Source organism: Phocoena phocoena, chromosome 2 (assembly GCF_963924675.1).
Source record: "Phocoena phocoena chromosome 2, mPhoPho1.1, whole genome shotgun sequence".
In the NCBI taxonomy this organism is placed as follows: domain Eukaryota; kingdom Metazoa; phylum Chordata; class Mammalia; order Artiodactyla; family Phocoenidae; genus Phocoena; species Phocoena phocoena.
Window position 1 is genome coordinate 28,396,138 of NC_089220.1, and position 72,089 is coordinate 28,468,226.

At 41.4% G+C, this 72,089-nt stretch overlaps 3 protein-coding genes and 1 non-coding gene across 4 annotated transcripts in view; 3 read left to right on the top strand and 1 right to left on the bottom strand.

The window, feature by feature from the left end:
• MIDEAS (mitotic deacetylase associated SANT domain protein) overlaps window positions 1–9,714 on the top strand; it is a 19,490-nt gene extending 9,776 nt beyond the window's left edge. Inside the window, exons 4-12 of the mRNA XM_065872072.1 lie at window positions 1,176–1,242; window positions 1,741–1,883; window positions 2,004–2,107; window positions 2,579–2,654; window positions 3,368–3,456; window positions 5,894–6,043; window positions 7,271–7,480; window positions 8,974–9,170; window positions 9,537–9,714. Coding sequence (XP_065728144.1) covers window positions 1,176–1,242; window positions 1,741–1,883; window positions 2,004–2,107; window positions 2,579–2,654; window positions 3,368–3,456; window positions 5,894–6,043; window positions 7,271–7,480; window positions 8,974–9,170; window positions 9,537–9,714 — 1,214 coding nt within the window. The remainder of the gene's footprint in view (window positions 1–1,175; window positions 1,243–1,740; window positions 1,884–2,003; window positions 2,108–2,578; window positions 2,655–3,367; window positions 3,457–5,893; window positions 6,044–7,270; window positions 7,481–8,973; window positions 9,171–9,536) is intronic.
• Window positions 9,715–14,456: 4,742 nt separating this feature from the next.
• PNMA1 (PNMA family member 1) lies at window positions 14,457–16,390 on the top strand. The gene has a single exon (XM_065872545.1). The coding sequence runs from the start codon at window positions 14,547–14,549 to the stop codon at window positions 15,603–15,605; it is 1,059 nt and encodes a 352-aa protein (XP_065728617.1). The 5' UTR covers window positions 14,457–14,546; the 3' UTR covers window positions 15,606–16,390.
• An 8,340-nt stretch (window positions 16,391–24,730) lies between these two features.
• DNAL1 (dynein axonemal light chain 1) lies at window positions 24,731–55,026 on the bottom strand. The gene is made up of 8 exons (XM_065872325.1): window positions 55,006–55,026; window positions 52,883–52,921; window positions 49,089–49,198; window positions 45,559–45,614; window positions 39,567–39,622; window positions 29,610–29,736; window positions 28,411–28,551; window positions 24,731–25,333 (listed from the first exon to the last, which is right to left on the bottom strand). Exons 1-8 carry the CDS (start codon window positions 55,006–55,008, stop codon window positions 25,293–25,295), a joined length of 573 nt encoding a protein of 190 aa, XP_065728397.1. The 5' UTR covers window positions 55,009–55,026; the 3' UTR covers window positions 24,731–25,292.
• On the top strand, window positions 33,079–33,151 carry TRNAW-CCA (transfer RNA tryptophan (anticodon CCA)). The gene has a single exon. It is a non-coding gene; the product is annotated as a tRNA-Trp (tRNA).
• Window positions 55,027–72,089: the final 17,063 nt, after the last annotated feature.

The following is a 72,089-nucleotide window of genomic DNA, read 5'->3' on the forward strand; positions in this document are numbered from 1 at the left end:
GCCTTTGGCTCTTCCACTTCTACTGGAAGCTTGGAAGCTTCTCTCCATGCCTGGGTTGTGCAGGAAGAAGTCGCTGTTGAGACCAGCTTGGCGGCAAAGAAGAGGTCTGTCCATCCATGAGGATTTTCTTGCACTCAGGTGTAAAGCCTGAACTGGGTCCTGTGAGGGCACCAGTAATGTGTGGGACACCGTGGTCTGTTCTAAAGAGAGTGCTGGGTTATTAGGGCGTTGACTTGAAAGCCTGGGAGACAGGAAAGCAGAAGTTTCAGGCAGAGTGGGATCAGCAGTCAGTGAGTGAAGCCTGCAGAGGCTGCTAGCCCTAGTGGTGAGGAAAGCATTTATTGAGGAGAGGGTGGGGTTAAAGCTGAGCTTGAACTAGGAAGCAGGTGGGGAGGGCACACTAGGCAGAAGAAAGGAGAGGTGCAAAGGCCCAGAGGTGGGACTGTGCAGGGAGCGCGAGGGGCCATGAGGGAGCGGCCTGCAAAGATGGACGGTCCAGGCAAGGCGGTGGTGGGATGCATAGCTGGCAGGGGAACCGCCTTGAACACTGAGCTGAGGAGTTGAAGTTTTCTCTCAGGTTGCAGAGGGGAGTCAGCAGATTTTGCTTTTGGAGCAAGAGAGTGTCTTGATCACACAGGGCGTTAAGATTAGCTCGGGAGAAACCAAGGCAGAGAACCCAGCAAGGAAGTGAGAAGATAATTATGAAACAGTGATCTCCTTCACCACCTCGTTTGTGTGGCGGAAGTTTCAGCCTCTCTACTAGAGCAACCATAGTTGAATGCTGGACTTAATGCTGTACTGTGGGCGCTCCCGGGGCAGAACATGGCTCTAGTAGTGGAACTGGTAGCAGTAGTAATAAGAGTAGCTAATATTTATCGAGGGCTCAGCTTTGTGCATGATTTCATTCGATCCTCACATCAACCTAGGGAGATAGGTAGCAACAGCCCCTTTCAGCAGGCGTGAAAACGGAGGCACCCACATATTTGGTAAAGTCACAGCTAGTTGTCACAATTGCAGGCTGCAGAGCCAGGACTCAGGGTGCCTGATTTCCCAGTGTGAACCTCAGAGTCACTGCTGTGGCTCTTGTGCGTAAAGAGCAGCCACCTAGGGTTGGAGAGGGTGGCTTTGCTGAAGGGCAGAGGGTGCCATTTACTAACCTGCCTTTTGTCCCATAGATAGCGCTGAAGTCACCCCGCCTGTCCTCTCTGTGATGGGGGAGGCCACCCCAGTGAGCATCGAGCCGTAAGTTCAGCCCAGCCTCTGGCTCAGGGGGTGAGGGTGGCCAGCTGGAGTCCGGTGCGTGCAGGTGGGCCCTACGAGGAAGAGGAGGCTTCTGTGGGCTGGGGGCTGAGCAGACCTCTCTGGGCTTCTGCACTTAGCCCTGGGCTTCACTGATCCCCACCCCAGCTTCTGTGTGGAAGTCACAGGGAAGGAAAGGACCAGCTCAGTTTGAATTTGCCTCTGAGGAGAATTAGAAGGGCAGTCCAAGAGTCTTTCCCTGTCTGTAAACCTGGAGCTTTTTCTCCCCTTTCCAACCTCTGGGCCTTGCCTTTCTGACAGCACCAGGTGCCACTTGCCAGGCTGTCCTCATAGAAGCCAGGTTCCCTTACACCCAGCTGAAGCCTTGCCGCGCTCAGCCTCTGCCAGCTACCCCTGCATCTTCTCCCTCCTCAGGGAGGAAGTAGGGTTCCCCATCCCCACATGGTGAAGCCTCACTCCCTGCCCTTTCCGCCCCTGCAGACGGATCAACGTGGGCTCCCGGTTCCAAGCAGAAATCCCCTCAATGAGGGACCGCGCCCTGGCAGCCGCAGACTCCCACAAGGCCGACTTGGTGTGGCAGCCATGGGAGGACTTAGAGAGCAGCCAGGAGAAGCAGAGGCAAGGTGAGAGGTCACGAGCCAGCAGGCAAAGGCTGGCTATTGGGCAGTGGGTGGGCTAGGCTCCGCCCCATGCAGCCCTGCCCAGCCCAGCCCTAAAAGTGCCTTTCTCTCCTCCCTCCCCAGTGGAAGACCTGCTGACAGCTGCCTGCTCCAGCATTTTCCCTGGAGCTGGCACCAACCAGGAGCTGGCCCTGCACTGTCTGCACGAGTCCAGGGGAGACATCCTGGTGAGACACTGCCCCTGGTGGAGGGAGGGCCCCTTGGGGAGGCTGGCAGGGATCCGTGTGTGTGCTCTCCAGGAGCCAGGCCTGTCGGCGAGCTGATTTGAGGCAGGCAGGAAGGTCTGACCAAGTTGGGGATGGTAGGGGGTCGGCCTGAGGGAGCCCTGGTTCCAAACTACAGACTTTGCTGTGCAAGGTCCACCCCAGTCTCTGATACTGGGTAGTGGGTCCCCACCCTCGGATGGGGCTGTCACTGAGGGCCTTCTCTATCTGTGGCTGCCTGCCTTGGGGACCATGTGTTTCCTCTTTTAAGAGGCCCTGAGCCACCCAACACCCATGCCCTTGCCATCCTGCCAGACCTCTTGCCCCTCCGCAGTTAAGAGGGCCAAGAGTGGGTGCCCACCCTACTCAGAGGTCCGAATTTTGCCCACCAAGACCCCTGCCAGGGCCTTGACCTTTTCTTCACTTCCCTTTCAGGAAACGCTGAATAAGCTGCTACTGAAGAAGCCCCTGCGGCTCCACAACCACCCGTTGGCAACTTATCACTACACAGGTGGGCTGGCAGCGTGGGCCTGGGGCCTCGAGGGGTCTCCAGCGTCAGTGGGGCTCAGTTCAGTGCTGAGTCGCAGCCCAGGGTGGAGCGGGGGTGGAGAGGTGGGGGGCAGGTAAGCCAAGATCCAGTGTGAGGGGACTGACACCAGAGCTGGGGTGGCTCTCAGGGGGCTTCCTGTGCCCTGCAAGGGAAGGGAGAAGGGCATAAGCAGGTGGGAGCCCATCTGGGTAAAAGAGCCCAGGGTGTGGGTATAAGGGGCAGGAACCCAGGGAGTGCCATCCAAATTGGCATCAGGTGCTGGAACTTAAGAGGACCCCTGGAGTGCCATGTCCCATTCTGGGGACTGTGCTTTCAGAGGGACATTGACCAAGTGGCATATTCATAGCAGTCCCTAGTATCAACCCCCGTCAAGTGGTGCATCCCGTCTGTGCCAGGTATATCACCAAGGGCTCCACATGCATTGTCTCACTGAGTCTGTACGACAGCTGGTGAGGTGGCTTCTATTACTAGTTCCCATTTCACAAGTGGGGAAAGTGAGGCTCAGAGGCTAAGCAACATGGCTAGTAAGTGGCAGAAGCAGGATGTGGAGCCAGCTCTGAACGCCTGCAGAGACAGCGGCTAGATGACCTCACACTTTTCTGCTGGTCAGAATTGCCCCCGCAGTGCTCACAGTCCCACCCCCTCACTACCCTGGCTTCCTCTTTGCCTTGCAGGCTCCGACCAGTGGAAGATGGCTGAGAGGAAGCTGTTCAACAAGGGCATTGCCATCTACAAGAAGGATTTCTTCTTGGTGCAGAAGCTGGTGAGCTGGGGCTCTGTTTTGGGGGCAAGAGAGGGGCAGGAGCTGCCTACATCATTCGGGGGCTCCCTCTGCCGGTGGGGGGGCCCTGCAATTGCTTACCAAGACCTCTTACAAAGCAGTTAGGTCAATGCCACTAAGTAGCTTCAGAGACATTTTTTCTTTTTCTTTCGTTCTTTTTTTTTTAAATACATTTATTTATTTATTTTTGGCTGCATTGGGTCTTCGTTGCTGCACGCAGGCTTTTTTTAGTTGCAGCGTGCGGGCTTCTCATTGCGGTGGCTTCTCTTGTTGAGGAGCATGAGCTCTACGCGCACGGGCTTCAGTAGTTGTGGCACGTGGACTCAGGAGCTGTGGCTCGCGGGCTCTAGAGCGCAGTCTCAGTAGTTGTGGCGCACGGGTTTAGCTGTTCCGCGGCATGTGGGATCTTCCCGGACCAGGGCTTGAACCCATGTCCCCTGCATTGGCAGGCGGATTCTTAACCACTGCGCCACCAGGGAAGTCCCCAGAGACATTTTTTCCTAAACAAAACAAGAATGGAAATGATCAGGCCTTTTCCCCCTTGGTTCTAAGCCCCTTCCCTCACCTTAGGGTAGGGTGGCCACACTCTGAAGTCTCAGTCCTGAGCGGGGCCCTCAGTCCAGTGGCACCAAATAAATAGTGACTTGCCTAAGGGAGAACAGGAAGAGAAGGGGGGCTGCAAGCAGAGGTGAGCCATCCTAAGGGGCTGGAGTACTTCAAAGGCCACAAGTAGTGGGAGGAGAAGTCACCCCAAGATGAGGGGACCGAGAGCTAGCAAGTGACTATAACTGACCTAGGGGGCTTCTGCCCACTTCCTGTCAGGCCCGGGGCTTCCTTCCAGTAACTCAGCTGACAGAGTAGCAGAAGCCTGGGCCTAGTTTTCCTAGATTCTCTTGTCTTGCCCCTGTGTTCTTCTGGGAGAATGATATGCTAATCCAAGGGCTTGCATCTTCCCACCAGCCCTGTCTCACAAAGTCTGGGCTATGGCGAGAGTGAGCTGTGTGGACAGCTGAGGGAAGAGTGCTTCCCAGAATGTGTTCTTTCCTCCTGGGATTGTAGGTTATACCAGGGACGCCCTGGGGCTTGGACCAAGTGCTGACAAATTCTCCTACAAGGGCCCTGTTGTGAGGACAGTCGTTTGCTGGGCTCCCTGATTGGGCAATATTGCCAGGAAGTACATGCCTCAGTGAAGCTCACTGAGGTGCCCCTAATGCCTTAATGAAAAGAGCAGACCATTGGTCAGGCTAACAGATGATCAGAGGGAATTGATAGTAAAAGTGTAAACAGGATCTAGTTAATAAATTTGTGACTTGGCCTTTCCTGGGAGATGAGTCATGTCTGCTTCCTGCTCATGCACAGAGGGCCCTCACTGACCCCTTGGGCTCTGTGGACAGGACACCCCAGTTCCCAGTGCAGCCCAGCAGCTGGCTGAGCAGTCTGGGAGTCTGAGGAGATGGGGGAGAGTCAGAGAAAACAGCTTGGGGGTCAGGGGGAGGTAGTCCAGAAACCAAACCCAGTGGCCAAATGGATTTGTGAAACAGGAGGGCTAGGGTTTCAGAGCTTGGGTGGCCCTTGGGGATCATCTGGTCTCATCCACTCACTACTTTCACACCAAGAGCCTTGCCTAAGGCCACACAGCCATTTAGTGGTAGAGTTAGAACAAGACTTAGCCTCCTGCTTCCTCTTCAGGCTTTCCAGGGCTTACGTGTTAGTCTCCCCTGAGTTCCTCCCCAACATACGGCAGTTGACAATTCTCTGTCCTCACTGCTCCCTCAAGAGGAATGAAATTGTTTGCTCCGATTGATGTAGAGAGGCTGTGTTGCCAGGTCTAGTCTGGCTTTGAATGTGGATGGTGCCCAGGCTTTTTCCCCTTTAACTTTTCATTTTGAAAAATCTCAAGCTTACAGAAAAATGGAAAGAATAGTATAATGGACACCCATATACCTCTCAGATTTACCAGTTGTTAACATTTGCCACATTTGCTGTCTCTCTGTGTCCGTAAATAAACACACACAGGTATTCTGTTTTAACCAATCATTAAAAGTTAGACATCATGACATTTGACCTAAATATTTCCTAAAACAAAGATATTCTCCTACAAAACCAAAGTACCATTATCACACCCAAGAAATTTAAACTGACACAATAATGCTCTCTAATACATGATCCGTATTCAAATTTCCCCAATGGCTCCATGTTGTCCTTTTTAGCTTTTTAAAAAAAACTAGTGCTGAAGTGTTGAATTGGTCAGTGGTTTGTGCAGAGCAGGTGTTGGAGACATGCTTTTATTTCCTGGGTTTATTGGGTTTAGTGTTTGCTAAGGTTAACGGAGGGGCATGCAGGGATAAGAAAGGCTGGAGTGCCCCCAGGCAGGTGAGCTGAACCAGGAACTCTGACCTCAGTTTTGGCTTCATACCAGATCCAAACCAAGACCGTGGCCCAGTGTGTGGAGTTCTACTACACCTACAAGAAGCAGGTGAAGATTGGCCGCAATGGGACGCTAACCTTCGGGGATGTGGATACAAGTGATGAAAAGTCAGCCCAGGAAGAGGTTGAAGTGGATATTAAGGTGACTCCCTTCCCTGCCTCAGCTGCTTAGGCTGAGGTGGGAGCCTGAGGCCAAGCTCTCCAGGACTCCCTGGAGGGCAAAGAGAGGAAGGCAGTGTCCCTGACAGCCCCAGGGAGCTGATGTCCTGGATACTGGCCCTGGACCTTTGGGTTCCCCTCTCTATCTTCCAGTGTCATCGTAATAATATATTGTGTTGATGCAGAACATTGGGGGAAAAAACAATATTTGCACCAGCATTGACTTATTGTCCCCTCGTAGCAGACCTCTAACACTTTTTCCTAAACTTTAGTCATTCTTGTATCACCTTTATGAATTCTGCTTGTATCACCTTTATGAATTCTGCATCCTACCACATGGCACCATTACTATTTTTGTCATGTCCATACACCACTTGTGCTTTTAATATTTTTCTTTAAATCAACCCATTTTTTACTCAAGGGAAGCTTTATATCACAATCATAAATAGAAAACCGGTGTTGCTTGCCATAGAAGGTACTGGTAAAAATAAATATATATGAAAACCAAACAATGTTATTAAATTCTAGCCAGATACTATTACCTGCCGAGCCTCTGAGATGAGGCCTGACCTCTCCTTGTTAAGTCTAGAACAGTATAAAAGACACATTAATACCAACTCGAGACTTTGTCCTTGACATAATCAGGATTGAAAGAGAAGTGAAAAGAGAACGTTATTCAATTTTGTGAAAAGAGAATGTTATTTAATTCTGTGTCCATGTATCCACCTAATACCATCTTGGGGTCACAAGTCCACACTTGGTGACATGCTGCTCTAAGACAGGGAGTGATTTAGTTCCACTTGCAGATGGGAAGGGGGTAGAGATACAGGAAACGTTACAAAGATAGCTTAGAATGGAGCTCGAGGCTGCTGCCTGGTTCCACCAGACCACCCTGCCCTAGAATGTGTCTCTTGGACACACCCAAGAGGACAGGTGGCCTGTGGGGAGGGACTGGCATGCTCCCTCCCTGCCCCAGCTCCATCTCAAGTGCTTGGTCTCATCCTGAGGGCTTCCAGGCCTCAGGGCTCTCTCTCATTTTACCGGTGGATTAGCGGTGGGAGAGTATAGAGTCTAGCACAGGAGGCCGCACTGGTCCAGGCCAGGCTAGCAGGACTAGCAGGGCCCAGTGAGCCCCTGGCCGGGTCAGAATCAGTGCATGTGGCCGCATGACTGAGCCGTAGGCTCACTGCCCTGCTCTTGTCCCCCATAGACTTCCCAGAAGTTCCCCAGGGTGCCTCCTCCCAGAAGAGAGTCCCCAAGTGAAGAGAGGCTAGAGCCTAAGAAGGAAGTAAAGGAGACCAGAAAGGAGGAGGAAGAGATGCCAGAGACCCAGGAGAAGGCGGAGCAGGAAGAGGGGCGAGAGCGAAGCCGGCGGGCAGCGGCTGTCAAAGCCACGCAGACACTACAGGCCAATGAGTCGGTAAGTGTGACTGGGGGAGCCCAGGGCCAGGAGGACGGCTGGAGCTGGGCCTCGGGCTGTGGGAGGGAGGGCAGAGCAGGAACATCATCATCATCATCAGGGCAGGAAAGCACTAGATAGTTCATGCTGTTAACTCATTTTATCCTCATAGCTCCATGTAGTAGGTACTGTCATTATTCCCATTTTACAGAGAAGGAAATTGAGGTCCAAGGTAAGACAGCTAGTAGGCAGCCTGACTCCAGAATCCGCTATTAATTTTACACTATACCGCTTCTGTATCTGAGTCACAGAGGAAAAAGGCTTTGTGAAAACCCAGGTGTGTGGGACACTGGGGAAGCATTCCTGACTTACAGTTCAGACAGGGCTCCCCCTAAGAGAGCCGTGTCCCTGACAAGAATTCTGAAACTGAGCTGAGACAATGGGAATAACGACAACGGCCCCTCACGCATGTTGTCTGCGAAGTGCTTTCCTGTTCATTATCTCATTCATCCCTCGCGATAACCCCATAAAGTGTTAGCCCCCACCTTGCCGATGGAGGAAGCTGGGTTCAGAGATGCTAAGTGACTTGCCTGAGGTCCCACCCCAGTTCCTCCTAGTGCAGTGTTCTGTCCACCACATCACAGGCCAAGAAGCAAGACATACCAGCCAGAGCTGTTCCTTGTCAGGAAGAGGTCCCCCAAGAGAGAGAGGGCTGGGTAGGGTCTGCTACGGAACTACTATGAGAGTCTTTGTTTGTTTAATTTGTGTTGTACACTTAAACTTGCAGGAAAACCCTCACAAACTGTAGACACACAGCTGTTTGCTCCCTTCTGAGCCTTGTCTGTGCTCCTCCAAGAGCTGTGCTCAGTGTGCACACGCCACTGAGTTCTGCTGAACTTTTATGAATGCTTTCCTGTGTGGTTTGATCCAGTGCACACGTGTGTGACTCCTAATGGCCATCTGGGGCTCCCCTAACCCGAGGTCCATGGTTCGCATACCCTGAGCGGCACCTCTCCAGGTCTGCACCAGGCGTCCTGTGCTCTCTGGCACCTGCTTGGCGTTTCCCATGGTGGCTCATGTTGTCAGGAGCTAACTGCCTGCATGTTTGTCCCTTCAGACTGTGAGTTCTCTGATGGCAGGGGCTCCTGTCACCTCTCTATCCCCTGTGTAACCTGGCATGTTACACAGATTTGAAGGTCATTTATGGAATGAAGTCCTGAATAGACTAAGTGACTGAAAACATGAACCCACGTCATTAACAGAGACACCAAGACCCCTGTCAGATGCATCAGGAAGTCCTTATAGCAGCTAGGGCTGTCCCACGTAATTATGGTACCAGCAATTTGTGAAAACAGAGCTGTGAGTGCCTTGTCACTGGAAAGATTCAAGAGGATGCTAGGGGACCATTTGGAATGAGTGTATGATCTTTAAAAGCCCTCTGTTCACTGATATTCCATAATTCGGGATCCTCTCTTCCCCATATCTCTTAGCTCTCCTTGTTTGACCCTCTCCAGGCCAATGACATCCTCATCCTTCGAAGCCACGAATCCAATGCCCCTGGATCTGCAGGTGGCCAGGCCTCAGAGAAGCCAAGGGAGGGGCCAGGGAAGTCACGTAGGGCACTTCCTTTTTCGGAGAAGAAGAAAAAACCAGAGCCATTTAATAAGAGCCAGAATCAGGAGAACACTTTTCCGTGTAAAAAATGTGGCAGGTAAGAAGGCAGACCCAGTCTCCACTGGGACCTGGTAGGTTGGCTGCGGTTGGGGGAGGGGCAGACGTCGATTCCTGGGGAGGAGGAGGAGTCACAGCTTTCGCCCTGTCTCCTCATTGGCTCAGAGGGTTTCCCCGGTGACGTCCCTTGGCGGCTTTTAGAAGAGGGATGATGGCACTGAATCGGGAGCCCATCGGTCCCCTTGTTGGAGGGTGGGGCTGGACCACGTGGCGCGGAGCAAGCCAGAAGGGCCGGGGAGCCCCCGCAACAGACAGAGACATACACGCACGCACGCAGGTGCTCTAGCCTGGAGGTCCCAGGGGTGGAGACAGACCTCTTACTGGAGCCCCTCCTTCCCGGCTACAGGGTGTTTTACAAGGTGAAGAGCCGCAGCGCTCACATGAAGAGCCACGCCGAGCAGGAGAAGAAGGCGGCCGCTCTGAGGCAGAAGGAGAAAGAGGCCGCGGCCGCTGCGGCCACTGCGGCCGCCTCCCCCCACCAGCCGACCCTGAGGGAGGAGAGCAGCGCAGGCGAGAGGGGCTGACGCCCAGGGCTCCGGGCCCTGCTCCAGCCTGAGACGCTCTGCCAACACTGGAACCTCCGGAGGGAGAGATCACGTGGACTTGTCTCTGCAAAACGGATACAATTAAATAAACGGCTCTTTTACTTATATAGGGCCCAGGAGCAGTGTTAAGGGCTGCAGGATCCAGTTCTCTTGCATTTGGTCTGTCGGAAGTTTCCCTCCTGCTTTCCTGGGACTGGGAGAGTCCCTGCTCGCTGGGGCTGCCCCTGGGGAGGGGTTCCAGCGCTGCCGCAGCTGCCTCTCACATGGACCTCTGCCGCCACGCCACGAGGTTGCTTCTCTCCCTCTTTGTTTCCCTTGCTCCCTTAGGTCACCATGGAGAGACAAGCACAAGCGCGCCCCCTTGGCAGCATTAATCCCCCGCCCCAGGGGACCTGTACAGGCCCTGCCCCAAGCCCCGGAAAGAGGGACTCCGTGGGAAGGAGTGTGGTGGCCATCTCCGAGAGGGAGCTCAGCCTGGCATCTGTGCTGTCTCCTCTGCGGCAGTGTCCAGGCCATGCTGCTCCAGTGACTATGTCCTCAGAGAGGCCACGTTCTCCGTGGGAGGGAGGCTGCCAGAACAGGTGCAGGGAGAGAGACCAGGACTGGTACCTATCCCTTTGCTGCTCGCTAGCAGCCTGCTGGGGCTGGAAAGTTTTCTCAGATGTTTGGGGAAGGAGCCAATGTTCTTTGCAAGCTCTCAGCCTGCTGGAGGGAAGGAAACTGTGCAGAAGAAGGAAGCTGCAGGGCTGCTACAGGGCTAGGCCTGAGGGAGCTTTTGATAAGCTTTGGCTTTTCCTGCTTCCCACTTTTTTGCCAAATACCTTTGGGCCCTGGAGGCTGCTAAGGGAGCTTAGCCTAGGCCCAGCCTGCTCCTCCTTGGTGCAAGTTTCTTGCCTGCCTCTGTCCTGCCCTTGGCAGCTGCCACCTAACCCCACCCCACCTGGTCTAGTGCTGATATCCACAGCTCAGCCCTCAGTCCTGCATGCTGGAGATTTCTGGATCCTTCCCTGGGAAGGGGAGGTCTCCTAGCCAGATGGGACAGGAGCCTTCATTCCTTGACTTGTGTCATTTGGGAGCTATTTATTTATTCTTAATATTTAATTTTTAACATCCTCTCAGGGACCAGGGGATTCCTCCTTTCCAGAGGCCCAAGTGCATTTATCCCAAAACAAGGCACCTTCTTGGCACCACCCTCCCCCCCACATTTCCAAGACCCTGAAGTCCCTCATTCTGCCAATAGGAATGATAGTAGCACTGAAAGAGGGTGGAAAGGTGGAAGATGTCACAAAGGCACACGGAGACTAGCAGGATCAAGGGAGATCAAAGGCAGTTCTTGTTGCTACCTCTTCTTTGGCTGTACTTTCAAGTAGCTTGAGGGGATTGGCTGGAAGCCAGATTCTGGTTTTGTTTCTGGCTTGAAGAAGCCATATTTGGTGTGGAGTCGCTGAAGTGGAAGGGCTGGAAGATTCTGGAGGCCCCTTCACTTGCCGGTCCCATAGGAGGGCTGAGTTATTCTTCTGATCTTGCTATTCAACTTTAGTTGTGTAAAAGAAGTTCTAAGTGAATCCACGTTAGGAAGGAGCCAAAAAGTATTCATTCTGCTACTCTTCTGAGATAGCCTAAAGGCGTCATATTGGTAGCTGGGAGTGGGGAGGGAGTTTTGTTTCTAAACTATGCACTATCAGGTATGTATTAGCATTCATTTATGCATTAATATGGTTATACATGAGCCCAGCTATGGGAATTAAAATTCTCCCCCCTCCTCAACTTCTGATGGCTACCTAGACCTCTAACTTCCCAGCTAGTTTCTTCCATAGGCTTTTACAAGCTCAACATCCCAAGACTGCAAAACTCTGGTATACCCTCCAAAAACAGGAGGGTAGCAAATTTAGGCTCTCTTCTAAATCACATATGTAATATGAGTGCCTTCACAGCTTTGCCCCAAAGTGCTACTTAAGTTTCCCAAGGTTTTTTCTATTTAAACTGTATTTAGTTTCAGGCTTCTTTTTTGGACATGTAGTAACAGAAACCTCCTTCGTCTACAGTGATTCTCCTCTTCTAAGCTCACGGAGACCAGACCAGGTGAATATAGGTGGAGAAAATCAAGATGGTACCTCTCTGTATTAACCCCACCCAACACCGTATTTTAGAAGGGTTTATGCTCCAGAATGGATTAGTATCTAGAATGCAGGGTAAAAGGTAAAATGTTTAGAGGGCAGATGCAATTGTGGCAAGTGACCTGCCAATAAAGTAGGTGCACCCATAGAAGCTGGCATAGGTGTATCCTTTATGGTGCTTTCTCTCTGTGAACCATTAGGCTACTTGGTTTTTTCTTTTTTCTTATAGTCAGAGCTCTTTGCTTTAAGAAGTTAAATGACAAACACCTTCAGCTTTATAATGTCCTCCCCACACCATCTCACATATCCATCTCTCAGCCTCCATCTACACTCAGCTAAGGGCATGAAACTAACCTAGTGCCTGTGTTCTAGACCGTTTCTGAGGTCTCTTACCCACCCACGGAGACAGTGCTGAGGCACTGTCCTCCATGCCTTCAGCAGCCCCCCTCACAACTAAGGTACACACCCATCCCTTCTGCTACCCCACTTCCACCCTTGGCACAGAGGTCGTGTGCTGCTTATGTCTAAAGGGATCCCCTATATTTAACTGCCTCAGTGACCTAACCTCTTCTCATGTGCCAGATGTTAAGATGAAGAAGGAATACAACACATACTCAAGCCTCAGCTATTTAAGTATGTTTTTACTGGGGCTCACTATTCTGGGACGGTATTTATTACCAGACTGGCAAGCCTAACTCCTTAGGTTTATAGGAAGTATGCATATTTTTATAAAACAATTGTATGTCCTCCCCATATTTTTGCTGTGTTAATATTTGCCTCTCACAGTTTGCAGCTGTTTCACCTTTTCATTCGTCTCTCAGTCGAAGGCCTTGTTGGAGGGGACAGAGCACAGGAATAGCCTTGACAGTCTGTAATTATTGTACAAATATTTTAATAGCATATAAATAAGTATATTCCTTTTATTTTGAAAAATATCAGACACTGCCTTTTGTGTGTTTGCTGCCTGTGGCACCCTTTTTTAAAAAGACTGTTACATATTAAAATAGTGTACATATATATAAATATTACCTCTTTTGCTGTACAGTTGTGATAGACCAGACTGAAGATTTTATTTTTTGTGTGCTTTTTATAAAAAAAAATTAACACACTAAAGAAAATCTTGCTGATGTGATTGTAATGTACCTATGTAACTTATTTACTTTTGAATGTTCTTCTGTATCTTTAAACCTTTTATTAAATAAGGTTTTAAAAATTCAGAGTTGAATGCTGTGTCCTTCTGGGGAGATTTTCACTATCTGGGATTGACGTAAATAGGCCTTGGTTTGCTTGCAAGGGATTACTTGACGTTTTTGAACCGTAAGGATTCTGTTTTATCAGCTCACTGTCAGTGATGCCAGGACAAGGGAAATAACACATGTAGCCTGGCTACAAAGGTTGCTAAATAGATCTAGATCTTCTTACAAAATTTTAGACAAGAAAAAGTCTCAACTCAGTGTCTCACACAAACACACGGCACACTTCCAACGTTTTAGTTTCATTGGGATGAAATTCGCGGAGGTTGCCGAGTGCGATCAGATGGTATAGGGTATTTTCTTATACAGCATTGACTTGAACGAGCGACGTGAGTAGACAATCTTCCTTGACGGACGCATATCATCTTAAATCCACTCCGGTATTATATTATCGTCTTTTAAATACAGTGCTTTGTGAGAAAAAAAAATCTGGAAAATGTGAAAAAGGAAACGCGCCGTCAGAGAAATTAATGCCCGGAGCCCCTTGCTGGCACCAAGGCAATCGCTCGCCTCTGCGGGCCGCCGGAGCACTCGGGTCGCCAGTCTTCTGGGCCGCCGTTGCCGTGGCTACGCTCGCGCAGGCTCGGCCGCGGGGGCGGGGCGGGGCGAAAGCCGCTTGCCGGCCGGCCCCGCCTTCCACTGCGGTCGTAACGTCTCGGCTGGCTGTGGGTCTGACCAACCGGAAGTCGCGCTGCGCCATCCCGCCTCAACGTGCAGCAGCTCGGGCGCGCAGTCGCCGCGGCGTGCCTTCGTCTGCGCCGCCTCTAGCCTTGCTTCCGCATCCTACCCGCGCCTCCGCCGCGTGTGTTCTGGGTCCCCGGCTGTCCTCGCAGCCCAGACGGGCACCTGCGCCAGCGAAGGACCCTCTCTCGGGCTGGCCCCGCTGCCGCCGCTGCGACCTCGGGATAGTCTCTTCCTCCGGGGGCGGCACAGTTCTCGTCTGCAGAGAAGCGGCTTCTCGCGCGCCTGAAGGCCCGGCTCCGACCGCGAAAGCCCGGTTGACGCCGGAAGCAGCTGCGAGTGCCTGGCGCCCGGGCTGAGAACAGAAGACCACGCCCCGCGATTACACCCCGCCGGCCTCTACAGCCAGACGGCTCCAGCCTTCGCCGCCCGCCCTCGCTCCTCGCCTCTGAGCTGCGACGCGACACCCTGCCTGCAGGTGGAGGACCCGGCCCGCAGACCCCGACTAGAGACTCAAGATGGCGGTGGCCGCGTAACTGAGCATCCCGCAGGCTTCGCTCCGAGAACGCGGAGGACTGACACTGGGGGGCAGCGGAAGGACGAGAGCAGGACTCTGGTGTCGTTTGTTAATCGTGGTGGCGTGAAGCTTGACTCCTCGGGCATATTGCGGGGGAGTGTCTGCTGTTGTCCTAAGTCCTAGAGCACAGGGAACCACGGTAACCCGTATTTTGTAAAATTGGGGCCCTTGATAGTTGGCAAAATGGCGATGACACTGTTGGAAGACTGGTGTAGGGGGATGGATTTGAACTCCCAGAGAGCCCTGCTGGTCTGGGGGATCCCAGTGAACTGTGATGAGACTGAAATCGAAGAGACCCTCCAGGCTGCGATGCCCCAGGTGCCCTATCGAGTGCTTGGGAGAATGTTCTGGAGGGAAGAGAATGCCAAAGCAGCCTTGTTAGAACTCACTGGTGCTGTCGATTACACCGCGATCCCCAGGGAGATGCCAGGTAAAGGAGGGGTGTGGAAAGTGGTCTTTAAGCCCCCGACTTCCGATGCTGAATTTCTAGAAAGGTTGCACCTCTTCCTGGCAAGAGAGGGGTGGACCGTGCAAGATGTTGCCCGTGTCCTTGGGTTTCAGAACCCCACTCCGGCCCCAACCCCACATATGCCAGCTGAGATGCTAAACTGTATTTTGCATAATGTTATTCCGCCTCTTGTTGAGTCCATATGGTACAAGAAGCTGACACTCTTCTCCGGGAGGGACATCCTGGGGCCTGGAGAGGAGACATTTGATCCCTGGCTGGAGCACACTAATGAGGTCATAGAGGAATGGCAGGTGTCAGATGTGGAAAAGAGGCGGCGGTTGATGGAGAGTCTTAGAGGCCCTGCTGCTGATGTCATACGCATCCTCAAGATCAGCAACCCTGCGATTACAACCGCCGAATGCCTGAAGGCGCTTGAGCAAGTGTTTGGGAGCGTGGAGAGCTTTAGGGATGTGCAGGTCAGATTTCTGAACACTTACCAGAACCCGGGAGAAAAGTTATCTGCTTATGTCATTCGTCTGGAGCCTCTGCTGCAGAAGGTGGTGGAGAAGGGGGCCATAGATAAAGATAACGTGAATCAAGCCCGCCTGGAGCAGGTCATTGCCGGGGCCAACCACAGCGGGGCCCTCCGGAGGCTGTGGCTGACCGGGGTTGCGGAAGGGCCAGCCCCAAACCTCTTCCAGTTGCTGGTGCAGATCCGCGAGGGGGAGGCTGAGGAGGAGGAGGAGGAGGCTGAGGCTGCCCTCCTGCAGTTAGGCCTGAAGGGGTCCTTCTGAGTCCCCATAAAAGGGGCTTTAGTGCAGACCTAGATCACAGCTGCTTTCGTTCGTTGTCTCTGTGCTGTCTTACACGTGTGTCTCCTAGTAGTAAAGTCTTAGCCATGTTTTTTTTTTGGGGGGGGGGGGGGAGTCAGGCCTGCGTATTCATGTGACATTAGTAAAATCGTGCAAACAAGCACCAGAGCTGCTGCGGTACGAGTCATGCTAGCTACGATGCCAGGGAAAGGTCTGGACACGAGTGCTCAATGCAAGCTGTCATCAGCTTGCATCATCATCAGTTGTGGAAAACGTGAACTCGTGACACTTCCCGTCGAGGTAATTAAATGTGATATTGCATGTTCAGATGTTTAGTGCAGGGCCTGGCTAACACAAGAAGTGTTCAGTAAAAATGTGAACTGTTATTACTACTATCGTGAATAGTTTTTGTGTTTACTGTAAATTGTTCCTGATTTACATTAACGTAAAGAAATGTGAATTAGATATTCAAATTTAGAGTGCACATTTCTTATTTTTCATCTTTAAACATCTAAATCAGTTTAACTGTAAAGTGTTCCGAGACTACAAAATGGGTTGTTAGAAAAATACTGCACTTGTAGAGCTGTGTAAATCGTTTTCACTGGACAAGATACAGATACAGATTGCAAGGGGAGGTTAATATGAACCAGTTACAGTATCTGTTCCCCCATTTCAGATCTTTGTCATTGAAGTGTAGTTTACCTTGTTCATGCTGATTCTAAGTGTTCGAAGTTATCAAATACATGTATATTAATAAAAATATTTTTAAAATTCTATTGTCTTGTTTTTCTGACATGTATAAAAAACTTTCAGTGTAATTAAGCTCTATTATATTTTCTTTTCTTAGGAAGACTTACCCATGTCACTGAAAAAAAAAACCCCAAACCTCAGTTGTTTTACTTTAAGCTTTATATCATAGTATGTAACTTTAAATTGCAGTACTTTTTTAAAAATTAATTTATTTTTGGCTGCGTTGGGTCTTCGTTGCTGCACGCGGGCTTTCTCTTGTTGTGGCGAGCGGGGGCTACTCTTCGTTGCGGTGCACAGACTTCTCATTGCGGTGGCTTCTCTTGTTGTGGAGCACGGGCTCTAGGCGCGCCGGCTTCAGTAGCTGTGGCTCGCGGGCTCTAGAGTGCGGGCTCAGTAGTTGTGGCACACGGGCTTAGTTGCTCCACGGCATGTGGGATCTTACCAGACCAGGGCTCGAACCCGTGTCCCCTGTATTGGCAGGCGGATTCCTAACTACTGTGCCACCAGGGAAGCCCCAGCAGTACTTTTTAATATATTCAATTTTTGCATGTTTTCTACAAGACAAATGTTTGAAGGCAAAATAGACACAAGTAAATGTTAACTTACTATTAGATGTTAGAAAATCCTGAAATGGTTTAGGAGGTTATCTAGTAATGCTTTTGTTCCCTTTTAAATCTTTTTTCAGCTAAAAATGTTTCACTGCAGGAATAACTCATCATACCTGTATAAAATTAATGCTTCAGTATTGCAGCAGCCATTTATATCAAGAGGATATAAAAAGGGAAATACGGTTTAAAGACATGTTTGGTTGCAGAGATTCAGTGACTGAAGATGTCCATCTTTTGAAATTCTAGTAAATCCAGAAGTGATTAAATGAACATAAGAATTCAGTGGGGTTTTCCCCTAGTAACAAGGCTTTAAATTTATAGCTGGCCTGCATAACAATCACAAGGTAAAAATTTTTATTTATGAAGGCTGATATTGGTATATGTCCTAAGATTTTTCTGTACAATTATTCACGTCCTCACTTATGTCTGTGACTCCCTCTCACACGTCTCAACACATCTCCACATCTTGGACCCCACAAGAGACACGCAAATCTTCACTTCCCCCGACAAATGTCCCCGTTGCCCCTCCTCCCCACTCATAACTTCCTCCTCCATTCCCACAGGCATGGCGCTCCATACACACTCTCCATACCTCTCAGTCCTGTCTTCACACACACTCCTACCTTCTCCCCAACACTCCATCATAAACATACTCCCTCCTCCCACCACACACACACACACACACACTACATTTACAACAAAAAGAAATAATAGGTTCTTCACTTTTTTCACCCAGTATGTTATGGGCATACTTTACCTGTACATAGGGATATGCCATCTTTTTATGGCTGCCGAGTTGATTGCATTTTAGAAGGGAAGGTCATCACTTAGGATCCTTTTATTATATATAATAATTGTATATATCTACATATACATACATATATTTAATGTAATACATATATATGGCAGAAAAAAATGTCAGACTTCTAGATGTTCCCCCTTTGTTCTAGGAAACAATTAACTAAAAATAACGTGCTATTTATGCTCTGAATTAAGGTTTTCTCTTTTTTTAAATTATTTTTATTTTTGGCTGCATTGGGTCTTCGTTGCTGCGCGCTGGCTTTTTCTCTAGTTGAGGCGAGCGGGGGCTACTCTTCGTTGTGGTGCGCAGGCTTCATCATTGCAGTGGCTTCTCTTGTTGCAAAGCATGGGCTCTATGCAAGCAGGCTTCAGTAGCTGTGGCTCGTGGGCTCTAGAGCACGGGCTCAGTAGTGGCTTGCGGGGGCTACTCTTCGTTGCGGTGCACAGACTTCTCATTGCGGTGGCTTCTCTTGTTGTGGAGCACGGGCTCTAGGCGCGCCGGCTTCAGTAGTTGTGGCTTGCGGGCTCTAGAGCGCAGGCTCAGCAGTTGTGGCGCACGGGCTTAGTTGCTCTGTGGCATGTGGGATCTTCCCGGACCAGGGCTCGAACCCGTGTCCTTTGCACTGGCAGGCCGATTCTCAACCACTGTGCCGCCAGGGAAGCCTAAGGTTTTCTCTTAATAGGCACAAATTAAAATCTTTCTGCCTTTTAAAGGAGAGAAACGTCCTCACAACCCAAGAATTGTGGAATAAAGAAGTAGAAACTGCACTATATTCCCATTCTGTGACCAAAATTACATTTGACTGATAATAGCACAGAATATGTGCTGGGAAAATGTGTAATATTACTGCTATTTATTGCTGGGTTCTTCCTGTTTCTTGTGTATCAAAAAAGGGCTAGCCAACGTCAGGTCATTCCAGACCACAAATCAAGGGCCTATCATCAGCCAACCTTAACCTTGTACACTTCTGGAAGTCAGGAGAGGACTAGGAATAAGCAAGTACAGTAGTAACTTGCTGGAAGTGCCTTCCAGGATCCTAGTCATTTGAAATTGTGCCCAGAGAACTTCTGGGGAAGACTTACAAACTTGAGAGAGGAGGTTATCATTGGTAGTAAACTACTGAAAAAAAAATTTTGGGCATAAAGAAATGAGTCAATCCCCAATTCTCTCTTTCTCTCCCTCTCTCTCTCTCACACACACAAGCTGTGTGGGATATGTTATCCAAACACTGAGCTTCTTCGGAACTGAATATCATTGGAAGTTCACACAGTTGCTCTATATTAGGTAAAACTAATGGACATGTAACCAAAAAAGATACACATTAATTTTTTTATAAAATAACACGATTTATTACTATTTTAAAACATCTCACAAAATAACATTCAGAAACTCAACATTTCTAAATAATTTAACACAGTAAGTTTAGTCATAAAGACATGCTGCAAAATTCCTGCATATAAAAGATTATTACCGACGTATTAATAGATGTTAAAATGTTCTTCAGAATGGAGTTGCTTCTAGAAGCCAAAGATTCTGGAGTGATGCTCGTGATCATGACTGACACCCTGGGAGAAGCTGGCCATATGTATATTCTCTACAGCTACCAACTCACCAGTCTTTTGATGGGATTGATCACTCTAGGCAATAGCACCTCAGAGGCAGGTACCCTGCTGATCAAACAAGCAAAGAACTCCCCACCCTTGTAACATTAGCCACAACTTAATCTAGCCAACATCTAAATTAATTTTTAAAATCTAGATGTAGGAAAGATAACTCACAAAGTTTCTATTCTGAGTAGGAAATTCTTGATATACCCCCAGAGGGATGACTTAATGTAGCAGACATGGAAGATGACACCAAGTAAGGAAGTAGGGAAATCCTGGCTCTGATTATGCTGACACACAACTACTGCTCAGGTGGGCTTAGAATGAGCAAGGATGAGGTTTGAGTCTCTAATATCCACATGCAGGCTAGGTATTTACCCATCTTCCCTTTGAGAGTACTTTTCACCAACCAACATCCAGTTCATTTTAAAGTGCAAATCTACTGAAAAATAGCTTACTCTCCCCCACCCCCTGGTTAAATTTGGTAGATCATAATTTGGTTGGCTGGTTCCCTTCTAACCTGCCCAATATGGGAAATTAACTAGAATCCAGTTATGACTTCTCCAAGTGTCAAGTGAAAATTTATCTTAAGTTAGAAAAAGGTAAGACTCAGTCTAGTTTTTCAGTTTTCTTTCTTTGAAGTCAATGGTTGATAAAAAGGCAGGAATAGAGATATAGATGAGGGATTTCTAAAAGTTCAGTGATTTTTAAAAAAAATACCTTTAATTTTTTCATTGCACTTACTTTATAGTTAAAAACACTCATGCTAAAATGAAGATTAAGGAATATGGTCAAGTTGTTAGCTATGTCAGAAGCACCAACTCTGCTACACTGAATCTTGTTTTATATTTAATTATTTACAGGCACGTTAAGTAGCCCAAATAAAGAAAATGTGTGCCAAAGAAATTAATTTCTGGTAAAGGGTAACTTTCAGTTTAGCAGTTATTTCTTCCTCCTTTACCAATACTTAACAATGTAAGGTCTTTGTGAGCAGACAATCAGACTGCAGTTAGACAATCAGACTACTCATGATTGATGCTTTGACACTTCCCCCCCAATTTTTTAAAGTTAATGATTTAATCCAACCTCTCTAGGCCCTATACTTTTTTCCATTTAGTCCTAAGAAAAAGCCAGCTGGAAGATTCTGGGTCACATAGATAACCACCTTCGACTCTACTTACACATCACCAACTCTGAGAATAAGTTAACAGTTAAGATTCATTTCGTACTCCTCTTTATTCCACTTCAGACCACTGGTAAGAGGTATCAGAAGAAGCATCTATTCAAGTCAAAATTTCTTTCTATACAGGAACCACATTTATGTGTCTTATACCACCTCTATTTGTGGAATAGATCCAGTACCATACCAAGTTACTGGCCAGTTATCATGACCAGATAGTCTTCGGTCCACATGCAGAATCGGTGTCTACACCAGCTACTTTCATATATGATTACCAAATTTTATACAATATTTTTCTGTATTTAAGGACTGCTACAGTCTACAAAATTTGTGCATTATTGGACAATGAATGAATACTTAAAGAATGAACGCCTAAGAAGGATGATCCATTTTCTAAAGTACACTTAAAATGTTAAACTTTAGAGACAAAGCAAAATCTATCATAAAGTTGGATTTTGTTGATAGTAGGAGAGAGGTAGGTTAATAATTACTGTCCTAAGATAAGAATGCTAAACAATAAAAGCTGAGGCCCTGCTAAAAAACAAGTTGAACCTTCCAGCCCTGAGTTTCTAACGTTATGTGAAAATTATTAAAATGAGCATGACAAAGGAAAACACCAGTGACCATTTCCTTCCATCCACGATTATTAAATACATCACCTTCTCTCAAATAACAACTCAGGTAGCATATGGCTACAGAGTGAAAATAAATGGACCTTGGAAAAAGGAATGTTGCTACAAAGCACTGGTTCTTAACCGGGGGCGAATTTGTTCCCACCCTTCTGCCCCAGAGGATAGATGGCAATGTCTGAAGACACTTCTGATTGTCACAACTTGGGAGAGGGTTCTACTGGCATCTAATGTGTAAAGCCAGAGATGCTGCTAAACATCCTGTATTACAAAGGACAGCCCCCCTTCCCACAACATTATCCAGCCTAAAATATTAATAGTGCCAAGGTTGAGAAACTCTGGTTTAAAGGAACAAACGCCTATTTACAGAGAACACAAAAACCTTTCAAGACCTGACTAGGTAATACAGCCATAAACAGGAAAGCTGAATTCCTTGGTAGACGAAAATAAAATTTCCTGTGAAAAATTAAAATACTGTACTGATTCCATCATTATAAGAACAGAAGAAATCGAATGATCCACTAAAACGGCATAATGCTTTAAACAAGGAGCACAGAGAGAATCTCTTCCAAGTAGGTCAAATATCTAATCCAAGAAGCATAAACCAAAAGCATTTAACATCAGCTAAATTTGCAGCAGTAAAGGATGATTTAAGGAATGATTTGAGAGAATATTCTGAACTTCTTCATATACCTTATCTTCCATTTTCTAATAACATGGATTCTGGCTTTAATTCCAAGAAAAGGAGGCACAGAAGTCATTCGATATTTGTTGAGTGGAACTGAATTATGAATTTTGTGTGACATGGACACAGAAAAGCACCTTACACTTCTCTGAGAACTACCAGTGATTAAAAGACATTAAGAAACAAGGAGAAACAGAGAAAATTAGTTTCTATATTAAGAATTCAGGAAAACCAAACACCAACACTGTAAGTCATTTTATAAATAAATTCAGTATGAAGTCATTCATTCATTCCCTACTATATTCACTTCCAGCATAACTTTTAGAAAATACATCCATACCTAGCAATAGGGCTTTAAGCTTACCTACTAGATGAAGTGCAGAGTACAAGAAAAGAAGATCGTCTTCTTAGTTTAAACATCACCAAGGAAAATTCTCATTGCCTATGGTTCACAAAAGAAATAGTCAAAGGCTTTGAATGTATAAGCCAGTCAGAGTAAAGATTTCTTCCTATCAGACTGTAAGGAAGAGCAAAAGGAAGCTAAAAATAGTATTGGACCTTTATTTAGAATTGATTGTCAAAGCAGTGGTCCCTTTTGATCAGAGTGACTCAGAGAAATCATGTAATTCCTACTTGAATGACAGCTGAAAACTTCAGAAAGCCAGGACTACTTATGCAATCACTTTTTAAAAATGACTCTTCCCTCTTTGACTAGTTTTACACAAGTAAATGGGGAAATAGGAGCCAATAGTTTCTGGTTGAGGGACTTTAGGCACAATATGGCAGAGGGCCTCTGACATCTTTTTTGCAATCTACCAGTGACTCAGTCACAGCCTACTATGGACTTCATCTGGTTACTGACTACCGTATCTTGCATTTTCCAAAAACAACTTTTTCTTATATGAAAAATTCCAAGCTCTGTATCCAACTATTGCTTTGCAATTCTGAGGTTAAATCACCTGCTATGCTTCACGGAAGAAGCAATCCTCAAAAATAATGCCGTTTGCCTGGGATTCCATAATGAAACATCTCTTTTCCATCCACAAACATATACATAATTCATTTTAAGAGCTGTTTAACTTAAACTTTTTGAAAAAATATATTTTGAAATACTAAATTTCACTTATTGAAAGGTACCAAATCCAGTCTTTCAAGTTCTACACCCTTACAACAATCACTTCTCTCAACATGAGGGTCAACAGACCAAAGTTATTAGGGCAAATTTTAGAAAATATGAATGGCCAACATTTAGGCTAGGAATTCAAATATAACTACTGCTTATATATATTTACTTATCTAACATATTGGGTTGGCCAAAAAGTTCCTTTGGTTTTTAAGTAAAAATAAAAGACACATTTTTCATTTTAATCAAGAACTTTATTGAACAGTGTATTCACCCTTTTGTTCCACTACCTTCTGCCATTTTTCAGGCAACTTCATAATTCCATCTTCCTAAAACTTTTTATCTTTTTGAGCAAAGAACTGTTCCAGGTGCCTTTTACAGTCTTCCAGGGAATTGAAATTTTTTCCATTGAGAGAATTTTGTAAAGACCGAAATAAATGGAAATCTGAAGGTGCAATGTCTGGTGAATACAGTGGATGAATCAGAATTTCCCAGCCAAGCTATAACAGTTTTTGCCTGGTCATCAAAGAAACATGCAGTCTTGCGTTATCCTGATGGAGGATTATGTGTTTTCTGTTGACTAATTCTGGACGCTTTTCGACGAGTGCTGCTTTCAGTTGGTCTAACTGGGAGCAGTACTGTTGGAATTAATCGTTTGGTTTTCCAGAAGGAGCTCATAATAGAGGACTCCCTTCCAATCCCACCATATACAGAACATCACCTTCTTTGGATGAAGACCGGCCTTTGGTGTGGTTGGTGGTGGTTCATTTCACTTGCCCCACCATCTCTTCCATTCCATATTATTGTACAGTATCCACTTTTCATTGCCCGCCACAATTTGTTTTAAAAGCGGAACGTTTTTGTTACGTTTAAGTAGAGAATTGCATGCAGAAATACAGTCTAGAAGGTTTTTTTCGCTTAATTTATGTGGAACCCAAACATCAAAGCGATTCACATAACCAAGCTGGAGCAAGTGATTTTCAACTCTTGATTTGGATATTTTGAGTATGTTGGCTATCTCCCACGTGGTATAACGGTGATTGTTCTCAATTAATGTCTTGATTTGATGGCTATCAACTTCAACTGATCTACCCGACTGTGGAGCATCTTCCAGCGAGAAATCTCCAGCACGAAACTTCACAAACCACTTTTGACACATTCGATCAGCCACAGCACCATCTCCATAGGCTGCAGAAATCTTTTTTTGCTTTTCAGTTGCGTTTTTACCTTTCTTGAAATAATAAAGCATAATATGCCAAAACTGTTGCTTTTTTTCTTCCATCTTCAATATTAAAATGGCTACACAAAAATTCACCAATTTTGATGTTTTTTTTTAATGCATGATGATATGACAGCTGTCACAATACAATCTAACAAAATTGTTTCAAATGAAGTTAAAGACAACTAAGTGCTGCTAGAGCCATCTTACGGAAAAAAACCGAACAAACCTTTTGGCCAACCCAATATAAGGAACTATAACCAAAAAGTATGCCTAAGATCAGGTCCATATGTGTAATAAGGCCAAAGTATTGGTCAAAGGAGTGATTATAACAGTCATTTTAACCACTGACCTGGATCACGGAATGACTGGCTGACTGTTTGCAGGACTTGAGTGGACATGCAGGTAAACACAACATAAATTCCAGTTGACAATGCACACACTTTTGGAACAACAAATAAGAAAATATAACATGGGCTATAAGGCCTCCAAGGTACTAATTTTTCCTTTTTTCACCATAGTTTTTCAAACTGGACTTTGGAGTCTTGATTCTAGGACTGCTGCTATATTTCTAAGAGGAGCTCTTCCCAAACCAAAGGCATGACACATTTGTGCTTCTGAGTCATAAAGAGATGGACCTTCAAGAAAGATGGCCTACAGATTCAAAAGTTAAGTGTATATATTTAAATGCCTGGCCTAAAAAAAAAAAACAGAAACAAAAATGAAAAAACTGAACAAACTGAATAAAGAATCACATTTGTTCCTTTGTTGTTAAAAACGACTGGTCTATAAAGGTTTCAGTAGATGGGGCCACGCAGTACATAACTGGGACTGAAGACAAAAATTGAAAATTTATAGCTTCTAAAAAGAGCACTAGAATATATAAAGTTGGTGTTATCATTTTGGGGGAGAAACACTGAATAGGTTATGAGAAAAAAAGGAATGAAAGATTTGTTTTATCTTAAGAACCATTTGCCCCACACAGAATCTTTATAATAGACAACTATACAAAACTTATCTATTGTTCTTATGACATTTAAATAAGTTACACAAAGTGGAAAATGTGGTGTTAGTTATCTTCTTCCTCATCCTCTTTAATTACTGGGGTACCTAAAATGAAAAAGAAAATTATTACTGGTCATTCTCAAGAGATTGTTAAATTCTAACTGAAAATATTTTTCTGTTAACCTGAGGAGTTCTGAGATGCTGAGAAGTGTGCCATAATAAAAGTAATATCATAAAATAATCTTTTAAATTTCTAATTATCCAAAAAGCCTCTCAGGAGAATTCCCAAATGGATTAATGTAAGTAATTATAAATATTCAGGTCCCCAAATACAGAGTTACAAATAAAAATGCCTACAGGTACCAGGCAGAAAAATAAGGCCCTATACACACTAAAAACTCTGTATGTTAAACACAAAGAAATATTCATTTTTCACAATAAAATACGCAATCCCAGTATTGCCAGAATCTGAATTTTTATGTTACTCCCCCAAATACTAAACATTGGGGATAAATTGGAAAAAAATAAAAAGAACCAAGGCACAGAAAATGAAATACATCTGCAGGCTCTCACTGGCCCAAGAGCCAGCCATTTCTGAGCTCTGGCATTTGAAGCATGTCCACAATCTGACCCTAGTCTACTGTTCAGTCTTAACTCTTCAGCCAGTCACCCTCCACTCCAGATGAACTGATCAACTCACTGTCTCCCAAACTCATCTTGCAGCCTACTACTTCTGGACTCCTGGCTAACAAAGTTCCTCCATTTTGGAATGCCCCCCGTAACACCCCTTCCATCTAGGCCCTACCCTTAATTAAGAGCCATCTCCAGTGCCTCTTCCTGTGTGATTCTTCTTTATGGCAACGAGCAGAGTCTTACCCCTCTGTACTCCCCACAGCATCTGTTTGTGGGGGGTAGTGAATGTTTTATTGAAATATACATACAAAGTACACAAATTATAAGTGTACAGATTGATAAATGTATACTAAGTGAACACATCTGGTAACCAGCACCCAGATTAGGAAGAGAACATTATCAGAACCCCCAAAACTTCCTCAGGTCCCCTTCCAGTCACTGTCCCCCAACAAAAGGTATATTCTATCCTAATGTCTAACACCATGGATTATTTTGCCTGATTTTAAAACTGATATGAATAGAATGATGTCGCGTGCGCTCTGTGTCTGGCTTCTTTTACTCAACATTATGTTTATATGATTCATGTATACTGTGTGAAGCTATAGTTCATTCATTCTCATTGCTGTTGAATATTCCATTGTACGAATATGTCATAATTTACTTATCTATTCTATTGTTGTTGGGCATTTGGGTTGTTTCCAATTTGTAGCTATTAAAATAGTGGTGCAATGAGCATTGTCATACAGATCTTTTGGTAAACATCCATGCTCTTTTCTTCTGGGTATACAGCTAGGAGAAAAGTTGCTGGGTCATGTGGGATATGTATGTAGATAATGCCAGTTTTCCAAAGTTATACCAAGTTACATTACTATCCAGCAGGGTGTGAGAGTTCTAGTTGCTCCATGTTCCACTAACATTTGGTATTGTCTGTCTTTTTCATTTTAGCTCTTTCACACCCCTCAGTTTTTTTTTGTTTTTTGTTTTTTTGCAGTACGTGGGCCTCTCACTGTTGTGGCCTCTCCCGCTGCGGAGCATAGGCTCCGGACGCGCAGGCTCAGCGGCCATGGCTCACGGGCCCAGCCGCTCCGCAGCATGTGGGATCTTCCCAGCCCGGGGCACGAACCCGTGTCCCCTGCGTCAGCAGGCGGACTCTCAACCACTGCGCCACCAGGGAAGCCCCCTCAGTTTTTCTTACAAGCAACTGAAGAGGAGCAAAAAGAGGCAAGCTAGCAGCTGTGGCCACCTGTGTTCTGGTCCATCTCACTGGTTTAGGATAGACCAGCTGGTTTTTCTAGGGGCTGTTCAGATTGGCCTGAAGTCAATATTTGGTCCAAAAGCCTGTATATAATGTGGCTTGGTCTATTCAGGGTCTATATAAGGGATTCTTTTCCATTCTTAATGGAAGGGTTCACTTCCTGTGCACAATGAGAAAGGAAGACAAATGATTTCAAATGGTTTCTAGAGGTCAAAGTTGAACATAAAAAGGCTGAAGTCCAAGGCTCTAATGTACCCTCTCTTTTGTTCTATTTTAACTTATGAAATATTCATTCATATAGATACAATATAAATAAAGAGTAACAAAACCAATTATTGTATACCCATCACCCAATTTAGGAAACAGAACATCACCAGTATCTAAGAAACCCGTTTGCCTCTTCCTGTTTATTCCTGTACCTCCCACAAGAGGCAGTCTAGTGTCTTTGTTATTTTACTGCTAGGTATGTAGCCAGAGGGAAAAAAGGGAACATTCTGCATGATTCCATTTATATAAAACTCTATAAAATACAAACTAATCTATAGGGGCAGAAAGCGGATCAGTGACTGCCTTGGGAGGGATGGTGGTGAGCAGCAGGAGGGAGGGATTACAAAGAGGCAAAAAGAAATTTTTGGTGGGTGATATATATGTTCATTATCTTTTCCCCCCAACTTTATTGAGATATGATTGATATGTAACATTCTGTAGGTTTAAGGTAAAAATGGCCTGGCTTCCTCATAGGACCACTGGAAGGAGTAAAGACCCAGGGAGGTCTGTGACTCTTTTATTATTTCTGGTTTTCAGATGACAAAAGAACAAAGTTTGGTGAGATGAATTAACCAGCCCGATGACAAAAAAGCTAGAACTGGGACTTGAACCCAGTCAGTCAGGGATCTCTCCTGACATTTTCACCTATCTTAGGTATTGAGAAACTAAAATTAGAGGGGAGAGGGAGAGAGAACATTATAATTTTGATCCAATTGTGAAAAAGCAACTCCTTACTATTTATGTCTAATTATTTTGCAAAATAATACATTTGGGACTTGAGAATAAACCCAGCTTTCTTATAAGCTTTTGGTTTAGTGATGATCTTATACCAGTCTAAATATTCTAGAAGTCTTTCATCTCACTCTGGCCCAAACTGGGACCACAAAATTTCCTACAGACAGAAGTGGCCTTGGCGACCAGAGATAACCGATCATTTTCTTTAGTTTTGCTCCTTTTCATGATTCCATGCTACAAGTTCAATTCTTACACCCAGAAAACATTTCCAAGCTGGCCCAGAGTCACTCACCATCTAGCTTTTTCAGTTTGGGTACTCTCTTGGTTGCCTCGTCAATCCAGTTCCCTTCAGCAGAATGTTTCTCTTCCAAGGGATTGCCTACAAACACCAGGTCTTCTAGGCATGGTAGTTCTGCCAGCTTCACAAATTCACCTACAAGTACAAAGAATACATTCCATATTAAAATGGCAAGTTTTACTCTTATGATTTTGAAGGGTGAATCCCAGTATCACTAGCCCTCAGTTTGTGACTATTCAGAACAATTCATTGTTTAAGATTTTGAAGGAAGTAGGGGACATTATACCATATGAAGTCATTCTCTGAAGACATTATGGAAAGGGAGGGAAAGCGAGACATACCTCTTCTACCTTTATGCTAATCTAAGGATGGGATAAGAAGAGGAAATGAGGTTCAGAATCAACAAATCAATCTCCAGTGACAGGTCTTCTCTATACTGTACTACATCAGTATCAGCTAAACTAAACTGCCTTTGTCTCTACCATTCCCTCATCTCTAAATTCTTAAAGCAACTCATTCAAGCCTCTGTTGTAGAACTTATCACACAGTTTTCCAATTATTAACTCATAATCTTTCCCACTAAGCTGTGAACTCCTTGAGGGCAGGGATAATGTCCTATTCAACTATGTATCTCAACAGCCTGGCATAGTTCATGGCACACAATAGGGCTTTAAAACTAAGCTGTGAACTCCTTGAGGGCAGGGATAATGTCCTATTCAACTATGTATCTCAACAGCCTGGCATAGTTCATGGCACACAATAGGGCTTTAAAACTAAGCTGTGAACTCCTTGAGGGCAGGGATAATGTCCTATTCAACTATGTATCTCAACAGCCTGGCATAGTTCATGGCACACAATAGGGCTTTAAAATGCTAAATGGATAATGTACAATAAAAAAGAAAAGCAATATATATGTTAAATAAGTCTTCCACCCAAGAATTATTAAACCGATTCCTTTTGGCCTTTGGACAATAGTTTAATTTTTTTCATGATTAATAGGACCAGGACCTATTCAATTATAATCATTCTAAGTATTTAAATGTAAATTTCAAGTGTTTAGATGAAATATAGGAACTCCTATAGCTATTTCCCTCTGTGCTTAGAAAGAAATGTCCCCATTTCGTATCTTGTTCCCTATAGGGCTATTTTCTATAAACATGAGGTAGAAGGTTAGCAAAGACAACCTCACTTACCCCAGTCTTTCACCAGGTTATTGGACATGTAAAGAATCTTCAATTTCTTCATTACATGGATCCCTTTCAACTTCTCAATAAAATTGTAGGAGATCCACAGTTCTTCTAACGTGTCCCCTACTGCTTCCTGAAAAAGAAAGCAATTTTATTTACATACTTATTTTTAAGTTTTTCCTTCTGTCCCCCTCCTCATAAACATAAAGACAATGGCCTTCAGAGAGAACTGAGACTAACCTGTCCACTGGCAGGAGAGCTGAAGGCTGTGTGGGAGTTTTTTCTCATTAAGAAAGCCAAGTAGAACATTTTCTTCCTCTCTTCAAACTGATCTGAACTAAGAATACCTACTGAAATCACCAAGAGAGGAAATAAGAGCACTATTTTTTTTTTTTTTTTTTTTTTTTTTATTTGCAGTACGCGGGCCTCTCACTGTTGTGGCCTCTCCCATTGCAGAGCACAGGTTCCGGATGCGCAGGCTCAGCGGCCATGGCTCACGGGCCCAGCCGCTCCGGGGCATGTGGAATCTTCCCGGACAGGGGCACGAACCCGTGTCCCCTGCATTGGCAGGCGGACTCTCAACCACTGCGCCACCAGGGAAGCCCTATTTTATCATTTTTATTGAATAATATACTTTTCAAATCACTTCCCTATACATTGTATTATTTGATCCTTATTTAATTAAGATAGGCAAAGCAGGTTATTTGATTTCTATTCTAGATAGATTAAGGGCTTTTTCTAAGATCACAATGCTTTTTTTTTTTTTTTTTTTGGCTGCACCACGCAGCTTGCAGGATGGGATAGAGCCCAAGCCCACAGCAGTGAAAGCACGCAGTCCTAACCACTGGACCACCAAGGAATTCCCAACAATGTTATTAAATAGTAGACCTATGTCTAAATTTCAGGGTTTTTAAAAAATATTTGTTATGAAAACTTTCCAACATAAAAAAGTTGAAAGAATATTACAGTAAATACCCATATATCTACTACCCAGCTTCTACCATTAACATTTTACTATCCTTTTCCTGTCACATATCTGGTCCATCTATCCATCCTGCTATCTATGCATCAATTCACCTTATTTTTTCTGATGTATAAAACTCAACTTAAAACCCATAGTCTTTTCATTATACTATAATGATTATGTCATACTGACTCTTAACTGCTAGATACAATCAATAGTGGCACAAAAACTTTTCCTTCTTTCATATACAAAAGACAAAATGTAGTGATTATTTGTTCCTTAAAAAACAAAAAAGTGACTAGGCAGAATCAGTTCGATGTTCAATCCCCTCTTAACCCAAAAGGATTTACCTACATCCACATGGTAATGCTAGAATGTAGGACCCAGGTCTATGTCCTGGTAACTGTCCCTTTAAAGACTATAAAGAGAATAAATGTACTCTGGATAAAGATCATTAATGCATTTTCCATACAGATGGAACCAAGGGGAAAAGCTGAGAATGGAATGGTCTGAGTTAGTTCTGTGTGTCATCCCAAGGCCCACAGTTCATCTTAGTTTCAACTTTCTAAGTAGGAGAAACAACAATTTCAAAGTAAAAGAAACTTTTAAATCAGTCCATCCTGGCACTGAAAGTGTGAGGCAGCAGAAAAAATAGTGACTAAATAATACTAATTAGAAAGTTTAGGCTCAATTCTGGGTTCTGCCACTTACTTAGTGTCATTTTACATGTGCAGATGAGGACTCTTGGTCAGTTTTCACATAGCCAATTTGATCAGTTCTCCAAACAGCCAATTTGCTGAATTTACTCTTTTACTGATTTACTGAAAAACTGGTTAACTACTTACAAATTATAGCAATTTGTTTTAGATAGGATAGGATAGAAATTACTTTAGACAGGATAACTTCTGAAGATGTCTGTTTTGCTTTGTTCATTCCTTACAAGCATTAATTGAGTTTCAGTTTAGTTTTCAGCCAATTGGATGCAGCTGTTCTGCCATGACCAAATTTCTGTGCATTTGGGGACTTTACTTGGGAATATAAATTCTCATTGCAGAATGAGAATTTCTTATGTATATTGACTAACAAATGTTGTATAGATTTTGGGTGTCCAGGGCATAGTTTTGTCTTTCAGTACATTTTCAATCTATTCCACTGTTTTTCCTACTTCCCTAAATATAACAATTCACTAACCAACTCAATTAGATTACTATTTTTATGTGTTTTAATCATTTGAGAAGTGATCAGTGTCTAACATATGAAACTGACATTCTACAAAGATGGACTGACAAATCTAACAGCTGGGATAAAACAGCTGCACTAAAATTAACACTAAATAAAATCTTAAAGAAAAGTTTAAAAGGTGTTGAAACCATTCCAAGCAACACAATTTTCTATATATTTGTAAGTAGGTAATAAAGACAAAATTCTGGTGAAGCAATCTGGTGAATGTTAATCAATAAAAACTGGCTAAGTCTGTGTGACTCAATTCAGTGAAATCTGTCATTCAATAAACTAGCCCTTTGGAGAACTGTACATTGAATGAACAGGCATTTAGCAAACTGGTCTGCTTCTGCATGTGAATAAATCACTTCTCTTCTTAGTTTCTAACTCTGTAAAATAAGGAGGCTGGCACAATGAGCTAGCACCTCATACCTATTAGGATGACTACTGTCAAATAAACAGAAAATAACAAGTATTGGCAAGGATATGGAGAAATGGGAATCCTTGTGCACTGTTGGTGTGAATGTAGAATGGTGTAGATGCTATGGAAAACATTTTGGCAGTTCATCCAAAAATTAAAAACATATGAACCAGCAATCCCACTACTGGGCATATATCCAAAATAATTGAAAGTAGGGTTTCAAAGAGATATTTGGATACCCATGTTCATAGCAGCATAATTTACAACAGCCAAAAGGAAGAAACAACCCAAGTGTTTGTTGATGGATGAATGGATAAACAAAATATGGTCTATTCATACAACAGAATATTATTCATCCTTAAAAAGGAAAGAAATTCTGATATATGCTACAACATGGATGAACCTTGAGGACATTATGCTAAGTGAACTAAGCCAGTCACAAAAAGACAAATACTGTATGATTCTACTTATATGAGATATCTAGAGTAGTCGAATTCATAGAGACAGAAAGTAGAATGGTGGTTGCCAGAGCTGGTGGGAGGAGACAATGGGAAGTTACTGTTTAATAGGTATAGAGGTTCGGTTTTCTAAAATGAAAAGAAATCAATTCTCTCCACGTCAATCTATAGATTCAATGCAACTCTACTAAGACTTCCAATGAGATTTTATTTTTTACAAACTTGATAGACTGATTTTCAAGTTTCTCTTGAAGAATAAATGTCCAAGAAAAGCCACAAATATTTTGAACAAAGAGGACCTGTCTCAATAGATATCAAAACATATTATAAAGTGAAAGAAAAATAAAGCAACATGATATTGGAACTGAAATATATAGGTAAAACAACAAACAGAAAGAAACTTGAGGGACTTCCCTGGTGGTCCAGTGGGTAAGACTCCATGCTCCCAATGCAGGGGGCCCAGGTTCGATCCCTGGTCAGGGAACTAGATCCCACATGCCGCAACTAAGATCTGCATGCTGCAACTAAGAAGTCTGCATGTCACAACTAAAGATCCTGCACAGCCTAAATAAATAAATAAATATTTTAAATAAATAAATAAAATAAATAAAAAACACTTGCCAAAAGGATTAGCCTTAAAAAAAAAAAGAGGGCTTCCCTGGTGGCGCAGTAGTTGAGGGTCCACCTGCCGATGCAGGGGACACGGGTTCGTGCCCCGGTCCAGGAGGATCCCTCATGCTGTGGAGCGGCTGGGCCCGTGAGCCATGTCCGCTGAGCCTGCGCGTCCAGAGCCTGTGCTCCACAATGGGAGAGGCCACAACAGTGAGAGGCCCGCGTATAGCAAAAAAAAAACTTGACCATCCAGGAACCTACCCATGCATATACAAGAGTTTATTTAGTATGTGGCATTTCCAAACAGTAGGAAAATGAGACTTTTCAATATATGGCTAACCATTTGGAGGAAAAAAAATAAGGTCTGATATCTGTCACATGCAATTTGCAAAAATAAACTCCAGATGGTTTAAAGGTATAAACTTTTTAAATTTATACTTAAAAAGCAATAGAAGTACTAAAAGAAAATATAAGATGATTTTTTCATAATCTAGAAGTGAAGACCTTCTATATAAGATACAAAACACAGTTGTTATAAAGATTTGACAAATAAAAAATTTAAAACTCCATACGGCAACTATGAATAAAGTAAAAAGACAAGTGACAAAGTAAGAGAAAATATATTAAATAATTCTGAAAACTTTGCATTAAATTACAGTATGGAATTTGTAATCAGATTACCTAGATTTGACTAAGTCCTCCACCTTTTCCTCTTCCCTCCTGCCCTTTTTCTCTCCTTCATCATCTTTTCTTTTGTCTGTTTAGCTATTCATTTGTAGATGGACACTTGGGTTGCTTCCATCTTTTGACTACAGTGCATAATGCTGCTATGAATATAAGTGCACAAATATTTTGTTTGTATTTTGAGGGGGGATCATTAGTTGTTTTTTTTTTAATTTAAAGAGTAACATACATAATCATCACCTAAATAAAAATATAAAATATTTTTTAAAAAAGAGTAACACACAAGATAACAACATAACAAAAATCAAATAGTGCAAACAAGTATAATGAAAAGTCTCTTTCTCACCCACGCCCGTTCCCTTCCCCAGAGGTAACAGCTATCATCAGAAATATTCTATGCATATATGTACATAGAAATATCCACTTTGCTTCTTTTCATTTAATAATATACTTTGCAAATTATTCTATTTCAGCACATATAGGTAAGTCCTACCTCATTTTCCCCTTTGATATATTTTGTTTAGCTAGTCTACTACTGATAGGCACTTAGATTGTTGCAGTCTTTTATACAAGCTATATTTCAATGAATGTACTTGGTCCACCATCTTTGTTCATGTATGTGAGTATGAAAAACTCTTCGATATAGAATAGTTGGGACAGGGCTTCCCTGGTGGTGCAGTGGTTGAGAGTCCGCCTGCCGATGCAGGGGACACAGGTTCGTGCCCCAGTCCGGGAAGATCCCACATGCCGTGGAACGGCTAGGCCTGTGAGCCATGGCCGCTGAGCCTGCGCGTCCGGAGCCTGTGCTCCGTAACGGGAGAGGCCACAACAGTGAGAGGCCCATGTACCGCAAAAGAAAAAAAAAAAAAAAAAAAAATAGAATAGTTGGGACAAAGTAAATACACATTGAAGACACTGATAGCTATTGACAGACTGCTCATCTCAGCAATAGGGTTTAACAGCGCCTGTTCACTATACCTGGGCATTTTACATAACTATCTGAGCCTCAGTTTCTTTATCTTAAAATGAGGACTGAGGATTTTTTATCTTAAAATGAGGATATTATCTACTTGTTGTGAGTTTCAAATGAGATAATGCATGTAAAGAGTCTGCTACACAGTTCATAAATGTAACAACAATAATAGTAATAACATTATCAATACTGGATAAATATTAGGAATATTGAGGAGTGCCTAGTAATAAGAAGAAGATAAAAGTAGAAAATGGGTAAAAGATGTTAGGTCAATTTCCAAAAGAGGAAACATGCATAACCAATAAGTATATAAAAAGATGTTCAAAGTCACAACTAACTAAAGAATACAGATTAAAACAACGTAATACTCCTTTTTTGCCTATCATATTGGCAAATATTAAAAATATGGATAATACTCAGGGATGTTGAGGGTGGAGGGAGTAATCCTCACCCTTATACCATTGATGGAAGTGGAAACTGGCATAAGCATTGTGGGAGCAATCTGAGGTACTTGTCAAAAATTTAAATGCACAAAAATAACCTCAGCTTTTCTACTTTTAGGAATCTAGCCCATGTAAAGATTCAAATAACTGCTAAAGGATATATGTAAAAAGATGTTCACTACAGCATGATTTGTAATAGCAAAAAAAAGAGAGACAGACAGACAGACGCCCCTTCTTCAATAAAATATCTGGAAACACTCTAAATGTTCAGCAATATATGAATAGTTAAATACACTGCCATACACTGATGACGTAGAAAACAACAGCTATTGAAAAGAATGCATTAAATCTGCCTGTTTTTACATGGAGGATATTCCTGATATATTATTGAATGAAAAAGCAGGAAAAATATGCCCAGTATATTATCAGTACAAATATATATTACACACACACTCACATGCATGCACGTGCACAAACACACACACAGATATCTGTTTATTTGTGCACAGAAAAGAATTTAAAGTATACCAATATTATTTCTGTTACCTCATGGACTTGAGGAGGTAGGGAGAGGAAAGACTTTCATAGTGTATTTCATACATTTATGAATTGCTTGATTTGTTTTTTAAATACAATTACATCTATTACTCTTAGAATTAAAATTTTAACCTAATAGTTTTTCTAATTAGTAATATTACAAAGCATTATTAAGTCACAATAAATATTTATAGAGTGCCTACTACGTGTATAAAACACCAGTGTAGATGGTGATGAACAGAACTGACGTGCTTATCAGAATTTGTGTGTGTGTGACACAGAGAGAAAGAGACAGAGACAGAGGGAGAGACAGAGAGAGGGAAAGAAAACAAACAAATAAGAAAAATGGAAAAAAATTATAGGTGATAAGAGTTATTGCCTAGAGGACTGCTTTAGATATAGGATAGTTGGGTCTCTTGAGGAAGTGACATCTGAACTGAAGTGTGAAAGTTAAGGAGCCAGTAATGTGGAAATCCAGGGTAACAGAGTTTTTTAAGGCAGAGGAAACAGCAAGTACAAATGTCCTCAGGTGGGAATGAACCTGGCATGTTCAAGAGAGAGAAAGAAGGCCAGTTGCTGGAGATTACCAACTAGGAAGAAGAGTAATATGAAATGAGATCCGAAAGGAAAGCAGAGGCCAGCAAATCACATATAAGAACAGGCTTATAATGTACCTTAATAGTCAGTTTTCCTAAGTAGTTTTAAATAGACTCCTTTTCTTCAATTTAACATTACATGTTGCACATATTAGAGTCGCTATTTGTAACTTATTGAGGCAGCTATTCAAATCATGCTATGAGGCTGATGTGTCTAGATGAATAACTCAGCATGTGACCCTATCTGAAGTCCACCATCTGTATCCCTATGCAGACATATTTTTCTTTAATCTTTGCATAAGTAGTAAAGCTTTTGGACTGGTTAAATGTTTTTGGTGTATGTATACACACACACACACACACACACACACACACACACACACACACACACACACATATCCTGGGGAAAAAACCAACTGCTGGGGGTTATTGATAGCAGTCTATAGAAAGTAAAGAGATCTAAGTAAGTGATGGTTCAGCTAGATAATATCTCCATATATGCCTTTAATCCTATATTTACAATTTCTTTCTGGTTTCTAGGTATATATTACATTTCATGGGAGAAATTATACACCATATCAATAGTTGAGAATCTGGTGTTCTGTAAATACCTGGGGGAACATCAAGCATTTATCATATTGGCCCTAAAAATTTAGGGGTATATTTATTTGCAAACTCTTCCTTTACAGATAATTCAAAGTAATGTTTAGCATGAAGTATAATAAATTCTGAATTTTTGTACTATAATATTTTATCCATTATGAATAATGTCCCTATATATGACATTTTTACCATCTAAGGCTAACAGAATGAAGAGAAGGCAAAATGTCGTTACATTTACCAATCATTTAGAACATCAAAAAAAAATTTTTTTATAGATCATTAGGATTTTATTCATCACATCTAGCTAGAAAGCAAATAATTCATCTACTGGTTATTGTTTTGGGGGAGAAAACTCCCTTTATTTAACTACAGAATGTAATCTCTAAGAATTTCCAAGCATTTTATAAATTTATGTCAGTAAGTAGACATGTAGATGTGGGAATATTATCAGATAATTGAAGATAATTCCAAAATTGCACCTCTGAACACTGACTCCTATTCACGTGTTTTGGCTGTTTCTGTAATGGGTGGGGAAGGAGAATGGTCATTTTAGCCTGTCTGGTCTTGGGAGGTTATTGTTGGGAAGCACTGCAGTTTCAGCCTCATTGACTCTTATGAAGAACGGCTAGAATTAACGGGCTTGGGAAGGGGACAGGAAACCCAACTTACAAAATATTTCAGGGTTTTTATGATAACAATTAGCACTTAAAAAAAATTATTATCTTTTGGGGAACGTACACAAGAAAAAGAAATTTGTTTCATCTTTTCTGAAATTGCCTTGTTTTACAATATTGTTCCATCTCAACTTAGCAAGGAAATTCAAATGGCCAATAAATATACAAATAAAATACACTGTCAAAAACTTCAAAAAAATTAAAAAATGCCCAAGGTTGGTAAAGGGAAACGAAAACCCTCATACATTATTGATGGTAGTATAAATTGTTACAAGCTTTCCAAAGGATAACTTGATAATATGTCACAAAAGCCTTAAAAGAAATTCATACTTTTGACCCAGCAATTCCATTTCAAGGAATTTATCCAAGGAATCATTCATAGATGTGTGCAATAATATAGCTAAAAGGAGATTTATAACAGCATTGATTATAATAACTCCAAACTGTAAATAAATAACGAATAATAACTTATTTAAATAAATTATGGTACATCAATAAAATAGACTATTATGCTGTCATTTTAAAAGTATGGTTGAAAATTATTTTAAAAACTTAAATAAAATCCTCTGATCAAAAACCTCCAATGGGGCTTCCCTGGTGGCGCAGTGGTTGAGACTCCGCTTGCCGATGCAGGGGACACGGGTTCGTGCCCCGGTCCGGGAGGATCCCACATGCCGCGGAGCGGCTGGGCCCGTGAGCCATGGCCACTGAGCCTGCGCGTCCGGAGCCTGTGCTCCGCAACGGGAGAGGCCACAACAGTGAGAGGCCCGCGTACCACAAAAAAAAACAAAAAACCTCCAATGGCTTTGCAATCCACATGGAAAACAATCTAAAATCTTACCAAGTCCTATAAGGATTGGTTCTTGGCTCCCTCTCCAACCTCAATGAGGACAATTCTCCCTCATTCAACTCTTGCTCTTACTCAAGCATACCAAGGAGCTTCAGTTTCAAGACATCTGCACTTGCTGTCCCTCACCAGTCTGGAGCACTGGTCCCTTGGTCAGCTCTAGAGCCTACATTCTCACTTTTAGAGAGGACTTCCCATCAATCTACATTCTCTTATATGCCTCGTTTTTGTTTTTCTTAAATCAATAATTATATTTTATTCCACTATCACCATAAAATCCATATAAATGCTACAAAGATAGAGATGACATGTTAACCACATAGGAAGATAACATAAATTTGGAAAAATATATAAATTAGGAAAATATAAAATTAGAATTTAAAATTTTCTGGCCAGGCAGAAACTTGAGATAATTTTTAACAGTAAAATTTAATGGAAATAATTATCTATTTGGAATATATATGCCTTGTTTTTCTTCACTGCATTCATCACCACCTGATGTATTATTATGCAGTTATTTTCTAGTCTGTCTCCCTCCACTATAATTTAAATTCAATGAGAGCAAGGACTTTATTTTATATCCTGCTGTATCTCTAGTGCCTAGAACAGTGCCTGGCTAAAAGCAGGCATTCAGGAAATATATTGAATGAATTTGCTGAATGAATGAATGACATGGAAAAAATGATCTTTATATACTAAGTAAAAAAAAGAGATGCAAGACAATATATATGATATGATTTCATTTTCTACATACCCACCAAAGAATAGGAAAAAAAGGCAAGGAAGATGTCAATCAAAATGTTAGCTGTGGTTTATAGGTAATTTTTATATTTGCTTTTCTATTTTGTAAAGTTTCTGCAACAGACAAGTATTATTTGCATACTCAAGAAAAAGAGTGTATGTTTTTTTAAGTAATAAATAACAACCTACCAGTCCATTTAAGTTCTTTATGTTATTTCTTCCTAAAGACAATATTCTCAAGTTTTCTGTAGAGGAAAGAAAACAATTTTGGTTTATTAGAATCATATTACACAATTGTTATAAATCTAATATAATAAAGCTTTAATACATTTATATAGGGATTTCCCTGGTGGCGCAGTGGTTAAGAATCCGCCAGCCAATGCAGGGGACACGGGTTCAAGTCCTGGTCCAGGAAGATCCCACATGCCACAAAGCAACTAAGCCCATGTGCCACAACTACTGAGCCTGCACTCTAGAGACCTTAAGCCACAACTACTGAGCCCGCGTGTCACAACTACTGAAGTCTTGTGCCTAGAGTTCGTGCTCCACAGCAAGAGAAGCCGCCACATTGAGAAGCCCACGCATTGCAGCGAAAAGTAGCCCCCACTCGCTGCAACTAGAGAAAGCCCATGTGCAGAAACAAAGACCCAATGCAGCCAAAAAGTTTAAAAATAATAATAATTTTTTAATTAAAAATACATTTATATAATAAATATTCTTATATAATAAAAAAGGCTGTATTAATAAAAAATGGTAATCAAGTAAGAAATAACATAGACATATCACTAAGGTAAACACTACAATTGCACATCATGTCAATGTTAAATTTTAAATGGTTAGCTATTTGAAATGCATGGTTTTAATACTACAAGGATAAAATACGAGTAAAGAAGATTTAAACTTTAAATTTGGGAGCATATATATTTCAAACCTCTTATAATATGAGGACTTACACTAGAAAATAGAAAACATATTTGGTCCATCTTGCTCTACAAAGGATTAGAAGTGAAATCAAATGAATCAGTATTTTAAAAATCTTTTGCTTTCATTTCTTAAAATAATTAGATTGTGATTGGTTAAAAAATGTCTATTTGTATTTTTTAAAAGAATGTTTCTATTTTTATATCTATAGGTTATTTCTGGAAGAGAAAAGTAGAAATGGTTGGTTTGGGGGAGGAACTGAGAGTCAGTCTATGGTCAGAGGAAGATATTTTTATTTATGTTTATTTATCTATTAAATATTTATTTATTTATTTAATTTTGGCTGCAACGGGTCTTAGTTGCGGTATGCGGGATCTTCATTGCGGCATGAGGGATCTTTTTTTTGCGGTTCGCAGGCCTCTCACTGTTGTGGCCTCTCCCGTTGCAGAGCACAGGCTCTGGACGCGCAGGCTCAGCGGCCATGGCTCACTGGCCCAGCCGCTCCGTGGCATGTGGGATCCTCCCGGACCAGGGCACGAACCCGTGTCCCCTGCATCGGCAGGCGGACTCTCAACCACTGCGCCACCAGGGAAGCCCATGAGGGATCTTTAGTTGAGGCATGTGGGCTTCTTAGTTGTGGCATGAGGACTCTTAGTTGCTGCATGCAAACTCTTAACTGCAGCATGCATACAGGATCTAGTTTCCTGACCAAGGATCGAATCCAGGCCCCCTGTATTGGGAGCGTGGAGTCTTACCCACTGGACCACCAGGGAAGTCCCTGGAGGAAGACATTTTTAACTGTATCCTCTTCTGAACTATGTGCATAAAACCATGTACATACATTATTTTTCAAAATTAAAAGATTTCTAGTAAAACACAGGAAACCTCACTTTTGTCCTAAAAATCTACTGTGATTACTTATGCATAAGATATACATTTAATTTTCACAACTTAAACTTCTATAACTATGCTGTCCAGTATGGTAGTTACTAACCACATGTGGCTATTTAATTAAAATTAAATACGATAAACAATTCAGTGATTCTCTGTCACATTAATCACATTTCAAGAGCTTCATAGCTACATGTGGCTAGTGGCAACTACATCGGTACAGTGCAGATAATCCTATTGGATGGCACTGTTCTATAACATCCATAAATCAATCGTTAAGAGCACAAATCCATAACTGAGTTCCAATCCTAACTCTCTAGGGAAGTAACCAAACCTCTTAGAATCTCAGTTTTCTCATATGTAAAATGAGGAAATATAGGATCTACCTTATAAGAGTATAAGGATTAAATGAGATAGTTGTTTAAAATATTCAGCACAAGGCCTAATCCATGGTAAGTACAAATAAATGATGTGTGTGTGTGTGTGTGTATCAGGCATATATAGTGAGAGAGGAGTCAAGAAATTACCAAGGAGTTTGGCCTGAGCAACTAGAAGAATGCAGTTGTCACTATCTGAGACAGACACACAAGAAGTTGGGTTAACTAGGGCTGGGGAAGGACATCAGGACTCAGTATTGGACATGTTAAGTATGAGATGTCCAGTAGACATCCAATGGAAATGTCGGGCAACTGAATGTGTGAATCTGGAGTTCAGAGGAGATGTATGGACTAGAGATATAAATTTTGGAGCCATCAGCATGTAGATGGTAAAGCCATGATCTGGATGAGATAATCTAGGGAGTAGGTGAAGACAGAAAAGAGAAGAGATCCAAGAACTGAGTCCCCAGATACTCCAACATTTAAAATTTGAGGACATGAGACTGGGAAGAAGTAGCCAAAAAGGCAGGAGAAAATCAGAAGGGTACAGTGTCCTAGAAATCCAATATTGAAATTGCTTCAAAGAGAAAAGAAATCATCCATGTCAAAATACACTTAGGTCAACTAAGATAAGAACTGATCCCAGAAATTAGAGATAACAGATATATATACAAATCTTTTAAAGATAGTATCTAACTTAAATATATACAACTCCTTTTTTTAAAAATGCACATAAAAATGGCAATGAAAGTCTAAAGAGATCTTATTGCTGTATGGGGAAGTAAATTATGATATCAAACTTAATAGATTAACTCTTCTAACATTACAGAATTATGTATTTTCCATATTTTATATGTTGCATAAGTAGAGAGCACCACTAGAAGGAAAACATTGTTTTTTTCTTCTTAGGTCCTGACGAAATCAAAACAGTATCTTAAAGTTTTAGTAAACTAAAGGAGTATACTTTTCTACCAAGAAACTTTACTTTCTAATCTTTAGTATGAGAGTATTAGTATTCACATTGTACAGCTTTTTAGTCACAGTTTTGAACATAGTCATGTCATACAGTTTTCTAGTCACAGTTTTAAAACAATATATATTGCTGTTAGAGTTATTCTGCCTTATAACCCCACTGTTAAATAGGAATACCTACTTATTTCAGATCCTCTTATCACAGCGTAGTAGGTAAGACTATAGTGCTCATGAAAGGAAAGGGGTGGGAGGCAAGCTAGCGTCATATATTCAATCTTTTGCATGAATCAGTTGGCTTCATAGTCACAGACAAAGTGTATTCTCTCCGTAGACTGCAGAAATACCATTTGTTATAAGCAGAACTAAACTGAGATGCATCAAATATAGCAAATACATGGTACAAATGCCTATTCTCTCTCATTCCATGCCTACATCAGACATCAATAATTGATCAAGGTACTCTTTTCCACTGAATTTTTGGAACTCTTCTTCATATGACTTTCCTGAGAGTCACTACCAATTGACCAAAGAGAATATGAGTTCAAACCCATTACCAGCCTTATATAGGTTTTACATATTTTCATTTTCATATTGTCACAGTCATGTTTTTATGAAAGAAAAGCATGTTATCCATACTGATAAATAATATGTTATCAATTTAGTCTCCTTTAAGCAAGTTATTTCAAATACAGGCAAAGAATAGGGAATAAAATGAAACATAAATTGTTTAATGAGTCAGTGAAAAATGGAATAGACTGAATCATCTTATACACAACTCTAATAGGAAACACTTCCTCTCCAGCGCTATATAAATACTGAGTGCAACTTTGAGTACAGTACTGGGGGGGGGGATGGAGATTTGGAATAGAAGATAGATTAATAAGATGTGATGTTTGCCCTAAAGGAGCTCGTTATCTGAAGAGACAGAACATATTCCTCACTAACTATAATAACAGCTAATATTTCTTGAGCATTTATATGCATTAGGCACTATTCTAAGAACTTTATACACACTACTCATTTAATCTTTACAATAACTATATGAAGTAATTATTATTATAATCTAAGGTAGACTGTTATAAATGTTCCCAAGAAAGAGTAATTATTATGATGATGGAGATTAAAGAAGTCTTAGGGGTCTCCCTCTAAATGACATTTAAACTTGGCATTCTTTTTTTTTTTTTTTTGCGGTACGTGGGCCTCTCACTGTTGTGGCCTCTCCCATTGCGGAGAACAGGCTCCGGATGCGCAGGCTCAGCGGCCATGGCTCACGGGCCCAGCCGCTCCGCGGCATGTGGGTTGCTCCACGGCATGTGGGTTCCTCCCGGACCGTGGCACGAACCCGCGTCCCCTGCATCGGCAGGTGGACTCTCAACCACTGAGCCACCAGGGAAGCCCCTAAACTTGGCATTCTTAATCTTAATTTTGTTTCTTGTAGGGTTTTACTGCTAGAGGAAGGGGCTGTTCTCAATGAAAAGCACTGCATTAACAAGTGCACAAAGTCATAAAAAAATAATTATATGTTTGGGTGTGAAGAGGATGTCACAAGCTTTTAGATGACCCTGAATGCAATCTTAAGGCATCTGGTCTTTACTAGGCAAAGGGGAGGCATTAAAGATCTCTGATCTGGAGGAATGATAATGAGAACATTTTTAAAAAGAAAACTCTGGTGTCAGTGCTGAAGGTCAATGGAAGAACAGAAAGATAGGAGACAAGGAGATCAATTGGGAGGCTATAACAGAAGTTGTAAGGCAGTGTTTTTTCAAACTGTGGGTCATGTGAAATCAACTTAGTGGGTTGTGACAAGCATTTAAAAAACAATGAAATCACGCTAAAAAAATTTATACTGGAACCTATGCTATAAGGGTAACTATTGTTTTACAAATTTTAATCCAGTTCATATGCATATGCTATATTTGATATGTGTATTCATACGAATATATATATACTGAGTCATTAATTCAAAGGTATTTCTTACTGTGGGAAGTGGTAAAAAACATTTGAAAAATATGACCTAAGGGGGAGATGATGAGGGTCTAAATTAAAGCAGAAGCTCCTGGAAATGGAAAAGCAACAAATTATTTGAGAGCTCTTTCAAAGAATAGAGTTAACAGGACTTACTGATGAACTTGCATGTAGGGCTTGAGGGAAGTAAAGGGAAATATGATACGCTAAATAATGGCTCACCAAAAGATACCTATATCCTAATCCCTGGAACCTGTGAATGTTACTATACATGGGGAAAAAGTACTTTGCAGATATGATTAAGTTAGGGATCTTAAGATGGGGAGAGTATCTTTGATTACCCAGGTGTTCCCTAAATGCAATCACATGTATCCTCATAAGAGGGTGACAGAGAAAGATATGACAGAGACAAAAGAGGAGAAGGCAATATGACGACAGAGGCAGATATTGGAGTGACACAGTCACAAGCCAAGGAATCTGGCAGCCATCAGAATCTAGAAGAGGTAAGGAAAAAATTCTCCCCTGAAGCCTCTACAGAAGGTGTGGCCCTCTTGATTTTGGCCCAGTGAAACTGATTTCAGACTTCTGGCCTCTAGAACAGTGAGGGAATACATTTCTGCAGTTTTAAGCCACCAAGTTTCTGCAGCCACAGGCAACTAGCACAAGGAGCCTTGGCAATGGGAAGATGTCGATGTCATTAACAAAGACAAGGAGCAGAGGAAAAACAGGGATGGTGAAGAATAAAATTTTAAATATAATAAGTATGAAACAAGATAAATCTGAACAAAAAAATATAAAAAACCTGATTTTCTATTTAAGATATTTCAATTCTAACACTACAAAAACTTTATGTCTTTAAACTGTTCCGGTTTCATGCTATCTCTACTTTTCTTTGGATAATTAAATAAGACACATGGTTTATATATTCTTTCTGACATCTGACAATTACTGTGGTTAAAACAGGTGCCAGCTTCTAGGATTATGTAGTGCCTCTGGAATGTTTATTCCAAATAACTACAAAATCCAAGAACCATCTGTTACTGTGGATCACTTACTTAAGCCATTCAGGTTTGCAATTTTTTCAATGCAGTTTGTAGACAGTGAAAGCTTCCTAAAAAAAAAAAAAGGAACACTTAAATTAATAAGAAAAAAATGTTAATGGTATATCAGAAATTATTCCTCAAGTGTCCACAGAAGATGATATTTAAGTCACATTTCCTTTTACACTGAATCCTTTTTTCCCTCTCAGACATGACATATATTTTTTCATTTTGAAATCTTCATACTTTTTCCCTGATTACAAAAGTTAATATACACTATTGTATAAAATCAAAGAAACCTTTTTGAGGGTAATTTGGTGTGATCTATTAAATTTTTAAATGCATGTATTCTTTGACCCAGTAATTCATTTCTAGGAATATGTCCTATTGAAATACTAATACAAATGCCAAAAAATATATGAATTAGATTATTTACTGTATTATTGTAATAGCAAAAAAGTGGGAAAAAATTTATAAATACCCATCAGCTGAGGAATACAGATAATGAAATACTATCTGCTACTAAAGCAAACAATATTGGGCTATACATACCAACTTGGGAAAATGTCCATGATATGTGTATAATAAAAAGTTATGTAATCCTAACCACCCCACACATTCCCCCAGAGATAATGACTTTTAATAGTTCGTATATATTTTTCTAGATTTTTTTCCTATACATACTTTAATCGTATAAAAACAAATTTTTAAAGGGAGCATAATTACGTGTTACTAATCTTTCTTTCTTGACAAAAATGTTTAATATCTTAGTAAATATCATGCAAAGAATATAACAAAGGCTAATTTTATTGAACACTTAATGTGTGCCTAGTATTCTTCTAAGTGTTTTACATGTATTAACTATTTTAACCATCGGAACAATCCTATGAAATAAGTATTATTATCCAAATTTTACAAATGAGGAAACTGAGGCACAAAGACGTTAAGCAATTTGCCTGATATTATACAACCAGGAAGTAGCACAGGCGAATTTAAGACGCCAAAAAACTGACTCTAGAACATATGATCTCATCCTTCTGATTTGACCTGAAGAGGAATTCTTCTTCTTCTTCTTCTTTTTTTTTTTTTGCTTGAAACACTAAAAGCAATTACTGTACACTGTAAATTACTGGTCAAATCTGTGTATTTTCTAGTCATTCCCCATTCTCAAGAACAACCAGTTAAAGTGAAAAATGGACTGGAAAATCTGGGACTACGGTTGGGGAATGATTCTTTAATTGTTATTTAGGCAACCTGCTCAAAGAGGGCCAGCAAAAATATGAACACTGTGACTCTTTCTAAGCAGTTTCCAAGGTACTTTGGTATGGGGTACAGAACCTTCTCAAATGCTTGCCTTTGAAATGGCTTTATGATAAAAAGATATTTGACCACTTTGAAATAATTATCTTTGAAATTATGATTTTTGAAGCCAAAAACACATCTAAGGTGGGTTTTTATGTAATACATTGTGTTCTCATCACAAAGGACAAGTTGCATACAATAACTAAATACGTTTGCTTTTCCCTTTAATTCCAAAGACAGATATTAATCTAATGCATGAGTTCACAAATATGCATCTAAGAGTCATTCAGATTGCTTATTATAAATACAGATACCTAGTTTCATCAGTAGATTCTGTTTCTATAAATTTGGAGTGGGACATATCTACTGCACAAGGAGATTCTTATATAGGTAGTCAGGGGAGCACAGTTAGAAATACACAGGATGAAGAAATCAGAAAAAACCCCAAGTGATTCTGTAACATTCTATACCCCTGACAAGACACTGCAGTCTGAGAGCACGGTTACAAGGTATCATGGTATAATTGCCTCAAATTAGCCACAGAACCCTGCTAAAAAGTGTGTATTTAGAAAGTAAGTTAAAAGGAATAAATATAGATCTGATACTTAAAGTCTTGGATAAACAGGATTACAAATAAATGTAACTTGATCCCAATTAGGAAAAAAAAATTAGAAGGCTCTATATCAAAATGCTGAGACTTCCCTGGCAGTCCAATGGTTAAGACTCTGTGCTTCCATTGCAGGGGGCAGGGGTGAGATCCCTAATCCCTGGTCGGAGAACTAAGATCCCACATGCCCTGCGGTGCGGCTAAAAAGTTAAAAAAAATAATAAAATAAAATAAAAAACAAAATGCTAACACTGGTTCTCAAAAGGTATGAAATTTTGGTTGATATTATTTCCCTTTCTTTGTGCTTTTAATATTTTCTAGGTTTTTAAAAAAATTATTTTGTATCCCTCATGACTTTTAAAGAGGGCTGTTTTTTAAAAAAATTTATTTTATTTATTTATTTTTGGCTGCGTTGGGTCTTCGTTGCTGTGCGTGGACTTTCTCTAGTTGTGGTGAGTGGGGGCTACTCTTCATTGCGCTGTGTTGGCTTCTCATTGCAGTGGCTTCTCTTGTTGCGGAGCACAGGCTCTAGGCACGCAGGCTTCAGTAGTTGTGGCACGTGGGCTCTGTAGTTGTGGCTCGTGGGTTCTAGAGCACAGGCTCAGTAGTTGTGGTGCACAGGCTTAGTTGCTCTGCAGCATGTGGGATCTTCCCAGACCACGGATCAAATCCGTGTCCCCTGCATTGGCAGGCAGATTCTTAACCATTGCGCCACCAGGGAAGCCCTTCTAGGTGCTTTACAATGTATTTTCATAGTTTGAAAATTATTATTATTTTTTTTTTTTTTTTGCAGTACGGGGGCCTCTCACTGTTGTGGCCTCTCCCATTGCGGAGCACAGGCTCCGGACGCGCAGGCTCAGCGGCCATGGCTCACGGGCCCAGCCGCTCCGCGGCATGTGGGATCTTCCCGGACCGGGGCACAAACCCGCGTCCCCTGCATCGGCAGGCGGACTCTCAACCACTGCGCCACCAGGGAAGCCCGAAAATTATTTTTTAAAGCAGTATCTCTATGCCTCTGAGTAAGTACAGTATTGACTTTGGTGGATAATCTTACAAGAGGAAGTACTAGATTTTATGACAGAGAAATAGTTTAATTGTGTTATTTAGCTTCTCCTAAGAGACAAGGAAATTTCTATTCTCCAGGCATATTGTAAAAATTATACTGTAAAAAAATACAAGGGCTTCCCTGGTGGTGCAGTGGTTGAGAGTCCGCCTGCCGATGCAGGGGACACTGGTTCGTGCCCTGGTCCGGGAGGATCCCACAGGCCACGGAGCGGCTGGGCCCGTGAGCCATGGCTGCTGAGCCTGCGCGTCCGGAGCCTGTGCTCCTCAACGGGAGAGGCCACAACAGTGAGAGGCCCGAGTACTGCCAAAAAAATATTTAAAAATTACAGTACAGGATTATTCAGGATTACTCTATTAATAATCCTAGAAACCAATAATCTTTTATGTTTGGCTTTGCCAAAGTGAGAAGCAGAAAAAGAAAGAAAGAAGGGAGGGAGGGAGGAAAGAAGGAAGGAAGGAAGGGAAATGAAGATCAAGAAAATAAATATATTTTTCTAGTTTGTGTATTTAGAAAAGGAAGTGAAACTTAACAGCAATACTAGAAAGGACGAAAAAAGACAAGAGAACTTACTCGCAATTAAAAAGCGTGGACAAGGACGCATCCATCTTCTCTATAGGGGGAATCTGGGCATACAGCTTTATCTCTCTGGCTTCGGATGGCTTCTGACTGGTTTTCTCTTCCTATGTTAAAAATTAATTTGGAAGAAAATAATCCAAATGTGGAACTAAAAAAGGTCAAAATTTCTCAAGGCTTTTCAATGTTTATTTCAAAACAATTATTAAAATTCAATAATTCTGTACATTCCTGACAGTTTACTTATTGACAACATTTACTTACTGAACTTGATAACTTTATACATGGCTGATTCAGATAATTCACTGTTAGGTCTCAACCAAATGGAAAAGAGGAGGAAAGAAAATAACTTTTATTTCCGTAATTTAAAAAATCCTTTTAGAGCCTATCAATTAATAAACAAAACACAACAACAAAAACATTTTCCTGGGAAGAATTCCTTGTCCCTAAACAAACTTTTCCTAAGTATCAGATTCAGACCTATAAGATCAACTCTTTCTGGCATCTCATCTTTCTGTTCCTATATACAATTTAGTCAGAGCTAGAACCGCCAAATACCAAGAATTTGGGAAGATTTTCTCTTTATGACAAAGCTGAGGTCAAATTTACTTGCTCTACAATAATTTACTACTAAATTCTACCTTAGAGTTTAATTTCAGTACTAAGTATGCAGTTTAAATTTTAATTACCAGGATATGCTGCCTAATAATAGTTTCTAAGTACCTCAATACTTAGAGTTAGCTCTATCTCTCTAACAAAACAAGAAGATCCTACAGCTCAGGGACCATTTTCTTGCTTTCCTATATTTTCTATAACTTGATATTAGACACAAAAGAAGCTTGTTTTTAAAAAATCAAATCAAAAAAAAATCAAATCATAACACATCAATAACAGAAAATATATAATCAGTTGAAAGAGATCTAATACACATTCACTCAGCACTTTTTTTGTGCCATACATTTATAGGTTAGGAGATGGGAGACTGACACCAAGTAGATCCTTAATAAATGTTGGGTTAATGAGTGCAAGAATGAGCATAATGTCTTCAAATAATCTTAAAGTCAAAGATTTATGGTCATAATGTAATCTAGAAATAGAACCTACAAACCAAACCAAAAAACCAACCACTTGTTATTATAAATAAATAAAATAAAATCCTAAAATCTGATTGAAGGAAATCAAATCTAATACTAAGCCTACTGCACACTTTTTAATTAAACAAAACAGATCTTTCACTAAGAAGAAAAAAAATTTTTAATGTAATTAGAGTACAAAGAAGTTTATAAGCACTGAAATAAAAATTCAAATATTTCATTACCCTACCCTTTTGTCTATTTTCCCTAGACACCAAGTTTCTTGAAAGAGTTTTTATTTAAAGCCCAGCTACAAAAGCAAAAGATATATTATTATACAAAAAAACAACTGATAACATAGTCAAATATGTTATCACTGGGCATAGAAATTGAGAAGCCATCTCTATACTCTATGGAAATTCTATCTATAATGCTGAAATACAACTGTTCAAACTTGGTAGAATGTTATATTCAAAATATTTGTTTATATTTAATGCATTTTTTACAATGCAGTTTCCTCTCTAATATTACTATATGCTTTTTAAAAATGTATTTTGTGTATGTATTGTGTATTTTTTCCAGATATAATGATATATAGCACTGAATAAGTTTAATATATACAGCATAACAATTTGACTTACAAAATCATTAAATGATTACCACAATAAGTTTAGTGAACATCCATCATCTCATACAGATACAAAATAAAAGAAAAAGAAAAAAATTTTTCCTTGTGATGAGAACTCAGGATTTACTCTCTGAACTTTCATATATAACATACAGCAGTGTTAAATATATTAATCATGTTGTACATTACATCCCTAGTACTTATTTACCTTGTAACTGGAAGCCTGTACCTATTGACCATCTTCAGCCAATTCCCCCTACCCCTACTCCTTGGCTCTGGTTACCACAAATCTGATGCCTTTTGCTATGAATTTGTTTGTTGAAATATAATTGACCTATAATACTATGTTAATTCCCAGCGTACAACATAGTGATTCAATATTTCTATACATTACAAAATGATCACTATTTTTTACAGATTTATTGAGATATAACTGACATATAACATTGTTTATGTTTAAGGTATACCATGTGATGCTTTGATACATGTATACATTGCAAAATGATTACCAGAAAAAGGTTAGTTAACACATCCAGCACCTCATATAATAATTTTTTTGTGTGCTGAGAACGTTTACAATCTACTCTCCAGACTTCCCTGGTGGCGCAGTGGTTAAGAATCTCTCTGTCAATGCAGGGGACATGGGTCCGAGCCCTGGTCTGGGAAGATCCCACATGCCACGGAGCAACTAAGCCCGTGCGCCACAACTACTTAGCCTGTGCTCTAGAGCCCACAAGCCACAACTACTGAGCCCACATGCCACAACTACTGAAGCCCACGCGGCTAAAGCCCATGCTCCACAGCAAGAGAAGCCACCGCAATGAGAAACCAGCGCACCACAATGAAGAGTAGCCCCCGCTGGCTGCAACTAGAAAAAGCTGGCGTGCAGCAACAAACACCCGACTCAGCCAAAAATAAATAAATTTATTTTTTTTAAAAATCTACTCTCTTAGCAACTTTCAAGTACATAATACAGTATTATTAAATATGCTGTACATTAGATCTCCAGAACTTATTGATCTTATAACTGGAAGTGTATACCCTTTGACCAACTTCTCCCCATTTCCTCCACTCAACTCTGGCCATCACCATTCTAATCTGTTTCTATGAGTTCAGCTTTTTTAGATTCCACATGTAAGTGAGATCAAACAGTATTTGTCTTTAGTTACCTGACTTATGTCATTTAGCATAACGCACTCAAGGTCCTTCCATGTCGCAAATGGCAGGATTTCCTTCTTTTTATGGCTGAATAATATTCCATTGTATACAAATACACATTTTCTTCATCCATTCATCCACTGATGGGCATTTAGGTTGTTTTCATGTCTTGGCTATTGTGAATAATGCTGCAGTGAACATGGGGATACAGGTATCTCTTTGAGATAGTGATTTCATTTCCTTCAGGTATATATGCAGAAGTGGGACTGCTGGATCACATGGTAGATCTACTTTTAATTTTTTTTTTTTTTTTTGCAGTACGCGGGCCTCTCACTATTGTGGCCTCTCCTGTTGCGGAGCACAGGCTCCAGACGCGCAGGCTCAGCGGCCATGGCTCACGGGCGCAGCCGCTCTGCGGCATGTGGGATCTTCCCGGACTGGGGCATGAACCCGTGTCCCCTGCATTGGCAGGTGGACTCTCAACCACTGCGCCACCAGGGAAGCCCGGTCAGATTTTTTTAATTGAAATTTTTATTGAGACACTTGAAAATTCATGTGCAGTTATAAAAAATAATACAGAGAGATCCCTTATACACTTTGCCCAGTTTCCCCCAATGGTAACATTTTTCAAAACTATAGTATAATATCACAACCAGGATATTGATATTGATGCAATCCACTGATTTTAATCAGATTTTCCCAATTTTATTTGTACTCACTTGTACATACGAGTGTGAATGTGTTTGCATGTGTGTATTAAGTTCTATACAATTTTATCACCTGTGTAGGCTCATGAATCCACTAACACCATCAAGATAGCTAAACAGTTCCAATACCACAAAGATCCCTTGTATTGAATGGCCATATTTTAATAATTATCCAAAAATTCTCTTTATGTAGTTTCTAGAAGAAGTAAAAACTTATAAACTCACCCATCTGGCTAGGGCTTCTTTGATTGTTGTTGCTTTTGCCTTAAAAAGAGAAGAAAAAACAAAGCTGTCTTTATTGGTGTGATTTGTTGACTCAATTTTCATGCAATAATTATTAGCCCTGGCATCTACCGTTAAAAAGATTAACTTCTAAAAAAAAAAAAGATTAACTTCTTTTTTTGAGACTTTATATGCAAGGAGAGTGTTTCAATTTCCTGAAATCAGAAATACTCATTTAAATATCTCTCAGAGAAATTAAGGAAATCGTGATGTAATGTCAGATACTTCACTCCCACTTGGTTTACAAAAAACATATAGCTTTCAACACTGATATTAAAATATATCTTATTTCATTGATTCTAAGATTTTATCTTCTTTTATATTTTAATATCTTTGAAATTTGGATACATCTTACAACCAGGAACAATTTATATTTGCTGCAGCCAGGTAGCACTGATGAAGTTTTAGAAAAATAGTAACCATCTTGGACTTCCTTAGTAGTGCAGTGGTTAAGAAGCCGCCTGCCAATGCAGGGGACACGGGTTTGAGCCCTGGTCCGGGAAGATCCCACATGCCGCGGAGCAACTAAGCCCATGCGCCACAACTACAGAGCCCGCACTCTAGAGCCCGCAAGCCACAACTACTGAAGCCCGCGCGCCTAGAGCCTGTGTTTCACAACAAGAGAAGCCACCGCAATGAGAAGCCCGCACACCGTAGGGAAGAGAAAGCTCCCACTCCCCACAACTAGAGAAAAGACATAAAACAAATACATTTATTTTTTTTAAAAAAAAAAGAGTAACATTTAATCTCGTGGTTGAGGTCAGGCATGATTTCCTCATCATTTCAATTTCCTGGGCTCAATTTCTGCCCAGTTATATAGCAATGGAATCACAAAAAGAAGAAAACTAGTTAAACTTATTCTTTATAAATATTTCCATCAGGGGCTTCCCTGGTGGCGCAGTGGTTGAGAATCTGCCTGCTAATGCAGGGGACACGGGTTCGAGCCCTGGTCTGGGAGGATCCCACATGCCGCGGAGCAACTAGGCCCATTAGCCACAACTACTGAGCCTGCGCGTCTGGAGCCTGTGCTCCGCAACAAGAGAGCCCGCGCACTGCGATGAAGAGTGGCCCCCACTTGCCACAACTACAGAAAGCCCTCGCACAGAAACGAAGACCCAACACAGCAAAAATAATAATAAATAAATTAATAAACTCCTACCCCCAACATCAAAAAAAATTTTTCCATCAGGCAGGACAATCACATACTTTGCTAAATAGCTTTGGCTGGGTCTGTAACTAACCAACAACATCCCTTTTTCAACTACTAGTTGGATCTACCAAGTATGTAAGCAAGAGAGTGCTCACTTTACGTAGGAGTTGAGGAGCATCACTAGGTAAAACCATTACTTCATAAAGAGCTTTGATTACATAGCCCGCCAACAGATTTCAAGTCTAAGATAGCAGTATTTCTCAAAGTGTTGTGGGAGCCCTCCAATTTTAGAATCATTTGAAATGCACATTCCTGAATCCCCCCCAATTAATTAAACATTCATAATCTGCACTCCAACTTAGGCCAAAATCATACTCATGCATACTGAAATTTGAGAAACACTACCCTAATATGCTGTGTTAGAGAGGGTTTTATAATGTTACAATGTTACTAATAACTGAACTGACAGTCATTCAGAGGGCAACCTGGGCGTATCACAGGTTACAAATACTGCGGCAATCAGTGTTATACACATTCCTCTCGTAACCAACCCCACCCTCTGTCTCGCCGGGGCCGGGGGGCGGATTACTTCCATGTAAAAAGATATCCTTATTCACACTTCCCCTTCCATCACCTTTCCCACTCTACTCCGCTCTTTGCTTTTTGCCCTCTGCTCTTTGCCCTCCCTTTTCTCTGCCAGAGTCTCTGGCAGAGATTAACCCAACCTCCAATCAGCCCCACACCACCCGATGCCAGGGCTTCTCTTTCGCCTTAGGCCTCAGAATCTACCGAGCCAGCATCCGCTACCGGCTCCCTTCCGCTGTTTGAGGACCTCCGCCATCCTCAACCCTCCAGTTACCCTTTTCCACTTCCAATCTTCTCTCAGCTTTGGCTACGAGGCCTGGAGGGTACTCACCATTCCGGCGGTTGCTACTGTCACTGCTCTGGTTGCTAGGGCCCGCCGGGATCAGTGCGCATGCGTACCTCTTGGAGCTCTCCTTGGATCCCTACCCCGGCAGCGGTCTTTTCTCTCCGCCCTCAGTGTGGCGCAAGCAGGGCATTGTGGGACCGCGCGGTGTACGCCGGGGTCCTCCCGCTCCGCGGTTGCTAGCTACCCAGGGACTGCAAGCGCAGCAACTGGTGGCACAGAGGGGTCGAGAGCGTAACCTCGCGGAGTGGTTGGGAGATGTCTTTTTCCCTTGTGAAAGTAATTTCAGCTAATCTGGAGTGACGTACCGGCTTAAAGTTTAAAACTTTGAAACCTCCCTGTAACAACTGCCACACCCCATAAAGGAACTTTAAAAATTCCGTTCCTTCGCAGATTGCCCTTCCCGTTCTCTTGACTCCCTGCTGTAATTTACCTAGTTGTCCGACTGAGGATACCCAGACACGGCTGCATTTCTTCAGTAAGCTTCTCCCAACCCCTTCAGGCAGCCTGAGGCGGCTGAAGCATGAAATGCTGGTTTTACATAACCGAGGTGTCTTTTTACCCCCAACTATCAAATTAGCCAAAAACTAAAAATGTCCAGAGTTGCTAGGGGTATGGAGAAGTGGGGACGCATACATACACTGCTGTTTGTAATTGATACAGCCTTTCCGCAGGCTGTTGGCAATTTTAAAGCTTTAAAAACGTTTGCACCTCTGTGACCCAGCAGTTCCACTTCTAGGACTTCATCCTGAAGAAATAATCAGGCATATGCACAGAGATATATGTTCAAAGTTTTAACAGCGAAAAGAAAACCCAAATGTCAACAATAGAGAATTGGTATTATTAAGGATATTATGAGGGGGGGTTCCCTGGTGGTGCAGTGGTTAGGAATCCTCCTGCCAATGCAGGGGACACAGGTTTGAGCCCTGGTCTGGGAAGATCCCACATGCTGCGGAACAACTAAGCCCATGAGCCACAACTACTGAGCTTGAGCTCTAGAGCCCGCAAGCCACAACTACTGAGCCCATGCACCTAGAGCCCGTGCTCTGCAACGAGAAGCCACCACAATGAGAAGCCCACGCACCGCAACAAAGAGTAGCCCCCACTCGCTGCAACTAGAGAGAGCTCGCATGCAGCAACCAAGACCCAACGCAGCCAGAAATAAATAAACAAATTTATAAAAAAAAATAAATATATAAAAGTTACATGCAATTTAAAATAAAAAAGATATTAGGAGGTTTTAATGTTTGTTATGGACTGAATTGTGTCCCCTCAAAATTCATATGTTGAAGGCCTAAGCCCCAGTGTGACTGTATTTGGAGACAGGGCCTTCAAGGAGGTAATTAAGGTTAAATGAGGCCATAAGAGTGGGGCCCTAACCCAATGGGACTGGGGTCCTATAGGAACAGACACCAGGACTGGTGTGCAGAAAGGAAAGGCCATGTGAGGACACAGTGAGAAACTGGTCATCTGCAAGCCAAGAACAGAGGCCTCACCAAAAACCAACCCTGTCTGCTCCTTGATCTTGGATTTCCAGCCTCCAGAACTGTGAGAAAACAAACTTCTGTTAAGCACCCAGTCTATGGTATTTTATTACTTGCAACCTGAGCTGACTAATACAAGGTTCATTTTGCTTGTCTGTTTTCTGATTGTTCTATAATGAGCCTGTTTTAAATTTTGAAATAAGAAATAAATTTCACTTTGAAAAAGGTAATTTAATCAATTCCTAAAAATAGGAAAAAGTAAAATTTTTACTGAAGAAAAAAATGTATATTCATAACATATCCAACTTTTGTTCTTGTAGGATTTTTTCATTTTTTTTCAGATCTCCACATCTCCACAGTTCTGCAAACTAGGATTCTTCTTCACCTGCCACAGTCTCTACCAGTTTTGTTGATGTGACTGTAATGGGCATCTAATCCTTAAACATATCTCATAACCCAGCAGAGTAGTCCTTTTACTCAAAACTATGGATTATACCATAAGGAGTTGGTATTAATAATGAAATATCATTAATGAATCAATTTTATCTTCATGCTTGCTCAGAACATTACTTCTGCTTCCTTTTTGTCATTGCAGCGGTAAACTTTGACCATAAATATGTTTTATTTAACACCATATAAACTATTTACCACTATATAAACAGAAATCTGCTTGTCTCTGCAAATGAACTCACAATATCTTGATGTATTTCCCATCAAGTACATTTTGAGTTTCAGATACTCAAAGGTTAAAAACAGTCACCCAGGGCTTCCCTGGTGGCGCAGTGGTTGAGAGTCCGCCTGCCGATGCAGGGCACACGGGTTCGTGCCCCAGTCCGGGAAGATCCCGCATGCCGCTGAGCGGCTGGGCCCGTGAGCCATGGCCGCTGAGCCTGTGCATCTGGAGCCTGTGCATCCGGAGCCTGTGCTCCGCAGCGGGAGAGGCCACAACAGTGAAAGGCCCCAATAGTGAGAGGCCCCACTACCGGAAAAAAAAAAAAAAAAAACAGTCACACAAGAAAAATGAATTATGTAACTGGGATCCTTCCTTTGTTTTTTTAAATCCTGCAAAATGACAAAGTAGATTCAAAAAGCTATTCACCAGAGAATATAGCTTTGGGTCCACTTGCTCTTGTTGCAGCCCTGGCTAAAAGAAAGTTAAGAGAAAGGTTAAAAATCCTATTGAAACCATTTCCCCCAATTCAGAAAATCTCTGGAGAAAAGGGACCCCTCCTCTACTGTTGGTGGGGATGTAAATTGGTGCAGCCACTATGGAGAACAGTACGGAGGTTCCTAAAGAAACCAAAAATAGAGTTACTATATGGTCTTGCAATCCCACTCCTGGGCATATATCTGGAAAAGACAAAAGCTCTAAATCAAAAAGATACATGCACTCCAATGTTCATAGCAGCACTATTTACAATAGCCAAGACATGGAAGCAATGTAAATGTCCATTGACAGGAGAATGGATAAAGATGTGATACATACATACAATGGAATATTACTCAGCCATAAAAAGAATGAAATAGTGCCATTTTCAGCAACATGGATGGATGTAGAGATTATTTATCATACTAAATGAAGTAAGTCAAAGACAAATATATAATATCACATATGTGGATTCTAAAAAAGGATACATATGAACTTATTTACAAAACAAATAGACTCACAGATGTAGAAAACAAACTTATGTTCACCAAAGGGGAAAGGGGGAGAGGGATAAATTAGGAGCATGGGATTAACATATACACACTACTGTATATAAAACTGAACCCTAATGAGTTTATTTTATTAAGAATGTTTAAATTGAATTTTAAGTGAAATATAATATTAGCTTCAGGTATATAACACAGTGATTTGATATTTTTATATATTATGAAATGATCACCATACAGAGTTATTGCAATATTATTGACTACTTTCCCTATGCTGTACATTACATCCGCATGACTTGTTTATTTTATAACTGAAAGTTTGTACCTCTTAATCTGCTTCCCTCATTTCACCTGTCCTCTCTCCCCTCTGGCAACTACCAGTTTGTTCTCTGTATCTATGAGCCTGTTTCTGTCTTTTTTTTTTCTTCCGGTTTTAGTGAGATATAATCGACATACAGCACTATATAAGTTTAAGGTTTACAGCATAATCATGAAATGATTATCACAATAAGTTTAGTGAACATCTATCATCTCATATAGATACAAAATTAAACAAAAAAATTTTTTCCTGTAATGAAAACTCTTAGGATTTACTCTCTTAACAACTTTCATATATAACATTCAGCAGTGTTCATTATATTTATCATGTTGTACATTACATCCCTAGTACTTACTTATCTTACAACTGCAAGTTTGTACCTATTGACCACCTTCATCCAATTCTCTTCCACCCCACTCCCTGCCTCTGGTAACCAAAAATCTGACCTCTTTTTCTATGAGTTTGTTTGTTTTTGAAGTATATTTTCCCTACAACACTATGTTAGTTCCTGTTACACATCATACTGATTCAATATTTCCATACATTTCAAAATGATCATCATGATAAATCTAGTTACGATCTGTCATCATACAAAGATGTAATTATTGACTATATTCCCCGCACTGTACATTCCTCAACTGTAACTCATTTATTTTGCAACTGGAAGTTTTTACCTTTTAATCTTCCTCACCTATTTCTCTCCTACCCCAACACCTCTTCCTTTTGGCAACCACCTATTTGTTCTCTGTATCTATGACTGTGTTTCTGTTTTGTTATGTTTGTTCATTTGTTTTGTTTTTTAGATTCCATGTATAAGTGAAATCACACAGTATTTGTCTTTCTCTTATTTATTTCATTTAGCATAATACCCTCTAGGTCCATCCATGTCGTTAAAAATGGTAATTGCATTTTTTTTAAAAAAATATTTATTTATTTATTTGACTGCGCCAGGTCTTAGTTGCATCAGGTGGGATCTTTGCCGCGTGCGGGATCTTTGTTGTGGCCTGTGGAATCTTTAGTTGTGGCATGTGGGATCTTTTAGCTGCGGCACGTGGACCCTTAGTTACGGTATGCAGGATCTAGGTCCCTGACCAGGGATCAAACCTGGGCTTCCTGCATTGCGAGCATGGAGTCTTAACCACTGGACCACCAGGGAAGTCCCGCAATTTAATTCGTTTTTATAGTTAATATTCCACTGTATATTTATACCACATCTTCTTTACCCATTCATCTATTGATGGGCAGTTACATCACTTCCGCATCTTGTCTATTGTAAACAGTGTTGCAATGAACATAGTTGTCCATATATTTTTTCAAATTAGTGTTTTTATTTTCTTCAGAAAAATATATAGAAGTGAAGTTGCTGGATCTATGGTAGTTCTATTTCAGTTTTTTAAGGAACCTCTATACTGTTTTCCATAGTGGCTGTACCAATTTACATTCCCACCAAAAGAGCATGAGGGTTCCCTTTTCTCCACATTCTCGACAACACTTATTGTTTCTTATCTTTTTGATGACAGCCATTCCGGCAGGTGTGAGATGGTTTTGATTTGCCTAATGAGTTCATTTTAAACACATTTCTCTCCACCATTCCACTCACCTTTGGGTGACTTTGCACAAATGTAGCTGCCTCCTCAAAGTAATCTAAATTTAAATCTTTCATGATTGGAGGTAGATCTTCATAACCAAAACACGGCAAATCCTTGACAAGCCAGGAGACTCGCTTAACATTCATTTAATCCTCCATCACCAACCATGTCAATCAAACCAGGAAAAGGACCATCTCCTATAAACCAGGAAAGGGGATTAATCTTGGATTAGATGACAGAACATTTAATGAACTATGATACCCAGCTAACATTTTCTAAGTCAGAGTCTAGTTGTATGATGTATTCTTTTCTTTTTTAAATATTTGCCTATCTGCTTGGAAAAGAAAACATCTGTTTTGGTTGAAATAGGATTATTGTTGTGGTTGAAATAGATAAATAGACTATTTTGAAGCTGTAAATGTACAAATGGTTTTATATCTCCCCCCCCATGAGAAAATCACTGGGAAATGGAAAAAATTATGAAAATTAGCACCAAAGAAATGGAAAGTGTTTTGGTTTGAAGTGTCAGTCCTGGTAAATCTAAGTAAATAGTTATGCAGACTTTGAGTTATGAAAATATAATACCTCATTTTAAAAAATCCAGCTTTAAAAGGCCCTTTGACTTCTCAACAAAACAAGAAACAGAGTGACCAAAATCTGTAATTAAACAAGGTTTAAACTATTTTAAAGGTCTAACAAAGGTGTAATATAAAGTGAACAGTATGTGTGGAAAGGTAGTAAAATGTCAAACTAATAGCCCCCCTAACATTGGTCTGTTATTTCTCTCTTAACACCCCTACTGGGGCTTCCCTGGTGGTGCAGTGGTTGAGAATCTGCCTGCCAATGCAGGGGACACAGGTTCGAGCCCTGGTCCGGGAAGATCCCACATGCCGCGGAGCAAATAAGCCCATGCACCACAACTACTGAGCCTGCGCTCTAGAGCCCACGAGCCACAACTACTGAAGCCCGCGTGCCTAGAGCCCGTGCTCCTCAACAAGTGAAGCCACCGCAATGAGAAGCCCGAGCACCGCAACGAAGAGTAGCCCCCGCTCACCACAACTAGAGAAAAGCCTGCACGCAGCAACAAAGGCCCAACACAGCCAAGAATAAATTAATTAATTAAAAAAAAAAACCTACTGGAGATTATGTTATTCATTCACCACTCCAAGAGAGGAATTTCCCAGCCAATTGCCTCCTAGTATTTTTCTGATATATACCTGTGTTATTCCAATTAAAAGTGCTAGATAAATCTATATAAGTACAGAAGAAATGGCAAGAACATGAGGATAGAAACCAAACTAAGAGGCCTAAAATTCCTGTGCCAGAGGCCATTTCTAAGTTCTCAAATCTAGAAAGACGTTAGGCACATCTAACTACCAAAATGTAATCTAGGGTGTACATATTAAGGTAGTGATCTTTATAAGGTGGTTTTCTTAACATTTAGATACCTCAGCATATCTTGAACTGCTTTTTTTAAAATTAGATAAATCTCAAGCATTTCTAGATTCAAGATTAGTTCCAGAAAGCCTAAAGCAAACCATGAAAAAGACACAACGTACAGACCCTCAAATCATTCTGGCAATAGTTTTCCAACCATAGGCTTCAAAATACTAACCTGCTTATCACATTAAAATAACTCAGAATTTTGTTTATTTTGTTTCAATTCATTAATTTAATCCCCAGTATGAAAATTTGCTAGGATCTTATAGGCTATTTCAAAAAAATCTTACCTACTCGTCCTCAAACCCCAGCCACGAAAATGTTAAATCTCTCATTTAAAAGATTCTTAGAGAGTTCTCCGGTGGCCTAAGTGGTTAGGATTCAGTGCTGTCACTGTTGTGGCCTGGGTTTGATCCCTGGTTGGGGAACTGAGATCCCGCAAGCTGCAGGGCGCAGCCAAAATACTAAAAAAAGAAAAGAAATTAAATGAAAGATTAGTTAGTTGTTCCTGAGGATCCTGAGGGTGAGAGTAGGGGATAAGCCAGACTGGGCTTTTAAAAACCCAATTATTTCACTCATTGATTCACTCATTCAGCCTGTGTTTATAAAGGTTAGAGTTAGACCTCAAAGAGTTGACTGCACCCTGATTTCAGCATCACCTAGCTGTGTGATTTGGTTAAAACACTTTGGTCCTTGGTTTCCCCATTTATATTATACAGAAGCTGTTCTTTGATCTATGAAATGAGCAACACAACAGTTTTCTCATCATGGTGGAGGTCTCCAAGTTATTACAATATGTCAGATAACAACAAAAAGGTCATCTTTATCTTAACATGAAGGCAGTGTAAAAGAGTGAGCAATATATAGTGTGCCTTCAGTCACTTTGGGGCTTGGACAGATACCAATGACAGATAAGGTTTGTATCCACTACGCTCGCCATTTTTTAACAAGAATTGATAACGAGAAAAGTTAACACAAAGCTCTGCCTAGCAGAGGTAGGCAAGCAAGCATGTAATGCTAGAAACTGTACAGCAATTTTAGGCTTAGTAAGAGCAAATTTGCAAAGTATATGCTCTCGAGGAATAGATTCTGCAGCACTAGGAGTTAGGATGGGCAGCTGGCAGAAGAGAGGTAAATCCCGGCCACCACTTAGGGGAATGAATGTCCCACCTGATGTCTAGGAGACAAAATAAAGGAATTAAGACACTCATGTGGGATTGGTTCAAGATGGCAGAGTAGAAGGACGTGCTCTCACTCCCTCTTGTGAGAGCACTGGAATCACAACTAACTGCTGAATAATCATCGACAGGAAGACACTGGAACTCACCAAAAGATACCCCACATCCAAAGACAAAGGAGAAGCCACAATGAGACGGTAGAGGGGCGCAATCACAATAAAATCAAATCCCGTAACCGCTGGGTGGGTGACTCACAAACTGGAGAACATTTATACCACAGAAGTCCACCCACTGGAGTGAAGGGTCTGAGCCCCACGTCAGGATCCCAAACTGGGGGTCCAGCAACAGGAGGAGGAATTCCTAGAGAATCAGACTTTGAAGGCTAGTGGGATTTGATTACAGGACTTTGACAGGACTGGGGGAAACAGAGACTCCACTCTTGGAGGGCACATACAAAGTAGTGTGCGCATCAGGACCGAGGGGTAAGGAGCAGTGACCCCATAGGAGACTGAACCAGACCTACCTGCAAGTGTTGGTGGGTCTCCTGCAGAGGCGGGGGGTGGCTGTGTCTCACCGTGTGGACAAGCACACTGGCAGCAGAAGTTCTGGGAAGTACTCCTTGGCATGAGCCCTCCCAGAGTCCGCCATTAGCCCCACCAAAGAGCCCGGGTAGGCTCCAGTGTTGGGTCACCTCAGGCCAAACAACCAACAGGGAGGGAACCCAGCCCCACCCATCAACAGTCAAGTGGATTAAAGTTTTACTGAGCTCTGCCCACCAGAGCAACAGCCAGCTTTACCTACCACCAGTCCCTCCCATCAGGAAACTTGCACAAGCCTCTTAAATAGCCTCATCCACCAGAGGGCACACAGCAGAAGCAAGAAGAACTACAATCCTACAGCCTGTGGAACAAAAACCACATTCACAGAAAGACACAAGATGAAAAGGCAGAGGGCTATGTACCAGATGAAGGAACAAGATAAAACCCCAGAAAAAGAACTAAATGGAGATAGGCAACCTTCCAGAAAAAGAATTCAGAATAATGACAGTGAAGGTGATCCAGGACCTCAGAAAAAGAATGGAGGCAAAGATTGAGAAGATGCAAGAAATGTTTAACAAAGACCTAGAAGAATTAAAGAGGAAACAGAGATGAACAATACAATAACTGAAAAGAAAAATACACTAGAAGGAATCAATAGCAGAATAACTGAGGCAGAAGAATGGATAAGTGACCTGGAAGACAGAATGATGGAATTCACTGCTGCGGAACAGAATAAAGAAAAAAGAATGAAAAGAAATAAAGACAGCCTAAGAGACCTCTGGGACAACATTAAATGCAACAACATTCGCATTATAGGGGTCCCAGAAGGAGAAGAGAAAGAGAAAGGACCCATGAAAATATTTAAAGAGATTATAGTCGAAAACTTCCCTAACATGGGAAAGGAAATAGCCACCCAAGTCCAGGAAGTACAGAGAGTCCCATACAGGATAAACCCGAGGAGGAACACACCAAGACACATAGTAATCAAATTGGCAAAAATTAAAGACAAAGAAAAATTATTGAAAGCAGCAAGGGAAAAATGACAAATAACATACAAGAGAACTCCCATAAGGTTAACAGCTGATTTCTCAGCAGAAACTCTACAAGCCAGAAGGGAGTGGCATGATATACTTAAAGTGATGAAATGGAAGAACCTACAACCAAGATTACTCTACCCATCAAGGATCTCATTCAGATTCGATGGAGAAATCAAAAGATTTACAGACAAGCAAAAGCTAAGAGAATTCAGCACCACCAAACCAGCTCTACAACAAATGCTAAAGGAACTTCTCTAAGTGGGAAATACAAGAGAAGAAACGGACCTACAAAAACAAACCCAAAACAATTAAGAAAATGGTCATAGGAACCTACATATCGATAATTACCTTAAACATTTAATGGATTTAATCCATTTAATGGATTATATGCTCCAACCAAAAGACGCAGGCTCGCTGAATGGATACAAAAACAAGACCCATATATATACTGTCTACAAGAGACCCACTTCAGACCTAGGGACACATACAGACTGAAAGTGAGAGGATGGAAAAAGATATTCCATGCAATATCTCCAGCTTTCAAAAGAAAGCTGGAGTAGCAATACTCATATCAGATAAAATAGACTTTAAAATAAAGACTGTTACAAGAGACAAGGAAGGACACTACATAATGATCAAGGAATCAATCCAAGAAGAAGATATAACAATTATAAATATATATGCACCCAACACAGGAGCACCTCAATACATAAGGCAAGTGCTAACAGCTATAAAAGAGGAAATTGACAGTAACACAATCATAGTGGGGGACTTTAACACCTCACTTACACCAATGGACAGATCATCCAAACAGAAAATCAATAAGGAAACACAAGCTTTAAATGACACAACAGACCAGATAATTTTAATTGATATTTATAGGGCATTCCATCCCAAAACTGCAGATTACACTTTCTTCTCAAGTGCACACGGAACATTCTCCAGGAGAGATCACATCTTGGGTCACAAATCAAGCCTCAGTAAATTTAAGTAAGAAAATTGAAATCATATAAAGCATCTTTTCTGACCACAACTCTATGAGATTAGAAATCAATTACAGGGAAAAAAAACACATAAAAAACACAAACACATGGAGGCTAAACAGTATGTTACTTAATAATGAAGTGATCACTGAAGAAATCAAAGAGGAAATCAAAAAATACCTAGAGACAAATGACAATGAAAACACGATGATCAAAAACCTATATGATGCACCAAAAGCAGTTCTAAGAGGGAAGTTTATAGCAACCTCAGGAAACAAGAAACATCTCAAACAATCTAACCTTACACCTAAAGGAACTAGAGAAAGAAGAACAAACAAAACCCAAAGTTAGCAGAAGGAAAGAAATCATAAAGATCAGAGCAGAAATAAATGAAATAGAAACAAAGAAAACAATAGCAAAGATCAATAAAACTAAAGCTGGTTCTTTGAGAAGATAAACAAAATTGATAAACCATTAGCCAGACTCATCAATAAAAAGAGGGAGAAGACTCAAATCAATAAAATTAGAAATGAAAAAGAGAAGTTACAACAGACACAGCAGAAGTACAAAGCATCCTAAGAGACTACTACAAGCAACTCTATGCCAATAAAATGGACAACCTGGAAGAAATGGACAAATTCTTAGAAAGGTAAAACCTTCCAAGACTGGGCCAGGAAGAAACAGAAAATATGAACAGGCCAATCACAAGTAATGAAATTGAAACTGTGATGAAATATCTTCCAACAAACAAAAGTGCAGGACCAGAGGGCTTCACAGGTGAATTCTATCAAACATTTAGAGAAGAGCTAATGCCCATCCTTCTCAAACTCTTCCAAAAAATTGCAGAGGAAGGAACACTCCCAATCTCATTCTATGAGGCCACCATCACCCTGATACCAAAACCAGACAAAAATACTGCAAAAAAAGAAAATTACAGACCAATATCACTGATGAACATAGATGCAAAAATCCTCAACAAAATACTACCAAACAGAATCCAACAGCACGTCAAAAGGATCATACACCATGATCAAGTGGGATTTATCCCAAGGATGCAAGGATTCTTCAATATACGCAAATCAACCAATGTGATACACCATATTAACAAACTGAAGAAGAAAAATCATATGATCATCTCAATAGAAGCAGAAAAAGCTTTTGACAAAATTCAACACCCATTTATGATAAAAACCCTCCAGAAAGTGGGCACAGAGGGAACCTACCTCAACATAATAAAGACTATATATGACAAACCCACAGCAAATATCATACTCAATGGTGAAAAACTGAAAGCATTTCCTCTAAGATCAGGAACAAGACAAGGTTGTCCACTCTCACCACTATCATTCAACATAGTTTTGGAAGTCCTAGCCACGGCAATCAGAGAAGAAAGAGAAATTAAAGGAATACAAATTGGAAAAGAAGAAGTAAAACTGTCACTGTTTGCAGATGACATGATACTATACATAGAGACTCCTAAAGATGCCACCAGAAAACTACTAGAGCTAATCAATGAATTTGGTAAAGTTGCAGGTTACAAAATTAATGCACAGAAATCTCTTGCATTCCTATACACTAATGATGAAAAATCTGAAAGAGAAATTAAGGAAACACTCCTATTTACCACTGCAACAAAAAGAATAAAAAACCTAGGAATAAACATACCTAGGGAGACCAAAGACCTGTATGCAGAAAACTATAAAACACTGATGAAAGAAATTAAAGATGACACGAATAGATGGAGAGATATACCATGTTCTTGGATTGGAAGAATCAATATTGTGAAAATGACTATACTACCCAAAGCAATCTACAGATTCAATGCAATCCCTATCAAATTACCAATGGCATTTTTTTTTTTTTTTTTTTTTTGTGGCGGTACGCGGGCCTCTCACTGTTGTGGCCTCTCCCGTCGCAGAGCACAGGCTCCGGACGCACAGGCTCAGCGGCCATGGCTCACGGGCCCAGCCACTTCGTGGCATGTGGGATCTTCCCGGACCGGGGCACAAACCTGTGTCCCCTGCATCAGCAGGTGGACTCTCAACCACTGCGCCACCAGGGAAGCCCCCAATGACATTTTTTACAGAACTAGAACCAAAAAATCTTAAAATTTGCATGGAGACATAAAAGACCCCGAATAGCCAAAGCAGTCTTGAGGGAAAAAAATGGAGCTGGAGGAATCAGAGTCCCTGACTTCAGACTATACTACAAAGCTACAGTAATCAAGACAATATGGTACTGGCACAAAAACAGAAATATAGATCAATGGAACAGGATAGAAAGCCCCGAGACAAACCCATGCACCTATGGTCAACTAATCTATTTCAAAGGAGGCAAGGATATACAATGGAGAAAAGACAGTCTCTTCAATAAGTGGTGCTGGGAAAACTGGACAGCTACATGTAAAAGAATGAAATTAGAACACTCTCTAACACCATACACAAAAATAAACTCAAAATGGATTAAAGACCTAAATGTAAGACCGGACACTATAAGTCTCTTATAGGAAAACATAGGAAGAACACTCTTTGACATATATCACAGCAAGATCTTTTTTGATCCACCTCCTAGAGTAATGGAAAACAAATGGGACCTAATGAAACTTAAAAGCTTTTGCAAAGCAAAGGAAACTGCAAACAAGGTGAAAAGACAACCCTCAGAATGGGAGAAAATATTTCCAAACGAATCAATGTACAAAGGATTAATCTCCAAAATATATAAACAGCTCATGCAGCTCAATATTAAAAAACAAACAACCCAATCCAAAAATGGGCAGAAGATCTAAATAGACATTTTTCCAAAGAAGACATACAGATGGCCAAGAAGCACATGAAAAGCTGCTCAACATCACTGATTATTAGAGAAATACAAATCAAAACTATAATGAGGTATCACCTCACACCAGTTAGAATGGGCACCATCAGAAAATCTACAAACAACAAATGTTGGAGAGGGTGTGGAGAAAAGGGAACCCTCTTGCACTGTTGGTGTGAATGTAAATTGATACAGCCACTATGGAGAACAGTATGGAGGTTCCTTAAAAAACTAAAAATAGAATTACCTTATGACCCGGCAATACCACTACTGGGCATATAGCCAGAGAAAACCATAATTCAAAAAGACATGCACCCCATTGTTCATTGCAGCACTACTTACAATAGCCAGGACATGGAAGCAACCTAAATGCCCATCGACAGACGAATAGCTAAAGAAGATGTGGTACATATATACAATGGAATATTACTCAGCCATAAAAAGGGACGAAATTGGGTCATTTGTAGAGACGTGGATGAATCTATAGACTGTCATACAGAGTGAAGTAAGTCAGAAAGAGAAAAACAAATATCGTATATTAACGCATATATGTGGAACCTAGAAAATGGTATCGATGAACCGGTTTGCAGGGCAGAAACTGAGACACAGATGTAGAGAACAAACATATGATACCAAAGGGGGAAAGAGGCATGGGGTGGGCGTGGGGGGGTGGTGTGATGAATTGGGAGATTGGGGCTGACATATATATAGTAATATGTATAAAATGGATAACTAATAAGAACTTGCTGTATAAAAAATAAATAAAATTAAATTAAAAAAATAGTATCTTATTGAATAACATAATTGGCACTTCAGAGAAATAACTCTCATGTGATGGAAAACCATGCAAAACTTCACCAGATTATTGAAATACAAGTGCCTATGAAAAGCTAATTTTCTTTAAAACACTGTGCCTTTTTAGGGGGAAATGCTTCCAGAATAAACGATATCATGTGTTTAAAAAAAAAAAGACACTCGCGTTATTCTCAGACGACAAATTAACTAGCAAAGCAAGCCCGTTTAAGTCCAGTCCCTAAATCCACTGCAAGGCTCTCTGCATTAAAGGCCTCACGCACCAGGGGGCAGCAGGAAGCCGCGCAGGCGGCCAGCTCGCTGCCGAGCTCGGCGCGGAGAGAACTGTGCTGCACCTGGGCGGAGGCGGGCGCCGGGCTCAGCGGCACCGCCAGCCGACACGGCGCGTGGTGGACGGTCATCTCCACTTTGAGGGGGTTTTCATCACTCCCCTCGGCATCCTGCAGAGGAGACATCCTCCGAGCCGGCCGGCGTTAGGCTCCCCAGGAGCCCCATGGGCTCCACGCCCCTGAAGTCGCCGCCCAGAGCTCGGAGATCGGTCCCTGGACGGGTTCAACACCTCCCGCCCCACGGCCGTCCGCCTCATTGTCGGCAGGCGAGAGGAAGAGGCGGCCTCGATCACTGAACCCCAAAGGGCCCCGCTCCCTGGGGCCTAAGCCTTCCACTTTAATACCCAGGAGCTTATTGATTAGTCCAGTCTTGCGCTTGACGGCCAGGGTCGCGGCCTTTTGGGAGGAAAGGGATGATGTGGACACAGACTTCCGAAGCTGGACGGGAGTCCCGGGAGTTCGGAGCACGGCCTGAGCCGCCAGTCACTGGGTGCGGGAATCTCTGCGGCTTTGAGCGCAGGCACACAGACGTGGCTTTGGCGCAAGGGGAACAGGACTCAGTAGGCGGGGCGGGGCCGGGAGCAGGGGCGGGGCCGGCTGGAGTGCAGCAGGAGGGGCTGGGCCCGGAGGGGCGTGGCCCGGAGGGGAAAAAGCAGGCCGGGTCTCAAGAGGACCTGGACTGGTTCCTGGGGTGTCACTCAGTAAAGAGCTGCAAAAAGGGGCGACTTAGGAGGGCCCGGGGTCGGTTGTGCTTTTGGAGATCCCGAAGTGGGACCGTCCGGAAGTGGCAGGAGCTTATACCTAGCCTACCCTTCGACGTGTCGAGAATGAGAAATTAATGATTTCTGACAAAATGCCTCTGGTCTCCTTCTCTAAAATCCCTCTCTGGCCATTAGGGGACACTGTTCCCTAAACTTAGTTGGAGGCTACATGTCCTAGGCTCCCGCCAAATTCCTTTTCTTGCTTGAGGTTATTTTTGCCTGGATTAATAAAGACTGTTAAAAAAGAAAAAAAGACTGTCGAGATTAAAGTTTAAACGTTTCAGATGAGGCAGAGTACAGATGTATATACACTGTGGAAATAATCTATATTGTCCTGTGGCCTGGCATAATTATTAAAAATGTATATTTTTACATGCAGGGAAAAAAACTTACATTATATATGACATTTATGGTTTGTTTTTTAAAAGAAAAAGGCGTAGAACTCACAAAATAAAACTGTCCATGTATACAAAATGATTCTGGAAGGCTACACTTCAAGTTGGTAACAGTAAATACCTCTGGGAGAAGACTGCGATTGAGTAATGAGTTAAGAGGTTTTTAAATTTTATCTGTATTACTTGAATCTTTTACAATGAAGAATGTACTTATATATGTAATTTAAAATTTGTTTTCCAGTATAGAATTCTATCTTAAAATGTACATGTAAAATGAGGTTAATTAACCCAGGCAAAACCATTCTATTAAACTGCTATGTCAAGTAAGATGTGTGGATATGTAATCCTGAATTCCCTTTGGAACAATCTCATTTTCAGATATATATCTTATCCCTCTTACCCCATAAATAAGATTGTAATTATCATGTATTCTGATTTATGGATGGAAAATATTTGCCACTGAAAGCACATGGTTACTGGATCAACAACCCTGTCTTTTTGAAAAGTACTTGTTTAAAGTCTCTCTGTCTTTGGAGAATACATGGCTGACTCCCAGTTTTAGAAAACAACTCAAGTAATTTTTTTTAAAAATAAATTTATTTATTTATGGCTGCGTTGGGTCTTCGTTGCTTCACGAGCACTTTCTCTAGTTGCGGCGAGCCGGGGCTACTCTTCGTTGTGGTGTGTGGGCTTCTCATCGCAGTGGCTTCTCTTGTTGTGGAGCACAGGCTCTAGGCATGCGGGCTTCAGTAGTTGCAGCATGTGGGCTCAGTAGTTGTGGCTCACGGGCTTAGTTGCTCCGTGGCATGTGGGATCTTCCCAGACCAGGGCTTGAACCTGTGTCTCCTGCACTAGCAGGGGGATTCTTAACCACTGCGCCACCAGGGAAGTCCCTAACTCAAATAATTTTGACTTCTGCCACCCACATCCATCATTATAGTGGCCATAAATATTGGATGTTGTGCATCTCTGCATGTACCACCTGAAAAAACAGAATGCTTCCCACAAGCTTTGATCTTTCCAGTGTGCAAAGACCATTTAAAATGAATGTACACGATAGCTTAACCATGATACTCTGAAAGAATTAAGAAGTGTTTGTGGTTTTCAGTTTGCTGAAAATTGTAACAGGTTTATACAAATATTTCTTAAAGGATCAGTGGTTGACAAAAACATGTATCAATATTTGCTTTCAAAATGGTTCATTGGCCTTTCTCATCCTGATGGAAGTACATTCAAGGGCATTAGGTGTACAAACAAAAGCAGAACAATGGGCTGAATTTGGTTATATTTTCTGATTTTTTGTTTTTGAATATATGATCCAACTTTTTTTTTTTTTTTTTTTTGGCTGTGTTGGGTCTTTGTTTCTGTGCGTGGGCTTTCTTTAGTTGCGGCGAGCAGAGGCCACTCTTCATCGCGGTGCGCGGGCATCTCACTGTCGCGGCCTCTGTTGCGGAGCACAAGCTCCAGACACGCAGGCTCAGTAGTTGTGGCGCACGGGCCTAGTTGCTCCGCGGCACGTGGGATCTTCCCAGACCAGGGCTCGAACCCGTGTCCCCTGCATTGGCAGGCAGATTCTCAACCACTGCGCCACCAGGGAAGCCCTTGATTTGTTTTTTGTTGCTGTTGTTGTTTTTAAGTGTCTCCAACTAAGTTTCTTTTAGCCTTCAACTTCTTTGAGCCACTAAGCATCAAGGAAAAATTACTGACTGTCATTGAAAAACAAAAATCAGTATGTTAA

Bases quoted from the DNA above. Each gene is read 5' to 3' on its own strand.
- PNMA1 (XM_065872545.1), top strand. From the start codon at position 14,547: ATGGCGATGACACTGTTGGAAGACTGGTGTAGGGGGATGGATTTGAAC.
- DNAL1 (XM_065872325.1), bottom strand. The intron at 45,615-49,088 runs GTAAGTTCTCTT...TTTTTTTTTTAG, and splicing joins TCCACGCTTTTTAATTGCGA to GAAGCTTTCACTGTCTACAA. The intron at 39,623-45,558 runs GTAAGTGATCCA...TTTCCTCTACAG, and splicing joins TGCAAACCTGAATGGCTTAA to AAAACTTGAGAATATTGTCT.